General features: G+C 45.5%; 3 protein-coding genes and 1 non-coding gene across 4 annotated transcripts; 1 reads left to right on the top strand and 3 right to left on the bottom strand.

The window, feature by feature from the left end:
* Nucleotides 1-2,899: 2,899 nt before the first annotated feature.
* Nucleotides 2,900-3,006, bottom strand: LOC123931918. Its single transcript, XR_006816340.1, has one exon. It is a non-coding gene; the product is annotated as a U6 spliceosomal RNA (small nuclear RNA).
* Nucleotides 3,007-8,501: 5,495 nt separating this feature from the next.
* Nucleotides 8,502-22,658, top strand: ZIM2 (zinc finger imprinted 2). The gene is made up of 5 exons (XM_045986829.1): nucleotides 8,502-8,880; nucleotides 11,065-11,165; nucleotides 14,306-14,432; nucleotides 19,137-19,229; nucleotides 21,703-22,658. Exons 1-5 carry the CDS (start codon nucleotides 8,502-8,504, stop codon nucleotides 22,656-22,658), a joined length of 1,656 nt encoding a protein of 551 aa, XP_045842785.1.
* Nucleotides 22,659-33,839: 11,181 nt separating this feature from the next.
* Nucleotides 33,840-40,280, bottom strand: LOC123930635 (zinc finger protein 135-like). The gene is made up of 4 exons (XM_045986828.1): nucleotides 40,274-40,280; nucleotides 38,658-38,737; nucleotides 34,299-34,410; nucleotides 33,840-34,243 (listed from the first exon to the last, which is right to left on the bottom strand). The coding sequence occupies exons 1-4, from the start codon at nucleotides 40,278-40,280 to the stop codon at nucleotides 33,840-33,842; spliced, it is 603 nt and encodes a 200-aa protein (XP_045842784.1).
* Nucleotides 40,281-45,322: 5,042 nt separating this feature from the next.
* On the bottom strand, nucleotides 45,323-46,249 carry LOC123930634 (olfactory receptor 1038-like). Its single transcript, XM_045986827.1, has one exon. The coding sequence runs from the start codon at nucleotides 46,247-46,249 to the stop codon at nucleotides 45,323-45,325; it is 927 nt and encodes a 308-aa protein (XP_045842783.1).
* Between the last annotated feature and the right edge of the window lie 24,870 nt (nucleotides 46,250-71,119).

The raw sequence follows: 71,119 nt of genomic DNA, 5'->3' as shown, positions 1-71,119 counted from the left end.
GACATTTTAACAATATTTGTCCTTCCAATCCATGAGCACAGAATGTTTTTCCATTTCTTCGTGTCTTCCTCAATTTCTTCCATGCATGTTCTATAGTCTTCTGAGTACAGATACTTTGTCTCTTTGGTTAGGTTTATTCCTAGGTATTTTATGGCTTGGGGTACAATTGTAAATGGGATCAAGTCCTTAATTTCTCTTTCTTCTGTCTCATTGTTAGTGTATAGAAATGCAACTGACTTCTGTGCATTGATTTTGTATCCTCTCACTTTGCTGAATTCCTGTATGAGTTCTAGCCATTTTGGGGTGGAGTTTTTTGGGTTTTCCACGTAAAGTATCATGTCATCTGCAAAGAGTGACAGTTTGACTTCCTTTCTTGAGTCAGATGCCTTTTATTTCTTTTTGTTGTCTGACTGCTGAGGCTAGGACTTCTAGTACTATGTTGAACAGCAGTGGTGATAGTGCACATCCTTATCATGTTCCTGACTTTAGGGAAAAAGCTCTCGGTTTTATCCCATTGAGAATACTATTTGTTGTGGGCTTTTCATAGATGGCTTTGATGATATTGAGGTATGTTCCCTCTGTCCCTACACTGTGAGAAGTTTTAATCAAGAAAGGATGCTGTACTTTGTCAAGTGCTTTTTCTGCAGCTGTTGAGAGGATCATATGTTTCTTGTTCTTTCTTTTATTTATGTAGTGTATCACTTTGATTGATTTGTGAATGTTGAACCACCCTTGCATCCTAGAAATAAATCCCATTTGGTCCTGGTGAATAATACTTTCAATGTATTGTTGGATCCTATTGGCTAGCATTTTGGTGAGAATTTTGGCATCTGTGTTCATCAGGGATATTGGTCTGTAATTCTTTTTGGTGGATTCTTTGTCTGGTCTTGGGATCAAGGTAATGCTGGCCTAATAGAGTTTGGAAGTTTCCTTCCATTTTGATTTTTTAAAAACAGCTTCAGAAGAATGGGTATTAATTCTTCTTTAAATGTTTAGTAGAATTCTCCTGGGAAGCCTTCCAGCCTTGGGCTCTTACTTGTTGGGAGATTTTTGATGATTGCTTCAATTTCCTCGCTGGTTTTGGGTTTGCTCATGTTTTCAATTTCTTCTTGTTTCAGTTTTCATAATTTATATGTCTCTAGGAATGCATCCATTTCTTCCAGATTGCCTAATTTGCTGGCGTATAGTTGCTCATAATATATTCTTATAATTGTTTGTATTTCTTTGGTGTTGGTTGTGATCTCTCCTTTTTCATTCATGATTTTATTTATTTGGGTCCTTCTCTTTTTTGCTAAGTCTGGCCAGGGGTTTAACAGGCTTATTAATTCTTTCAAAGAACCAGCTGCTCCTTGTTCCATTGATCTATTCTACTGCTCTTTTGGTTTCTATTTCATTGATTTCTGCTCCAATCTTTATGATTTCTCTTCTCCTGCTGGGTGTGGGTTTTATTTGCTGTTCTTTCTCCAACTCTTTTAGATGTAAGGTTAGGCTGTGTACTTAAGACCTTTCTTGTTTCTTGAGAAAGGCTTGTGCTGCTATATACTTCCCTCTTAGGACCATGTTTCCTGCATTCCAAAGATTTTAAACAGTTGTGTTTTCATTTTCATTTGTTTCCATGAATATTTTTTCTTCTTTAATTTCCTGATTGACCCATTCATTCTTTAGTAGGATGCTCTTTACCCTCCATGTAATTGAGTTCTTTCCAACTTTTCTTTTGTGATTGAGTTCCAATTTCAAAGCATTGTAGTCTGAAAATATGCAGGGAATGATCCCAGTCTTTTAGTACTAGTGGAGAGCTGATTTATGACCCAGGATGTAATCTATTCTGGAGAATATTCTATGTAGTACTGAAGAATGTGTATTCTGTTGCTTTGGGATGGAATGTTCTGAGTATATCTATAAAGTCCATCTGGTCCAGTGCATCATTCAAAGCCCTTGTTTCCTTGTTGATCTTCTGCTTAGGTGATCTGTCAATTGCAGTGAGTGGGATGTTAAAATCCCCTACTATTATTCTATTATTATCAATGTGTTTCTTTAATTTTGTTATTTATTATCTTACATAATTGGCTGCTCCCATGTTAGGGGTATAAATATTCACAGTTGTTAGGTCTTCTTGTCGAATAGACCTTAAATTATGATATAGTGTTCTTCCTCATCTCTTATTATAGTTTCTGGTTAAAATCTAATTTGTCTGATATAAGGATTGCCACCCCAGCTTTCTTTTGTTGTCCATTAGCATGGTAAATAGTTTTTCATCCCCTCCCTTTCAATATGGAGGGGTCTTTGGGTCTAAAATAAGTCTCTTGCAGACAGCATGCTGATGGGTCTTCTTTTTTTGTTGTTTTTTCCAGTCTGATACTCTGTGTCTTTTGATTGGAGTGTTGAGCCCATTTACATTCCTAGCAACTGTTGAACAATATTAATTCAGTGCCATTGTATTACCTGTAAAGTCACTGTTTCTGTATATTGTCTCTGTTCCTTTATGGTCTATGTTGCTTTTGGGCTCTCTTTTTGATTAAAGGATCCCTTTTAATGTTTTTTTGGGCTGGTTTGGTTATCACAAATTCTTGTATGTTCTGTTTGTCCTGGAAACTTTTCATCTCGCCTTCCATTTTGAATGACATCCTAGCTGGATAAGTATTCTTGGCTGTATATTTTTCTCATTTAGCACCCTAAATATATGGTGCCTATCCTTTCTGGCCTGCCAGGTCTCTGTGGATAGGTCTTCTGCCAATCTAATGTTTCTACCACTGTAGGATACAGACCTCTTATCCCTGAGCTGCTTTCAGGATTTTCTCTTTGTCTCTGACATTTGAGAGTTTCACTACTATATGTCATATTGACATATAATTCACAAAATATTGACCTATTTTTATTGATTTTTGAAGGAGGTCCTCTGAAAAATATGGACCATTTCATGAATTTGCATTTCATTCTTGCACAGGGGCTATGCTGATCTTCTCTGTATCATTCTAATTTTAGTATACGTGCTGCCAAAGTGAGCACTCACCTGTTAAGTTTTGAAAGTCGGCTAGTGTTAAGTCCTAAAATCCTCTGACTCTGTTTTTCTTTTTTTCATTTTTAAGATTATTTATTTATGAAAGAGAGAGAGAGAACATGAAATGGAGAAGGGGGAGGGAAGGGGGAGAAACAAGCTCCTCGCTGAGCAGGGATCCCGATGCAGGGCTTGATCCCAGGATCTAAGATCATGACCTGAGCTGAAGGCAGATGCTGAACCCACTGAGCCACCCAGGCACTCTTGTTTTTCTCTTTCAATATTTTATTGGTCATTCTGGATCTTTTGCCTCTCATATAAACTTTAGTGTTAGTTTCTTGATATCCACAAAGTCAATGAGGTATTTAAAATAATCACTAGACTCATCAGTTCCTTGGTTCCTCTAGGCCTGTGGAGGTGCAGCCTGGTCACGACATTCTGGCCTTCCTGGGCAAGGCAGGGCTCTGTCTCAGCCTTGGTTCAGTTAGAGCTTCCCTCTCTCACCTGAGGAGCCCTGGACAGACATGCTCACATAGGGTGGAGGGGGTCTAAGATGCAGTAGTGTTAACGTAAGGCAACTTAGAAATCTCTATCAAAATGACACTGAAAAAATTTAATTAAATTAAAGAAAAAGAAAGTAAAACACTCTATTTTTCAAAGTATTTTGGTTTCCTTTTTTTTTTTTTTAAGATTTTATTTATTTATTTATTTGACAGAGAGATCACAAGTAGGCAGAGAGGCAGGGGGAAGCAGGCTCTCCACTGAGCAAAGAGCCCAAAGTGGAGCTCCATCCCAGGATCCCGAGATCACGACCTGAGCCGAAGGCAGAGGCTTAACCCACTGAGCCACCCAGTCACTCCTCTAAGTATTTTGTAGATTTCCTAGGATTTTCTCCAGATACAATAAAATTGGAAAAAGAAAAAAAAAAAAGACAAGTGCAAGGGACACCTGGCTGGCTTAGTCGGTAGAGCACACAGCTCTTGTTCTCAGAATTGTAAGTTGGAACACCATGTTGGGTGTAGAGATTATGTAAAAATAAAACCTTAGTGCACCTGGGCGGCTCAGTTGATTAAGCATCCAACTCTTGATTTTGGCTCAGGTCATGATCTTGGGGTTGTGAGATCAAGCCCCACATGTTGGGCATGGAACCTGGTTGGGATTCTCTCTCTCTCTCCATTCTCTCTCTTCTCTTCTCTTAAAAATGAAATGAAATGACATGAAATAAAATAAAACTAAAAAAAGACGCATATGTGTTATGTCCGTTATTAAACAAAACGAGACTGAGACAAAGTGAAAGTTATCTAAAGCTTTATTTTATGATAAGTATTAGAAGTTAGACTGATCGGCCAGGGCCGTCTCCGAAGAGAGTGACCATCCCCAGTTTACAGGCTCAAGAATCAACTGGCTGGTCAGGGCCGCCTCCGAAGAGAGCGACCCCTCCCAGCCTCACAGACTAACTTTTATAGAGCAAAAGCCTGGCCACACATAGGTGGCCAATGAGATTGTAACATTGTATAGTCATGTTAGGTCACATGCAGGTGGCCAATTGAATTACAATTTATCCTATAGTAGCTGTTTGAACTAACCTATTACTCTGGTCAGAATTGGCGCTCAAGTTTGGCGCCCAAAAGGCGGAGTTTACATTCTTTGGTGGTTAGGGAGACAGTATGTGTACTTTTACTGATTGGATGTCTCCACCTGGCCTGACTCGTCCTTGTATTCTGGGCTCTGTTATCAGAAACTGGTCGACCATATTTTACTGGTTTCCCAGACTTGCTTCTAAGTAAGTTTCTCTGGGGGAGGGGGGAGCAGGGTCAGTTTAAGTTTTACTGCACAAACAACAAAATGGCTTTTAACCAAGATGGAGTCACTCTGGCTAAATAGGCCCTTACGATATGTGTTTTTCTTCAGCAATTCTGTGTCAGGGGATTTATCTCACCTGTAGATTTACATGCCAGCACAATTGTTGATGGTCAAGGGTATGCGCTCAGCACTGGTTGCAGTGAAAAAGACTGGACACAATTCAGCCCCCTGCAGTCAGGAACTGATTAAATAAGTGTGGTCACTGCCATAGAAGATCATCCAAACAGCTGTTCGAAAACTGAGGAAACTCTCCTTGTAGTGAGGTGGAAAGCTCTCCAAGGTATACAAGTAAGTAAAAAGAAACCAGGACATGGAACAGTGTGTAAAGTGTGCCACCTTTTGTCTAAAAATGGGAGGACATGCGAATACAAATATTCACACAGGCCTAAACTTACGTCTTACATTTATACAAATATATAGTTATGTCCAATAGTGAACTTATGTATTACAACAATGCATAATTACAGAATTATATATTTCCATTGCACATCATATTTCATATGTATATATTGTATTATATTTAATTTTATGTATTTATAAAAATATTAATTTATATCTTAAACGAGTCATTTATACCGGAGATATGTACACAGGCGTGAGAACATACAATAAATAAAATACATCGTGTGTGTACATTCTGAACGCGTGTGTGTATACTACTCACGGATATACGCAGATACGTGCATGAAGAACCTGTGGAAGGACACAAACTAATTGCGGTGGTTACCGTGTAGTTCATGGGCATAAAAAACTGGTGGTGGTGCCCACACGGCGGGAGGAAGACTTTTCATTGCATACTATTTATTTACTTAAAAACATGTAAACCGTGTATTAACTCTTCCAACAGCGAATAAGAGCATCTCAGGGAGGAAGGCCACGCTGGCGTCTGGGCCTTCTTCCCTCTCCGCTACTCCCGGTCCAGCCGCGGCCTCGAGCGCCCCCAGCGGCACCAGCGACGAGCGGCCTGGATTTCCACACGCCCGCTCCCGCAGCCCGGCAGAGCGCACGCACAGATGCGGCAGGACGCATGCGCCGCGGTTAGGGCGCGAAGTCCGAGCGCGAGCCGTTCAGTCAGGCAAGGCGCCCGGCGGGTGAGGTGAGCGCGCGCGCGCGTGGGTGTGGGGCCGAGCGCGTGAGTGGTGCGCGGGCATTCCGAGTCCGAACGTGGTCGGAGGAGACGCGAGGGCGAGGGGCAGGCACGCCTGAGGGCGCGAGAAGCCCAGGGCGGCGGCCTGGGCCTCCTTGAGGGGCGACGACGCCGCCGCGGCAGTGGAGGCTGGTGGTGGGGGTTGGGGGGCGCCTCCGCGCGAAGAGACGACGGGACGTAGTGGCCCTTGTAGGGAAGGGGCCCGCATCGGACGTGGGGTCTGTGGAGACCCGGGAGCTGAGGAACACCAGTGCGGGAGTGGCCTTCCCCGCTCTCGCCGCGCCCGTCTGCGCCTCAGTTCCTCGGCCTTCTCTGTCGGCTGTCCTCCCAGCCTTCGGGTCAACGTCTTGGCTGCTCCGCCGGCCTCGGCCCCGCCCAGACCCGTCTCCAGCCTAAACCCCATCCCTGCCGACCCTAGGCTCCAGCCCCAGGGCCCGCCTAAACCCCATCCCTGCCGACCCTAGGCTCCAGCCCCAGGGCCCGCGTCTCCTACTTCAGACCCACCGTTATCCGGGGTCCGCCTTGAGGTTTGGCCCCGGCCCCAGGCCACACCCCCCAAGGCCCCAGCTCCGACTTTCTTCTCTCCAGGCCGGCCCCTGGGCCCCGCCTCTGTCCCTCTGTGCTGCTCCCGGCTCTCCGCTCCTGGTCCTCCCAGCGTTCCGCCTGCGCTTTCAGTGTCTCTTCCCTGCCCCAGTCACGCCCCCCATTTCCCAGCCCGGCCCCTCCTGTCTGCTCGTCCTCGTCTTGCCCCATTTCCCCCTTGTCTTGCCCCATTTCCCCCTCCAGCTCGGCCGGCTCTGTGCGTTACCTTGTTCTGCTCCGTTTCCTCTTGCCTCGCCACCACTCTTCCACCTGTCCCCGTCAGTCCCTGCTTCCTCCTTCCACCGCAAACCCACCGACCCAGGACGAAGTGAAGTGTTTAGTTAAAGCAGTAATAAAATGTGATTGCATATTTAACTTACTTCTAAATGGATAGTGATACATTGCACGTTCAAATATTAAAATTCTACGAAGACCAAAGACTAGGTGTGGCATGGCTAGAATTTTTTTTTAATCAAGTAGGACAAGGAATATCCTTCCTTTATATACAGTCTTTACCAATCAGCAACAGAAACACCCTACCGGAAAGAAGGCAAGGATAGGTGTAATTTATAAAGGGCCAGTGCTTCAGAAGAAATACAATAAGCTTTATTGTTAATTTAAGGAAATGCAAAGTTAAAGAATAAAAATATCTTTTTCATCAGTTTAATTGGCAACAGATTTTGAGGAACGATAATATATATATATTTTTTAAAGATTGTATTTATTTATCTGACAGCAATCACAGGTAGGCAGAGAGGCAGCCAGAGAGAGAGGAAGGGAAGCAGGTTCCCTGCTGAGCAGAGAGCCCCATGCGGGGCTCGATCCCAGGACCCTGGGATCATGACCTGAGCCGAAGGCAGAGGCTTCAAACCATTGAGCCACCCAGGCGCCCTGAGGAACAATAATATTCTTGCTGGGCAGACTAGTTACATAATTTGCAGGGCCTAATGCAAAATGAAATATGAAGCCCTTCTTTAAAACATGAAAAAATCTCAAGATAGCAACAGCAGAGCTTTAGACTAAGCTTGAGGCCCTTCTGAGCATGGAGCCTTGTATGATTGCCCCGGCTGCATGCCCGTGAAGCTGGCCCTACTGACTTGCAAGGCGACTGTGCGATCTGTATTGAGGCTGGAAGAGGAAATTAGCGGAAGCCTTGTATGAATGTACTATTCTACCATGGTTCTTTCTCCTCTCACTTACTATTGTCTGATTCTTTTCAGTTAGAATGTTCTGGAGGATGTGTAGTGATAACTCACTCTTGTTTTCATTCCTATTTCTCTGATAACTAATGCAGTTGAGCCCCATTTCATGTCTATTGACCATTTAGCTCTGTTTTGTGCAATACCTGTTCAAATCTTTTAACTTTTTTGCTCTTATCTCCTTTTTTCTTACTGATTTGTATGAGTTCTTTAAATATTTTGCATATGAATGCAGTCCTTTGTAGGGTGTATGTGTTATAAAAGACCCTTTATTCTGTGTAATATAAAATCATTTTAACTCATTTTTTTGAGGTGAAATTCTTCTGTGGTTCATCAAATTAATTCAGTTCATTATGTTTGGAGTTCAAATCTCTTTTCCCTCCAATGCCATTTCTGAAATACTTCAAGCCTGTGCCTGTGCATTTTTCAGATCTGGGATGGGGCTGAAGTAGCATCTTATCTGGAGATGTGCAAATTTCTATGAGTGTGTATTTAGGCAGTTGTGTGAAATGAAGTAATTCCTTTTGCTCCATATCACCTCCACCCTATGGTCCAGGTCTAACTGTGCAGGCAGTTTGTAAGTCTCTCTACGTAATTTCTACAGGTCCTGGGTTTCCGTATCTTCTTTTCATACAATACAGCTCTGCTCATCATCCACAAAGTGTGTTCTGGAGCAGCCTACCTTTTCGAGTACCTCCGTCCTGAAGCTGTAAAGATGCTGCACATGACAGACGTTTTGGATATCTTGAAGAATCCCCAGCTCTTCTGTCTACATGATCAAGAAGAGAATCCAGAAACCATCCCCATAAGAAATCCAGGGATTCTGAAAGTTTCTCATCAGAAGTTTAGGGATTTTCAATATCTTTCAGTGACCGGGCCTCACCAAGCTGTGAGCCAAATCCAGGATCTCTGCTGGCAATGGCTGCAGCCGGAGACCCACACCAAGGAGCAGATGATGGAGCAGCTGGTGCTGGAGCAGTTTCTGAACACGCTACCAGAGGAAGTCCGGACCTGGGTGAGGTCCAAAAAGCCCAAGAACAGCAAGGAGGCAGGAAGCCTGGTGGCCAGTTTGATCCAAGCATGTGGGGAGAAAGGTGAGAAAGAAAGGAAGCAACTAGCCATTTCCATTTATTTATTGAACATCCTCTGTATGCCTGGCATGCAATAGGAGAGGAATAAAAATTTGTCAAGTGGAGAAATGAAAGAATGAATTTAAAAATTTTTTTAAAGATTTTATTTTATTTATTTGACAGGCAGAGATCACAAGTAGGCAGAGAGGCAGGAAGAGAGAGAGTAGGAAGCAGGCTCCCTGCTGAGGGGAGAGCACCATGCAGGGCTCAATCCCAGGATCCTGGGATCACGACATGAGCAGAAGCCAGAGGCTTTAACCCACTGAGCCACCCAGGTGCCCCAAGAATGAATTTTTTTAAAGAAAGATTTAATTTATTTGACAGAGAGAGACAGTGAGAGCAGGAACATAAGCAGGGGGAATGGGAGAGGGAAAGCAGGCTTCCTGCAAGGAACCTGACATAGGGCTCAATCCCAGGACCCTGGGATCATGACCTGAGCCAAAGGCAGATGCTTAACAACTGAGCCACCCAGATGTCTCAAGAATAATTTTATAATCCAGTCTAATCTGCCTCATATGAGATGGAAGAAATTTTGGGTTTGGCTTTTGCTTTTAATATTTACTATTTCTCTGAAAGTATCCTTTCTCTTCAGCTTTGTTCCTTCCTGCTCCCTTTCTTATCTCGCCTAAACTTTAGCATCAACACAAAAAACAATACACACAGGTCATAAAAACGAGGGTATAAAGTGTGGGAGATAAGAGGCCTGGAAGTTTAACCTTTACCAAAATTTGGTTTCTTGGAGACTCAAGTTATTAGATTAGAACTAAGGGTATTTTAATAAAGAAGAAAGCCTTTTACTCCTCGTAGTCCTTTGAATAGAAGTGATAATAAAAACAAAGCATTGTTTAGGGGTATTTTATATAGAGAGGCAGACGAGGGAACAAAAATATGAATATAAAACCACAGTTGCCTCTGGAGAGAAGGCTGAGGGTGGACAGAAAAAAGCACATAGGTAGATACAAGTTATTGAGAATGTTCTAGATTGGGGGTTGGGTAGTGAATTCATAGGCATTAATTATACTTAAACATGTAAATGAGTAAATTTAAAGTAAATAGGGTCATGCATGGTTAAGTACTGATATCATGAATCAAGGATTATGATTAATCCAAATATGTGACCTGCATTTCTTAAAAGGAATTTGAAAATGATAATAGTGAAAATGTTGAATACTTTTAAAAAATATTTTATTTATTAATTTGTTAGCACAAGCAGGGGGAACAGCAGGCAGAGGGAGAGGGAGAAGCAGGCTCCCTGCTGAGCGAGGAGCCCGATGCAGGACTCAATCCCAGGACTCTGGGATTGTGACCTGAGCTGAAGGCAGATGCTTAACTGCATGTTGACTACTTTCAGTGTGCTTCATTCTAGGTGTTTTATATTTACTAATTTATTTAGTTCTCTTAATAGCTCTTGAAATAGGTGTTACCCTTATTCTATAGATGAGACAGGCACATAGAGGTTGAGGAACAGTTGGTCAGGATTCAGAGCTGGGCAGGGGCTCCAGCATCTGTATGTTAATCACGGTGTTAAACTGTCTCAGGTGGGCATGGAGGGTATTGTGTTGTCCCATAGGTTAAAAGCTTGGCCAAAGGCCCAGAGCGATTGATGGAGCTGGAATTCGGGGGAAAGGAAAGAGAGCTCCCTAGAATATGAGAAAGAAACAATAGATGAATAAAGGGTGTACTTGGGAAAAGACTACAGGCGCGCGGGGGGTGGGGGGGGTGATTCAAGGTTCAGGTTTCCGTAGGGAATGCGGCAGCTGTCTTCTAGATCAGTGAATGAAAAAGATGTAGGAAAGGTTCTAGAGTTGACACTTTCTAAAATGCTTGTGCACTTTATATATGTAATGTTTAATCCTTACAAGATCCCTTAGAAGTTTGGTATTCTGAAAGAGAAGGAATTTCCCCCTTTTTTGGAAGGCAGTGGGGAGTCATTGGAAGGTTTAAAGTTGAGAAATACCCAGAGCTCTTCTTTGGAACTTGCTATACTGACAGGAGAAGAGATGTCTGTGGTCTTTCTCTTACAGGACATCAAGGACCGCTGCTGTCTTCCATGGCAGGAAGGGTGGTACGAGGTGGCAAGCCACTTTCTGTGTCTGTGGGCGCTGCCAGACTGGAATCAGTTCCATGGTCATTCCTTCTCTCTTCTAGGTTTCTCTCCTCAGGACTTTGTCCTCGCAGAAGAGAGGAACACCAAAGAACACCAAAAGGACACAGAGATATCTGACAGTCTCTCATCTGCCGGATCCCAGGTGAGTGAAACTTTCTTCTGATTTGGTTCTCCAATATGGGGATCTCACCTTCCTGATTTCTAGACCTTCCCTATAGAATTAAATCACATTCTCATTTCCTTTAAATCTTTACATAAATATCACCTGAGCCTTTCCCTGGTTATACTATTTAAATTTTTTTTCTGACTCAGGGTGCCTGGGTGGCTTACTCGGTTGAGCTACCTACCCACTCTTAGTTTCGACTCAGGTCGTGATCTCAGGGTCATGGGATTGAGCCCCATCTCAGGCTCCATGTTCTGTGCAAAGTCTGCTTGTCCCTCTCCCTCTGCTTCTCCCCTGGTTATGAATGCACTCTCTCTCTTCAAATAAATGAATAAAATCTTAAAAACATTTTTTTTCTGAGTCCTTATATCCCCTTTCCCTGCTTTATTTTCCTCTGTTGGACTTATCACCATCCCACATACTACCCTTTTAACATTTTCCTGCTTTTTCTATCTCTTGAATTAATTTTTTTTTTTAGTATTCCATTTTATGCCCAGTGTTGACTCATTCAGAACAACTCTTATGTGTTTTGCACTGTTACGCTCCTTTTTACATGTGAAATAAATGGCAGCTCTTACAGGGACATGATACTATTCTGAGGTTTTATTTTTTTTCACAAATGTTCTCCTTAATGTTCTTGTTAAATCATTTCTTTAAAGATTTATTTATTTACTTTGGGTGGGGAAGGGCAGAGAGAGAGAGGGAGAGAATCTTGAGCAGACTCCATGCTGAGCATGGAGCCTGATTTCTGATTTTAAAACTCCAGTTAATAATATTAAGTCTATAAATTTTTTTGGTGTTGGCAGTTAATGTGAATTTTAAATAATAAAAAACCCATAAGAGCCACATGAACCCCTCTGTAGGAGCTTGGCAGCCAGTGTATGACTTCTAGTTTAAATCAGTTGTTCATAGATCTGCATAATGTTTTCCTGAAAACACAAAAGATGTATATTAATAAATCGTGTATCATATTCTTTTGTAGTCTTCTAACATCTCCTTTTAAAATTCAACCTTAGGGATACCTGGGTGGCCCAGTTGGTTGAATGTCTGGCTCTTGGTTTCGGCTCGGGTCGTGATCTGGGGTTTGTGGGACTGAGTCCTGTGTTAGGCTCTGCACTCAGTGTAGAGTCCGCTTAGGCTTCTCTCTGCCTCTACCCACCAGGTGCATGTGCATGTACATGCCTGTGTACACTCTGTCTCTCAGATAAATAAATAAGTCTTTAATTAATTAGTTGATTGATTCAACCTTAGGTTATCAAGATTGTTGTAACTGTAGTTAATTGGTTTGTGTTGCTGGAATATTCCATTTTGTCGCTATACTGTAATATGCTTCTCTCTTCTACTCTAAACAGACATTTGGATTGTTTATAGGTTTTGGGTGTTAGAAACAGCAGTGTTAAGAATATAAATGTCAGGGGGCCCCTGGGTGGCCTAGTTGGTTAATCGTAAGACTCTTGATTTCAGCTCAGGTCATGATCTTGGGAGTCATGAGATCAAGGCCTGTGTCAGCCTCCACGAGATTCTCTTTCTCACTCTGTCTCTCTGCCCCTCTCCCTGCCTCACGCATTTGTGTGTGCTTTTTTTCTGTCTCTTGATGGCCAAGATATATCTATCTATCTATCTATCTATCTATCTATCTAGATAGATAGATATATATATCCATATCCCCAAGTACACATGACAACTATAATTTCTGGGTCCAAAGTGGCGTATCAATTTACATTTCCCCTAGCATCTAATAAAAGGTCTCATGGGTCCACATTCTAGACAACGTTTGGTATTGCCAGACTTACTACTTTTTGTCAGTTGAATGAGTATAAATGGTACTTTGTCATTTTGATTTGCATTTCTCTGTTTATTAATAAGATTGAAAATCTCTTTATGAACTTTTTGGGTTTTACAGATGAGTCACTGAGGCTTAACCTACCCACATTCACAAAGATTGTAAGAACCAGAGCTAGGACTTAAAACCTAACTCTTGATTCCTGGTACATTCATTATTTCTTTATAAAGTGACTTAAAAGGATCTTTATTTTTTTATTTTTTTATTTCTTTAAAGATTTTATTTATTTATTTGACAGAGAGAGATCACAAGGAAATAGAGAGTCAGGCAGAGAGAGAGGGAAGCAGGCTCCCTGCTGAGCGGAGAGCCCGATGCGGGACTCGATCCCAGAACCCTGAGATCAGGACCTGAGCCGAAGGCAGCAGCTTAACCCACTGAGCCACCCAGGCGTAAAAGGATCTTTAAAAAAAAGATTTTATTTATTTATTTGACACAGAGAGAGAGATCACAAGTAGGCAGAGAGGCAGGCGGGCGGGGGGGCGTTTGCAGGCTCCCTGCTGACCAAAGAGCCCAATGGAGCGCTCGATCCCAAGACCCTGAGATTATGACCTGAGCCAAAGGCAGAGGCTTAACCCACTGAGCCACCCAGGTGCCCCTAAAAGGATCTTTTTAAAAAAAGGCTTTATTTATCTGTTAGAGAGAGAGAACGTGAGTGCACAAGCAAGGGGAGCAGCAGGGAGAGAGGGAAGCAGACTGCCTGCTGAGCAAGGGCCCAGTGCAGGTCTTGATCCTAGGACTCTGGAATCACAACCTGAGCCAAAGGCGGACACTTAACTAAATGAGCCACCCAGGGATCCCTTAAAAGGATCTTTGCCTCCCATCCAAATTTGTAGTAATTAACAGCAAGAACTATCTCAGAAATATTCCCCCTTCTTTCATACTACAAGACAAAGAAAGGTACATTACTAGGTCCCTGTATCCTCTGGATTAGACCACGTGTATTAGAAGCTTTCTGCCAGGGGAACCTGGGTGGCTTAGTCAGTCAAGCGTCTGCCTTCTGCTCAGGTCATGATACCAGGGTCCTAGGATCAAGCCCCACATCCGGCTCCCTGCTGAGCAGGGATGCAGGGAGCCCTGCATCGAGCCCTGCTTTTCCTTCTTCCCAGTTGTGCTTTCTCATTCTCTCTCTCTCTCAAATAAATAAAATCTTTGCGGGGGTGAAGAAGCTCTTTGTCAGTATGAATGCTTTATGTTCAGTCCTCTCTCATCAGGCTCCTTCCCCCTCCTTGGGATAATTTCTGGATTTGACAATTTGGAGGTGTTTCTGGTATTTTAGGAGTTGGTGACTTTCCAGGATGTGCTTGTGGACTTCAGTCCAGAGGAATTAACCTACCTTAGTGCTGCTCAGAGGAACCTCTACCGGGAGGTGATGCTGGAGAATTACAGGAACATGGTGTCCTTAGGTAAGGCTACCTTCTCCCTGGAACTTGGCTTCTGCCCGCTAGGGCAGTGGTTCTCAACTCTTCTGTGTCCTTAACCTCAGGAACATCAGGAATAGTGTTCACCATGTCAGTGAATCTCAACTCAGTTCAAAGACAGTTTTAATATCAAGTTCCCTGTTACTCATCATAGGGCTAACACTGAGTACTTACAAGTGTCAGACATTCATCTAAGCACTGTACATGTCTTAATTCCTTTAATTCTTACACTGGTCCTGTGAGGGAGAAGTGTATTTCCTGTTATTATCTTTATTATTGCCATTTTATAGATGAGGAAGCAGAGTCATGGGAAAGTTAAATTATCTAAAGCCACATGGCTACAAAGTGGCAAGTTGAGATTGGACCCTTAGTTTTTCAGCTCCAGAGTGTGCTCCCTTAAATTAATTGGTTGTCCTGCCAGATGGGGGTGGGCTTCATCAGGTCTTGGCACAGTAGAAGGCTCCCAGTGATGTTTTTTGAATGTGTGAAGGAATTGATGAAAATTTCAGGAGCTCCAAAAGCTTCTACTAGACTTAAAGTTTAAGAGTCAGAGACTGCCGGTCTCTCTTTACATTCAGAGGCAAGTAAATAATATTAACTCCCCACAAGCTAAACGTTTTTAGTACCAGGATCTTTAGTGCCAGGATCTTCATTTCAGTGGCTTTTTGGGGAGCCCAAGTTCTCCTGAAACACACAGTCAAACCAAACACCATTCCAAAGGCAGTAAGCTGGTGCTCTTGTCCTTGTGAAGTCACAGACATGTGTGGGGAGATGGAAATGCCTTACCTCAAACCAGGCACAAGAGTGTAAATTTGAGGGGTGCCTGGGTGGTACAGTTGGTTAAGGGTCCGACTCTTCGTTTTGGCTCAGGTCATGATCTCAGGGTTCTGGGATCAAGTCCCACATTGGGCTCTGTGCTCAGCAGAGTTTGCTTGATATTCTCTCTGCTTCCTCTGCCCCTTCCACTCATGCATGTGCCCTCCCTCCCTCTCTTTCTCTCTCTCTCAAATAAATAAATATTAAAAAGAAGAGTGTGTGATTTGAACTGTGACTTCTGTTGTTCACAAAGAAGGCCAAAGGAATGCCTTTCCCAATATAACTCTTCTCTCACTTACCACATTTGTGACTTAAAATAGAGGGAATAAGTCAGTTTTACCCTTTTAGTCCTCATGCAGTCACCTGAAGCCATTTTGTCTTCTTGAGAGGTCTTGGCTTCTTGTATCACTGCAGGCTTTGGGTTAGCAGAGATTTTGCATATGTAAAATGATTTTACATTTCACAGTGTCACCAGGGACATTGTCTTCCCAAGTGTGGAATGAGTACAGTGGATTGTAGAGAAGGTTATTTTAGGTAATACTTCTTGTTGGCCTTCCATTTTAGTAAAGAGAGAGCAGACCTCAGCCCCTGAGCCTTAGCCAGGCAACCAAAACTAGGCAGCACTCAGTAATATTAATTTCGGTTGGATCTGTTGCTGTATTATCTTCAGGGTTTTTTTTTTTTCTTTTTTTCAAATGACTGTGGTTTCTGTTTTTAAGGTTCATATAAAGCTTCCATTTAAATATGTATATTCAAGTTAAAAAGAGATTATCTAAGGAAGAATATTAAAGGCTAAATGTTACTATAAGTGGCACATAGATAGGGCCAGGATGTGAAAGTCATCAATAAATTTATCAGTGAAATTGTCAGTATGGCAGGTTCTGGAATAGGCATTGGTGTTACGCTGTTGATGAGGATTCCTGTTTTCATGGATGTTACTAGTTTTAATGGGGTGAGACAGACAATAAATAAGGAAATAATGAGGTAGTGTCTTAGTTCGTTTCGTCTGTTATAACAATATTCCAGAATGGGTAGTTTCTAAACAACAACCATTTATTTCTCATAGTTCTAGAGTCTGGAAGTCGAAGATCAGGGTTCCAGCACAGTCAGATGAGGCCTGTCTTCTAGGCTTCCTGTTCTCTCCTCACTGGGTGGGAAGGGCTACTATTCTTTCTGAAGCCTTTTTTAAATAAGGGCATTAATCCCATCAATGAGGGCTCTGTCCTCATGACCTAAGCACCTTTTAAAAAGGCCCACCTTCTTTGTATACGGTGTAAGAGAATGGTCGAGTTTCATTCTTCTACATATCGCTGTCCAAGTGTCCCAGCACCATTTATTGAAGAGACTGTCTTTTTCCCACTGTATATTTTTTCCTGTTTTGTTGAAGATTATTTCACCATAGAGTTGAGGGTCCATATCTGGGCTCTCCACTCTGTTCCACTGGTCTATGTGTCTGTTTTTATGCCAGTACCACGCTGTCTTGGTGATCACAGCTTTGTAGTAAAGCTTGATATTGGGTAACGTGATGCCGCCAGTTTTGTTTTTGTTTTTCAACATTTCCTTAGCAATTCGGGGTCTCTTCTGATTCCATACAAATTTTAGGATTATTTGCTCCAGCTCTTTGAAAAATACCAGTGGAATTTTGATCGGAATGGCATTAAAAGTATAGATTGCTCTAGGCAGTATAGACATTTTAACAATGTTTATTCTTCCAATCCAAGAGCATGGAACGGTCTTCCATATTTTTGTGTCTTCTTCAATTTCTTTCATGAGTGTTCTGTAGTTCCTTGAGTACAGGTCCTTTACCTCTTTGGTTAGGTTTATTCCCAGGTATCTTATGGTTCTTGGTGCTATAGTAAATGGAATCGATTCACAAAGATAAACTCGAAATGGATAAAAGACCTCAACGTGAGATAGGAATCTATCAGAATCCTAGAGGAGAACATAGGCAGTAACCTCTTCAATATCAGCCACGGCAACTTCTTTCAAGATATGTCTCCAAAGGCCAAGGAAACAAAAGCGAAAATGAACTTTTGGGACTTCATCAAGATCAAAAGCTTCTGCACAGCAAAGGAAACAGTCAACAAAACAAAAAGGCTACCCACGGAATGGGAGAAGATATTTGCAAATGACAGTACAGACAAAAGGTTGATATCCAGGATCTACAAAGAACTTCTCAAACTCAACACACACAAAACAGATAATCATATCAAAAAATGGGCAGGAAATATGAACAGACACTTCTCCAACGAAGACATACAAATGGCTATCAGACACATGAAAAAATGCTCATCATCACTAGCCATCAGGGAGATTCAAATTAAAACCACATTGAGATACCACCTGACACCAGTTAGAATGGCCAAAATTAGCAAGACAGGAAACAAAGTGTGTTGGAGAGGATGTGGAGAAAGGGGAACCCTCTTACACTGTTGGTGGGAATGCAAGTTAGTGCAGCCACTCTGGAGAACAGTGTGGAGATTCCTCAAGAAATTAAGAATAGACCTTCCCTATGACCCTGCAATCGCCCTGCTGGGTATTTACCCCAAAGATACAGATGTAGTGAAAAGAAGGGCCATCTGTACCCCAATGTTTATTGCAGCAATGGCTACGGTCGCCAAACTGTGGAAAGAACCAAGATGCCCTTCAACGGATGAACGGATAAGGAAGATGTGGTACATATACACAACGGAGTATTATGCCTCCATCAGAAAGGATGAATACCCAACTTTTGTAGCAACATGGACGGGACTGGAAGAAATTATGCTGAGCGAAATAAGTGAAGCAGAGAGAGTCAAGTATCATATGGTCTCACTTATTTGTGGAGCATAACAAATAACATGGAGGACATGGGGAGATGGAGAGGAGAGGGAGTTGAGGGAAACTGGAAGGGGAGATGAACCATGAGAGACTATGGACTCTGAAAAACAACCAGAGGGTTTTGAAGGGGCAGGGGGGTGGGAGGTTGAGGAACCAGGTGGTGGGTAATAGGGAGGGCACATACTGCATGGAGCACTGGGTGTGATGCCAAAACAATGAACACTGTTATGCCGTAAATAAACAAATAAAAAAATAAAATAAACAACAACAAAAGGCCCGCCTTCTAATAACACCACAGTGGGCATTAGGACTTCAACATAGGAATTTTGGGGGTATGTAAACATTTAGAGCACAGCAGGTGGCCTGCAAATGACTGAAGTTTGGGAAACAGGACTGGAGGAGGGAGAAGGAGCATTTTAAGACAAAGGGAATGAAGGTATCAGGAGGAAAAGAACTTTTTTTTTAAAGATTTTATTTATTTATTTTAGAGAGAGTGCAAAAGCGGGATGATCAGAGGGAGAAGGAGAAGCAGACTCCCTGCTGAGCAGGAAGCCTGATGTGGGGCTTGATCCCAGGACTCTAGCTTATGACCTGAGCTGAAGGCAGATGCTTAACTGCCTGAGCCACCCAGGTGCCCCAGGAAAAGAACTTTTTGAGCAGCTGTGACATCAGGTCCCCCAGACTGAAGTAGAGAGCCCAGCACACTGTCCTCAAGCCCCCTTTTCAGTATTTATTCCTGAACAGAGTTTTTTGGCCTTGGCACAGTTGATGTTTGCCCAGATCATTCCTTGCTGTAGAAGAATGTCCGGGCATTGCAGGGTGTTTGGTGACCTTGCCTCTATGTACTGGATATCAATAGCCTTCCTTCCTGTGTCTGAACTTGTAACAACCAAAAATGTCTCCATTTGGGCCAAAATCATTAGAAACAGTCTTCACTTTTCTTTTGTGTGAATTTGCATCTTCCTTATTATCTCTGAGTCTTTGGTGCCTAGGTTGGAAGTTGCTGCGGGTGCAAGGCAGAACCCCCTAGTTACGAGTCTCCTTCTTCGACAGGGTACCAGTTCTCTAAACCCGACATTATCTCACAGCTGGAAGAGGAGGAGTCACGTCTGAGGGAAGTAGACAGCAATACAGAGCTATGTCAAGGTGAGTAACAAGGGGGAAGCCCATGGATACTGGAATTGTAGGAAGATAACCTCCCCACACACAATCAGCCGGGATGGTGGCTGGGAGCTGTTGGTCCAAGAGCATCCCTCAGAGTCCTCGCAGGCCAGGGAGAGAGAGGTGGTAGGTGCTGGTAGGCGCGCTCACCTCAGGGCTCACAAGGCTTCACCACCTAGTGTGCACTTAGTTCCTCTTTCGTCTGCTCTTTCCTGTTGGAGTGACTCTCTTGCCTCGTGCCAGGGAGGCCTGTTTCCCTTTCCTCTAGTGTTCCAACCTCTGTACTTGTCCGTGCCTTTCCCTTTGCAGCTAGAAAGCCTCGGTCTTTCCTCTTTAACTGAGACAAGAAAAATCCTTGGCACAATACCACTTTTCTTTCCACTTGCCTACATTTTCCCTCATGGCAGTTCTTCAGACTTGTTGGCACCCAAAGGCTCCCTTTCCCTTCCCTCTTTAACCCCCATAATCTGGATTCATCCCCCTATCTCTGCCAACACACACACAGGGTCTCACTGTATCTCTCTCCATATTTCCCTCTCCCTCTCTCACACTCTGTTCTACAGCCCCCTAAAAGTCCCTACCAACATCCTCATGGCTCAAGGACAAGAACATTTTAGACTTAAATTCTCCAAACTCTGGCTACAATACGATAACATTTGCCATCTTTATGACATCCTCTCCTTCTCTGCTTTGGGTCACTATGCGTACCAGCCAGGATTATCGTTGTCCTTCAGCTCCTGTTAACAGAAAACCACACCCAAACTGTATAAGACGTAGGGGGATTATATTAGCTTATAATGCTGCTCACCTGCACTTCAGGGATGACTGGATTTAGGGGCTCGTGATGTTATCAAGGGCCTACTTTCTTTTTTTTTTTTTTTTTTTTTTTTCAAATAAAGCCGAGGTGTCCTTTCTTGTTCCAGGGGGTAGAGTGGGGTGGACGAGGGAGCGGGAGGGCGCAGGTGAGTAGGCGAGTCCAAGAAGTATTCTCAAGAGCAAGGGCACTTCTTCTTAGAAGCCCTTGACACCCCTCTTTTCATTTTTCAGTTTTCCATTTGGGTCATATCCCATTCCTGAACCAGTAGCTGTGGCCAGTCTAGTGCTAATCAGTACAGCTTTCCCTGCCTTCTCCTGTGTCGACAAAGAAGTAGATGTCCAAGCAAAATTCAAGGACCTGCCAAGGGGACCCTAATTGCCTCAGCATTGTCTTCAATACCGTCTTTACATTGACTCTTTGACTCTTTCAGTCATTCCACAGATATTTATTGAGCCTTTATGGTGGCTCAGACCTGTTCTAGGTTCTGTGGCTACAGTAATGAACAAGTCAGACATACACAGACAAATAATAGAGTGTGAGTGTAAAGCAGACAGCGACAAATGGGAGGCCCCTTAAGATAGATAGTCAGATGGAGGAGGAACCACATAGAAATCTTGAGGAAGAGTGTTGCAGGCAGGGGGAATAGCAAATACAGAGGATGCAAGTTTGGAATGAGCTTGGGTGTTCCAGAAAAAGGAAGAAAAGCAATATGGTCTGAGAAAGTGGTGGGGGATAGGAGATGATGTTGAGAAGATGGACATAGGCCAGCTCACGTAAGAGTATGTTAAAGAATGTGGATTCATTACAAGTGAGATGTGAAAAAGGCATTAGAAGGTGTTGAGCCAGGGAATGAGGTAATATTATTGACTCCTTAGAACTGTGCTGTGTGATATGGCAGCTACTAGGCATACAGAGTTGAATTTATATTAATTAAAATTGCATAAATTTAAACTCCGTCACACCAGTCACATTTCAAGTGCTCATTACCTACATGTGGCCAGTGGCTATGTATCAGACAGCAAAAATACACATCATTACCTCATTGTGGGGCGTTCTACTGGGCAGCATGTTCTAGAAAGATCCCTCTGGCTGTTCAGTGGAAAGTGGGCGTTAGGAAGACCAGCAGAGAAACCAGTTGGGAACCTGCTAGTGCAGGCTAAAGCTGAAGGAGGCTGGTGCTGTGGTTGTGGAGTGCAGCTTGGAGGTAGTCTCGGTGAGGAGAATGGGCAGAACAGCTGTCTCTTAGTCTGCCATGCTTGAGTCTTGTCTCCAAGGACCATTTCCTAAAAGATCTATTCCATTGTGATGGTCCAGTTATCCCTTTCCTGATGAGTTCCTAGTCTGTATTCTGGCTCTGTTGTTTCGTCTGTACTTTGCTCACCCAGCCAGCTATCTGCCCAGACGTGACTATTGTGTTCATTCTTGTCTCTTGTCAGTTTCTTTCCCAGAGTTGCCTTTGTAAAGCACAAACTTTGGACTAGTACCACTCTCCAAAGAAAATTCAAACTTTTAGCAAAACATTTAAATCTCTCTCAATCTGCATAATATCCATACTATTATTTTTGGTCCCTTTCTTATGTTTCTACTATAATGATGTGTCTCTGTGAGGAAAGAATAGAGGAACTTCTAAATTTCTTTTAGATGGGGAGGAAAGACCTGAAACCAAAGATCTAACTCCAGAGCAAAGTCTACATATGGAAAAGTCATCCTCGGGGGCAGGAATGGAGGATCGGATGGGAGGAAACTTCTGCAGTGTCTCTGTAGGAGAGCCTTCTCCTGATGACCCAGCAGAATCATACAAGTTCAACCAGACGAAACCTTTGAGTCCTGTAACAATGGGTGAGCCCAAGTCCCCTGCTCAAGAAAGAAGCCATGACAGTGATGATTCTGAGAGCAGCTCAGATCTTACTAAACAATCAGAAGGCCCTCCAGGAAAGGATCCCCGGGAATGTGCTACTCCTGGAGTTTGCACCGGTTCCCAGCCAGTGGATGACGAGCCTTTCCTCCAAGAGAACAGATGTGGATTTTGTGAAAGAACTTTTCTTACCCAGACAGCTTGTGAGAGACATGAGCAGATCCATACTGGGAAGAAACCCTTTGAATGTAAACGATGTGGAGAAGCCTTCTACCTCATGCCACACCTCACAAGACATGAGAGGATTCATTCCAGCGAGAAGTCTTCTGGATGCGATGAAGGTGGAAAGCCCTTCATCCAGCCCGCAAGTATCTGTGGCCGTGTAAGAATTCATAGCCAGGAAGACTACTATGAATGTTTCCAGTGTGGCAGAGCCTTTATTCAGGATGTGCATCTTTTTCAACATCTCAAAGCCCACGAGGCAGCAAAAGCCCTTCCACCTGGGTTGCCCCGCATTAAGACGTATTTAATTCGCTATCAAAGGAAACATGACTATGTTGGAGAGAGAGCCTGCCAGTGTTGTGACTGTGGCAAAGCCTTCAGTCGGAGTTCACATCTCATTCAACACTATCGAATTCATGCTCAAGAGAGGCCTTACCAGTGTCAGCTGTGCGGGAAGTGTTTCAGCCGACCTTCGTACCTCACTCAACATTATCAACTGCATTCTCAAAAGGAAACCTGATGAGTGCAGTTATTCCTGAAAACCTCCAGTCAGAGAACATTCTCGACATCTTTGACGCCATCCTGGAGAGAGTCCCTCTGAGTGCTCTGAATGTGAGAAGACATTCCACCAGCCCTCACAACTTAGTCACTTGAAAACTCATCATGATGTGATAAAAAGAAATGACGAATGGTTGCAAGGGTATAGCACAATCTTTTTGCAAAAGAAGATTCAGCACATGTGTCAGTAGTCAAAATCCTTATAAAGAACATTTTTGTTGCATAGGAAAGAAGTTAAAAGATTTTGCCTTTCTTTGGTGGTATTCATGGAATGGGAAACTTTCATCTTGACCACCCCAACAAAACATTTGTGACTGGCAGTTGGACTCCAGACAGACAGTCTGTTCTCAGGTTTTTCTAGAATTGTTTACATATCTTATCTTCACCATGTGGGATGTGTCAACACAGAGCATGCTAGAAAGATTTTCAAGGGGTCCTGATACGGATTCATCCGCAAAGCCTATTATAATTGGTAACGTATTCACATCGTACCACATCATTTACAAAAAATTGTCATGTGTATTATTTTATTTGATGTTTTAAGGAATGCTGTGAGGTATCTAGTGAGAATATTCAATTTTTACAGGCAAACACACTTGAAACTCCCAATCTGTCTGTTGATCTGACCTAGGTTGTAAGTGATGAAGTGGGAACTGAACCCAGGTTTTGTTCTATTTTGAGATTTCATGAGATATTTATTTCTTATCTTGATATTCAACCCTGGTTTTCTTTATTCCTGCCACTTGCTCTGGGAAGGAAAGGTGCTCTGCTGCCTTCAGCAGCTTTCTCTGCAGGAGGCCCAGCACCGTTTCCCGGGGAGTCAGAGCAGGACACCTACAGGGTTAGAGGCTCAGAAAGCTTTCTGAGGGTGAGGTATGAGAGCCACTCCTCTCGAGATTTAAGACGGTGGATGACTTTTTGAGGCTAACTCAGGGAAGCATATTTTTGCTAAACACTTTTTTGTAAGTCTTCTTGTACATTGTGAAATGGTTACTGATCAAGGAGAATTTTTTGGTAGTTTTCTGTGGTGGTTTGAGGGATTGGGGTTTCTTGCCTCCTTTTTCCTTCCTTTAAAAAAAAATCCTGTTTGAGAACTTTCTTGGGCTGTGGCATCATTAACGCAGCCAACTTCACCTAAAATCCTAATTCTATGCAGAATACACTTCGCTCTTTAAATGTATGAGCCTGAATTGCATAAAAATCTCTTGAGTACCATATTGCTATAATGTTAAAAACTCTCCATCCCTGCCTTGACTGGTGGCCAAATGCAGAGACACATGGACTGGGAGCCCCAGAACCTGATTCCTTGCCTGGTAGGGTGAGTCTTACTGCTGTTATTCACTCCCCTGCTTTTCCTCATCAGCCCTTTTTGAGGCTGATCTATGATGCGTGGCCCAGAGTCATGAAATTAAAAACAAACATGACTGGTCAGAACCTGATGAGCCAAACAAGTGTTAGCCACACAACCTCTCTTCATTTCCAAAGTTCTGGACAAAATAGCCCCCATTGGCAGGCCCTCTTTTCCCACAACAGTCTACTCTTCAGCCCCACTGTACGTTGGTTTCCGAGCCTGCCACCACTCCTGCAGAGGAGCAGGATGTCAGTGCCTCTTACTGATGGTGATGTTGATTGGTCTTGATGTCTTGATCTAAAGTGCTGTCCGGGGGGTTGTTCTTTAAGGTTACTATTTATTTCTCCTTGTAATTAATAAATATCTTACAGGAGAGATTTTAAAACTATGTAAGTATAGATCTTTCTTGCCTTACGATGAGGCTTTATCCTGAGAAACCTGTTGTCAATTGAAAATATCGTAAGCTGGAAGTGCATTTAGTATGCCTCAGCTACTGAACATCACAGCTTAGCATCTTCTACCTTAAAAGTGCTCAGAATACTTATACTGGCCTACAGCTGGGTGAAGTTATCTAACACAAAGCCTGTTGTATAATGGTATTGAATATCTCATGTAATTTATCGAATACTGTACTGAAAGTGGAAAACAGAATGACCGCATGGGTACAGAAGGGTTCTAAGTGTATTGGTTGTTTATCCTGTGACTGCAAGTCTGGCAGGGAGCTGGGGCTCGCTGCCACTCGCTGCCTCTGCCCAGCATCATGAGGGAGAATTGTACCGTGTATCATTAGCTGGGGGGGAAGATTCAAAATTTGAAGTATAGTTTCTGCTGAATGCTTGGTGCTTTTGTAAAGTCATTGTAAAGTCAAAATATTATAAGTTGAACCATCATAAGTTGGGGGCCATCTGTATCCAGCTTCTCCTCAAACTTTCACCCACTAAATTTTAGCATCTTGAGGTGGATCTTGCCTACAGCCATTGTGACTCTGTGGTATTGGTGAATTTCTATTTCCCTCATTCTTTCTATATTTAGTAATTACATTTCTCCTGTAAGTTACCCTCCCTGTTTATTTATTCAGTAATTTATTTATATCAGTATGAATTCATGGATATTTATTTTTTTCTATGGACTGTAATTAAATACTACTTATTTTATTGTTCATATTCTTCCAGCTTTGACCATTGGGAATCCTTTCAGGTTGGCTCCTGGGACTTTTCAACAAGATACCATCCTTTCCTGAATGCTTCTAACTTGCTACACCCTCCTTAAGTCCTCTCTCTTCCCCTCCAGGAATACCCTGTATGACTTTCTGATGGATTCTGCCTCCCATCTTGTGAAATCTGCTTCTTTCCCCAGGGCCATCCGTCTACTTTAGACAGATCTCAGTCATTTCATTAATGCCTTTGCCATTTTTGCTAAATCTACATTCTACCCAGATTGTGATTCACTTACTACATTTTTTAAAATGTCTTCTCTCTGTTTTTTAAACTTTAATACATCTACTTTATTTATTTTTTAAAAGATTTTATTTATTTATTGAGAGAGAGAGCACAAGCCGGGGGAGAGGCAAAGAAAGGGAGAAGCAGGCTCTCTGCCAAGCAAGGAGCCTGACGTGGGGCTCCATCCCAGGACCTCAGGCTCATGACCTGAACCGAAGGCAGATCCTTAACTGACTGAGCCACCTCAAACAAAGGGTTTTGCCCAGGCCATAATCAGATTCCCTGATTGCCTCTAAGATGTCTTTTTACAGTTAGCTCATTTAAATCCAGATTCAAACATGATCTACAAATTGTATTTGTCTTCTCTCTTGAGTCTTAATCTAAAGCAGTCTCCTCTTAATTTTTTAAGGCCTTGTGTGACCCCAAGGATAATGAAGGATGTACCTCCCTCCTTTCCCCACCCAATTCCTAATATATCTAACAGTTTGGGTACTCTTATATTCTGATTTAATTTTTAATTTGAAAGCACTTACTTTTAAAACTCCTTATTTAGGGGCGCCTGGGTGGCTCAGTGGGTTGAAGCCTCTGCCTTCGGCTCGGGTCATGGTCTCGGGGTCCTGGGATCGAGCCCCACATCGGGCTCTCTCGTCAGTGGGGGACCTGCTTCCCCCTCTGTCTCTGCCTGCCTCTCTGCCTACTTGTGATCGCTCTCTCTGTCAGATAAATAAATAAAAAATCTTTAAAAAAAAAAACAACTCCTTATTTACATCGTGGTAAAAAGTCCCATATAACATAATATTTGCCATCTCAAACATTTTTAAGTTTGCAGCTCAGTGGTATTAGTTATAGTCACATTATTGTTCAGCAGATCCCAGGAATTTATCATCTGGCAAAACTAAAACTCTGTACCCATTAAACAGTAACTCCACATTCTCTCTTTCCCCAGCCCTGTGACTATAATTCTAGCACCCTTTTTTCTGTTAAGGTTTTGTGTGATTATGCAAATAATACTGGAAGAAACTGTGCCAGTTGTCCTGTGGGATGTCCCCATTCTAAATCTGTCTGCTTCCTGTGGTGTCCTTAAGCTTATTCCTCTCTGTATTTTCTGTAAATGGAAGTTAGTGTATTAGAGACTTGGATTCATCTTCAACTTCCTTGGCAAGAATACCTTTTAGGTAGATTTGTGTGCTTTGCCAGCATGATCTGGAGTTGGCTTTTCCTAGTGGCCCAGCCTTTTAAAGTCATTCTCCAAGTCACTGCACCAGTGAGAGGCAATGAGGTTTCAAAGTGTTTGCCATCTCTGGGTTATACATAGGCCACCTGCTTTAGTTCCTTCTGCATTACCTCTTCCGGATTCCTCTACATTCCTCCATCACTCCAGTCTGCTCCTCAGACACTTGAATTAAGAGGTGGTGGGAACTCCTTGAGGAGCCTGGGTGTGGGCCATTTGTTGAGAATTCTGGGCCAGGGCTTCAGACTGCTTGGGGAGCCTTAACTAGAGGAAATCAAGGAGCATGACTTGACCAATTTTGTTCTGATGTTTCTTTCATGCCAAAACTGGAATCGGTGACAATATGGGATAGTTGACTCTGCCTGTCACCCCCGAACTATTTGAACATGTGGAAGACGTACAAACCACTGCCTCTGTGTTTTACACACTTGACCTTCCAAGACGCTACATACCTCAGCCTGTTATTTTGGCTTTAAGCTTGCTGCTAGCCTGTGGGCTCCCAAGGATAATGCTTTGCTGCTTCCCTGCTTTTCCCACCCAGTTCCTAACCTCTGACAGGGCACTGCTCTTTCATTCAGGTTAATTTTTTTTTTAAATTTAGAAATACTCATGTTTTAAATATTTTTTTGTGATTATGCAAGTAATATATATTCTTTGAAGATTAGAAAATGACAGGTTTTTCTTTGACTATTTGTATTTCTGTCTCCCAGATACACTTGCTGCTAAAATTGTCCCGATATTTTTCCTATGCATAGATCTATATAGATTTTTATATAAAAATATTTTTATGAAATAGAATTTTACCATTGGCACTGTTTTGAAGGGTGTAATTTTATTCTAATATATCATGAATATCTTTTCATATCCATATTTATGCCCCTAACTTTTGTTTTACAGGACTGCCTAGTACTTGGTTACATAGATGTGGCCTGATTTATTTTCTAGCACTAGTCTTCTAAAGTTGTAAACTGACGTTGGATTTATCTTTTATGTGTACATTATTGCTATCATTACACTTCCCTGCTACCTCTTAGGCCTTAGCATTTCCCTTGTCAATTCACTCTAACATCTTTGCATATGGCCGTGTTTCCTAAGAGGAAATTCCCAGCAGTAGAATTTCTGGGCCAAGAAGTATGTATATCTAAAAGATTTTAGAAACCTTCCTGGCCGCATCCCAGCAAAGTCCAAAAGTTTTGATTTTTTTTTTCCTCTAAACTATTCAGCTCTCTCCCACTTTTCTCCTTGAAGAATTTGTTCTATGAACCCATCTAATAACAGGACTGAAGGCAGACCTAGAAAGAGTCACGGGCAAAGTTTGTTAGAACCCTAATTCTAACATAGTTTTATAGGGTTTACTTCTCTCACTAAGCAAATAATAGTAAGCATATTAGGAAAATTTTGGAGCGTGAAGAAGGCTAATATATTTCCTAATAGTCCCAGAATCTCAACATGTACAAGCCCAGGGATGTGGTTATGTTTACAGGTAGAAGAGCTCTTGGCAGAGAAGGGAGAGTGTGGGCTTCTGAGCCACCCTTCTTGGAACCTGATTGGTTAAACTTTGTTTCCTCTGGATACGGGAGAGCAGTGCTTCCTCCGAACTGTCCGAAGGCCTGGAGCTCATCTGCATAGAAGAGCCTAACAGTGTCTGGTACAGAGTAGGCCGTCTGTTACCCGGAGCTGCTAGGATAGAATATTTTGTTTCCATGTATTTTTCATTTACTTTTCAGACTTCCTTAGTGATAGCAAACTATAGAATTGTAAACCAGGTTGTTTCATACTTTAGTATTCTCTGTACAATTAAGTTTTTCTGTGTGTAACCGCTTCTCATATATATGTTGCAGATTTGAAGTTCTCTTTTTCTCATTTCATAATCACATTCTTAAATGACTAGTTATAAAAAGGTTTGATTAACAGAGCATAAAGCGTTGTATTTTTAGTTTTTTTTAGGATGGATTTCCAAAAAGTGGTATTATTAGATGAGATGTGGTATAAATATTTTTATGGCTTTTGAAACATCCTGATAAATTGCCTTCTGGAGGGGCCATGCCTTTTGTAGCAAAGGGAGGTCCAGCGGTGTGAAACAGGTGACAAACCGTCCTCCCTCCTGAGTCACAACAAGTGTCGCTGCTCAGTTATATTCTGTGGGTCTGCTGCACTGGAAGAATCTTCCACAACATGGCACTCCGGGCAGACAAAACAAACTGCAAAGTTTGTGCATGCGAAGAAATGTCTTTGCCATGCCTGATATAAATAAGCATGTGAACAACTTTACCAGCAATGGGTGGGTAACTCACTTAAAACAAACCAACAAAAAAGTTTGCCTAATTGATAAACCAAAAAAGTGATTCTTTGCTTACTAATGGATTTTCCACATATGCTTTTAAATTTCTTTGTGAACAATAAAGATACTTTGCCTTTTTAGCTTCATGTCTTCATGTCTTTTCTTGTTGATTTGCCTGAAATCATGTTCTTTTTAAAAAAATTTTTTTAATTTAAATTCAATTTAGTTAATATATAGTACATTGTTAGTTTCAGGCAGAATTTAGTGATTCATCGGTTGCATGTAACACTCAGTGCTCATTCCATCAAATGCCTCCTTAATGCCTGTCCCCCCAGCTACGCCAGCCCCTGACGCACTTCCCCTCCAGCAACCTGTTTCTTTCCTATGGTTAGGAGTCTCTTATAGTTTGCCTCCCTCTCTATGTTTATCTTAATTTTTCCTTCCCTTCCCCTTTGTCATCTTTTTGTTTCTTAAATTCCACAGGAGCGAAATCTTATGGTATGTGTCTTTCTCTGGCAGACTTGTTTCACTTAGCATAATACCCTCTGGTTTTATCTATGTTGTTTCAAGTGGCAAGAGTTCATTCTTTTTGATGGCTGAGCAACATTCCACTGTATATATACACCACAGCTTCTTTATCCATTACCTATGGATGGACATCTGGGCTCTTCCTTTAGTTTTTAAAGTAGGCACTTCTGATGGCTGAATGTTTTTCATTTTAAAGTAATACTTGGCTCATTAAAGAAAACTCCTATTTTTAGAAAGATAAAACTCTATTCCTTTTGCCCCCACAATGTCCCATATACCATGAACACCATTTTCTTATAATTTAAAAATAATTACTAGATTCATGAAAGTGGCTGTCTCTGGGGAGTAGTGGGGAAAGGTCTAGTTTTCACAGTACCTCTGCCTTTTCACTTTTCTACCCATGTGACTGTATCACTTACTACAACATGCTTAGTTTTCACAGAGCTGTGATCACTCTGTGTGTGCAACAGTGCAGATCCTATCCCCCGCCCGTCTGAGCCCTGCGCCCTGCTGTCTCACTTCCTTGTCCGTTGGCACCTCATTAGCAGCTGCGCCACAGCTTTCCACGTGGGGCCCTCCTCTGCCGTTTGAATGTTTGACTTACTTCTGATTTCTCATAGTTGTAAATGATATTGCAGTGAACAATGTGGTGCTTAAATGTTTTTCCAGATTTAGGATTCTTTCCCTCAGGTTTTGCCAAAGGTGAATCAGTGGGTCGGGATGGGAATGATCATTGTAAGGTTCTCAGTACATACGTCCAGGCTCCCTTGAAAACATTATACCAGTTTGCACTGCTGCCTCTAACGTGATAGTGTATTTTCCACACATCCTGTTGGCATTATGTATTAACAGCATTTTTCTCATTTGTTGATTTAATAGGGGAAAGGGCATCTAATTTTAAATGCATTTATTTCGTTCTTAAGGAGGTTGAACATTTCCCTCTAAGTTTGTTAAGCAATTATATTTTTCCCGTCTTTGCATGATCTTTGTGGCTTTAATACCTTTCTATCAATTTAAATAATCTCTTTATCTAATAAATATTTTTATACAGTTCAGTCCTGTGTTCCAAGACTACAAAATCTAAACTTCTCTAAACAGTGTTTAATTATTTTATTTTCAAATCTGTTTTAACTACTCTTGAATTGACTTTGACATATTGTGTGAAGTAATCAAAATTACCCATTCTTAATTGCTCCAACCTCAATTATTAGCAAATGACTCATAGTCATAATACATTATTGTATAGTGTAGGATCTATTATCTGGACCATCTACACTGTTTCATTGACTTGTTGCCCTATTTTATTTTTGATCTATGTTCTTCTTAATTTTTATAGCCTTATATTTGGGTTTTCTATCATACCTTTAAAAAGTCTATTTTTATATATGCATATTGGTATGAAAAATACATAACTGTATTCTTCTGGATGAAAATTTATGTTTATCAATTTAAAAGTCTTGATGAATTTATAAGTACATGAATTCGTAAGTACACTAGAGGAAAAAAAATTGTTACCTTTTAATCTTAGCCTCCTGGAACATACTGTCCATTCAATCGCAGTTTATAGTTCTCATCACGTACAAGTTTTCCTTAGTCATTCCTACATACTGTACAAGTTTTCCTTAGTCATTCCTACATACTGTTGCAGTGGGGGTTTCCTTGTGTGTGGTTTTTCTTTTTTGTTAGGGTTCTCATTTAAAAAAGCCAGTGTCCCAGGAATGGAGTCACTTCAGTGTTGCCCCGCTGCATGCACCCCAGCCAACCAAACCAGAGTTCCACAAGCAGTTGGAGGCCACAGATGCTCCTGAAATGTTGATGTAAGCCGAGACCCTTTCTCCAGGAAATCCGAGAAGGCTAGCAGTGTGTGTGTGTGTGTGTGTGTGTGTATGTGTATGTGTACCCACACACATACTTATGAATATGACCTCAGTGTGTCAGCCATGCTGCCACATTAGCTTCAAATCTCTCCTCCTGCTCATACTTCCAGTTGGGAAGCTCTGGGTTCAGTGCTGATGCCCGGGCCATCAGGTCTCCTACAGGTGGGATCTTGAAGGAGGAAAGACGTGGAGGAGCCACTGCCTGGCACGTGGCCCACTTCAGCCTCTCAGGTAAAATGTTAGGCTTGGAATAAAGAGAAGGGAGCTGGGCTGCGAGAATCAACCCGATGAGGCGTATGTGAGGGAACCAGGTGGGCAGGATGGGGGAAGTCATGAAGAGGAAGGAGGATAATCCTCCGCAAAGCACCTTTGTCACATGATCTTTGATTTTTCAAGAGATGCTGGAATGCTCGGTTTTTATGTGATATCTCCCAATATTTTAATCAAAGCAACTAATTAAAAAAATCCACTCAGGACCATAAAACACTTGTGGGCTATGTCTGGTCCATCGGTCCTATTTTGAGGCATCTGAATCACTATGGGCCAGATCTGCTGACTAGGTAGGGATTTAGAATGGATAGACTGGGAGGGGCAGTCATTTGCCCAAGAGCACACAGGCAGAAACTGGTGGTATCATAACTGACTCCAGGTAAGGCCTAAGTGAGTCCCAAGCCATGCTATTACCTAGCCCATGGTTTAAAGGCAGTGTTTCTCAGTGTGTGGTCCCTGGAGCTGCAGCATCCTGTTACCTGGTGTGCTAGACTAGTGATGGCCCACAGAGATCAGGTCCTAATCCCTGGAACTTTTCAATGTTGCCTTATTTGGAAAAGGGGGCTTTTCAGATGTGATCAAGGAGTCTGAGATGAAGAGATTATCTGGGTTGGCCCTAAATGCCACTAACATATCCTTATAAGCAAGCAGAATGAGATCTCTCTCTCTCTCACACACACATGCAAGATTTTAAGACTAGAATGATTCAGCCACAAAACAAGAACACCAGCAGCTGAAGAGGCCAGGAAGGACTGTTCCCTAGAGGCTCCAGATTACGGCCCTGCTGACATCTTGTTTTCAGCCACCAGGTTTGTGGCAATTCGTTAAAGCAGTCCCAGGAAGCGAATGTATCTAGGAACATCTTAGAAATTCTGAGGCTCCCTCCCAGACCTGCTGAACAGGAGATTCTGGGAATGGGGCCTAGCACCCTGTTTTAACAAGCCCTCCAAGGAATCTGTTGAAAGCTGAAGTTCCAAAAACACTGGCTTAAGGCAAGGGCTGAGAAAACAGGGACCAGGCATTTTGTGCAAATGTAACACGGGGCCTGCGGCAGAACTGGAGGGGAGTTCGACCTAAAGGCATTCACGCATCTGCGTGAAGTTCTTGACCCCCACAGGCATATGAGCTTTTCAACCTTGTCCCGAACCAGTATTTCTCGAACTTCAGCGTACAATAAAGAAAAAGATAATAAGCAAAACAAGGTGGTATGTATATGTACACAATGGAGTATTATGCCTCCATCAGAAAGGACGAATACCCAACTTTTGTAGCAACATGGACGGGACTGGAAGAGATTATGCTGAGCGAAATAAGTCAAGCAGAGAGAGTCAAGTATCATATGGTTTCACTTATTTGTGGAGCATAACAAATAACATGGAGGACATGGGGAGATGGAGAGGAGAGGGAGTTGAGGGAAACTGGAAGGGGAGATGAACCATGAGAGACTATGGACTCTGAAAAACAACCAGAGGGTTATGAAGGGGCGGCAGGGGGGTGGGGGGGGTGGGAGGTTGAGGAACCAGGTGGTGGGTAATAGGGAGGGCACGTACTGCATGGAGCACTGGGTGTGGTGCAAAAACAATGAACACTGTTATGCTGTAAATAAACAAATAAAAATAAATATAAAAAAAACAAAAAAAAACACAAAAAACAAGGTGGTATGTGCTACGAAGAAAAAGATGGTAAATAGGCAGAGAGAGTGCCAGTGGGGAGGGCTAGTTTTAGACTGGGTGGTCCAGGAAAAGCTTTCTGAAGAGGTGAACTTATGAGAAGGCAGCCAAGGAACATTAGGGAGGAGAGGGTTCTGGGCAGAGGAAACAGCATGAGCAAAGATCCTGAGGTCAGAAAATAGCTTAATGCTCGAGGAACTAAATGTGTCCTGTGTGACTCTGCTTGGAGAGGAATCCTGAAAGCTTGTGCCTGGCTTCCTCCAGACCTCACCCCATGCGCCTCTTGGCTGGTTTTGCTTTCTATCCTTTTGCTATAACTCTTAGCCATAAGTATGACTATATGCACAGTCCTTTGTGTCCTCTTACTGAGGTGTGGTTTTGGGAACCCCTGAGGCATATCCCCATGACTAATATACATGATGTCTCAGACCTCCTGGGGTGAAAGAAACCTGAAGGTTCCATGTGCATAGTATGTTTTATTAAGAACCGCTGGAAGTCATTTGCCACAAAGGGCTTCCTCGCCCTCACTGTATGCATAGGATTTCTCCCTGGTATGGATCCTCTGATGTACTTTAAGGGATGAATCATAACTAAAGGCTTTTAGACATTCCTTACACTCGTGGCGTGTCTTGATGCTGTGGGTCCACTGGTGCTTGGTCAGGGAGGAGCAGTACCTGAAGGTGTCCCCGCACTGCTTACACATGTAGGGACTCTCCCCAGTGTGAGTTCTCTGAGGGAGGCTGAGGGAGGAGCTGTAGCGGAAAGTCTTCTCACAGTCACTGCATTTGTAGGGTTTCTCTCCTGTGTGGGCTTTCCGGTGCTCGATGAGGGAGGACCTGTACCGGAAGGGTTTCCTGCAGTTGGGACACTTATAGGGGTTCTCACCTGTATAGGGGTTCTCTGGTGGAGATTAAGGGATGAGGCCCAGCTAAAGGCCTTTCCACATTCACTGCACCCGTAAGGTTTCTCCCCACTGTGGATCCTCCGTGCTGGCTGAAGAATGACTGATCACTAAAGGCCTTCCCACACTCACTGCACTGATAGGGTTTCTGGCCAGTGTGAATCCTCTGATGGGAGAGGAGGGCCGAGTGTTTGCTGAAGCCTTTCCCACTTTCGTTACAGAGAAATGGCTTCCTGCCACCGTGGGTGATCTGGTGCTCCCGGAGGGAGGAGCTCCGGCCGAAAGCTTCGTCAGTCTGAACACTTGTATGCTTTCTTTCCAGAATGAATTCTTTGATGCTGAGTAAGGTTTGCCGTCTGGCTTAAGGCCCTCGTACACTCACTGCATTCACAGGGTCTCTCCCCTGTGTGGATCCGCCAGTGCTGAGTAAGGAAGGACTTGGAGCTGAAGGCTCTCGCACATTCAGGACATCCATAGCCTTTCTTCTCTGAGCAGCTTCACAGAGGACCAGGACTGGCCTCTCGGAGGGGCTGTTCTCTCTGCAGGCCTTTATGAAGTTCATGTCCCGAAGTCCTTTCTTTGGGGTGACTCTTCAGAAATGTTATGCTTTGAAGGTATCCTGTTGTCAGGCCCAGTGCCCCAGTCTGAAATAAAGTTTTCAAAACTGCAAATTCCTGTAAGAGCACTGAAAATCAGATGGCTACTCCGTTACCCATCGTGACTATCAGTCTTACTTGTCAGCCCGACCACGCTCTAGCCCTCAGCGATCTCAATCAAATAGAAATCCAAGTGTTGGTTAGCATTTTTAAAAAACATTTTATTTATTTATTTGACAGAGAGAGACAGAGAGGGAACACAAGTAAGGGGAGTGGGAGACGGAGAAGCAGGCTCTCTGCCGAGCAGGGAGCCCAATGTGGAGCTCGATCCCAGCACCCTGGGATCATGACCTGAGCCGAAGGCAGATGCCTAATGACTGAGCCACCCAGATGCCCCATGTTGGTTAGCATTTACAATCACTTCAGGAAAAGGAAATTATCTATGATCATGTAGGTGGGCTTCACCCAATCAGTTGAAGGCCGGCAGGGCAAAAACAGGTTTCATAGAGAAGGAAATTTGCCTTAAGACAGCAGCATCAGCTCCTGCTTGTTTCCAGCCTGCTGGGCAGCCCCACACACTGTGTATACACTGCCCCACAAATGTGTGAGTCATTCCTTAAAGTAAATCCCTCAATATATATAGTTTATTGGTTCTGTTTTTCTGGAGAATTCTGAGTGATGTATCAGCTCTCTAACGAGGCTTGACACCTGGAGCCAGGCTGGGTTAAGGGGGAAGCATGCACAGATTTTAAAATCGGGGAAAGCAGAGTTGACCGACAGAGGAAAGAAACATGTCAAAGATGAATCCAGCTCATCTGGGAAGATGAGAACCTGGAAAGGGCAGACCAGGACACTGGGACCTCAGAAGCCCACGTGGGCTGGAGTGAGCCCTCACTACCTCGCAGCCTGGTCTCCGTAGCTGGGGCACATGCACACTCAATTTTAGGCCGTTGCTGTTCTTCAGTGAGTCATGGGACTAAGTCAGGTTCCCTACCTTGGCACCAGTGACATTTTGGGCCAGGCAGTTCTCTTGTGGGGACTGTCCTGGGTATTGCAGGATGGCAGGCAGCATGCCTGGCCACTTCCCCTCTGCACCACAGCGCCCTCTCAGCTGGGATGACCAAAGAGTCTTCAGACACTGCTACAAGTCCCCTCAGGGCAAAACCGCTCCGGGTTGAGACCATGGCTTTAGTAGGTTGTGACTAGAAGTTTTAAACAACGGGACAGAATGGAGTAACTGCATTGTGTATAGTAAGGACAAGTATCACTTCATCCAATTTATTTTTTAATTATTTATTTATTTATTTTTAAAGATTTTATTTATTTATTTGACAGAGAGAGATCACAAGTAGGCAGAGAGGCCGGCAGAGAGAGAGAAAGGAGGAAGCAGGCTCCTTGCCAAGCAGAGAGCCCAATGTGGGGCTCGATCCCAGGACCCTGAGATCATGACCTGAGCAGAAGGCAGAGGCTTAACCCACTGAGCCACCCAGGTGCCCCACTTTATACAATTTTTATTTCATTTATATCTGATGGATATACAGCATGTGCAGTGGGCTGCGATGTAAAATGTACCTTTTACCAGAGTTGTGGGAGAAACAAGTCTGAGGCACACAGACGTGGGGCAGTCCGTTCCATCACAGGGACTGAGCAAGACAGAGGCGGAAAGAACGCAGAGCAGGGTGGAGGCAGAGGCAGAAACAGGCTTTAAACTGGACTGAGATGTCGACAGCACATTCTCTGTGGGCACCCTTCAATGGGATCCCGCTGACCGGGCCCTTGTTGACCCTCCTCTGGGCTCTCCCCCACCCACACACACATCCCAGCCGAACACTGGCATATACTGAGTGTTCAGCAGGAGTCAGCTACCAATAATGGCTAACCCAATTATGGCCAATTAAAAAGCTTGGTCCCCTGGCCTCCAGCTGGCTTAAGAAAGAGAACAGATATGGTTTGATGGCACTAGGGCCTGCAACTTCCGTTAGAACTTCTGGGAAAGAAAGCCTTCTGCCCTGCTGGGACTTGCGTGTCACTGAACCCACTGCTGCCAGAAATGGAAAGGGCCAGCCCAGGAGTGGAACCAAGAGAGGAAGAAACAGAACTGAGAAACACAGAGTGGGAGCCTATAGAGGACCAAAGAGACTAAGGCCAGGAAGTAACACTTGAGCTCCTGGATCCAGCCATGCCTGAAGTCTGAGTTACCCTTAACTCTTCCATTATGTTCATACAGAGAGGTGGACACTTCAGGGGAAGGAGTGTGGGAGGACCCTCAGGGGCACTGAATGGCTGAGCCCAACCCAACACAGTGCTGACATTCCTGATGCCCCTTGGCTTCTATGCAGTGAGATGGGGTCTGAGTTCACTGATAAGTCACTGTCCTTACCCAGTGAGACCAGGTTCCTGTAGTTCTCCAGCATGACGTCCCAGGACACACCTTCTGGCCAGGACTCAGCTGCCCCCACTCTTCCTGGGAGAAGTTTACCACCACATCGTGGAATGCGATTAGCTCCTGGAATGACAAGGCCACAGCATGACTAGCCCTTCACGTGGCCATAGGGAAAGGGGGCCTGGGGTCGGGAGGGGAGTCAAACAAGAAAAGAGTGGGTCGGGCTGGGCTCAGGACTCACCAGAGCGTGGCAGAGGTTGCATGTGGTGGTCCAAGAGCTAGAACCAAGAGCTAGAAGAGCCCACAGACTGCTGAAGTCTGATTCCCGTGGGGCTCTAGAGGGGACCTGCAATGCATTCAGTGTGACAAAGATTTACTGAGGTCAACTACTGCCGGGCACCTTTCTAGGCACTGGGGATACAGACCAAAACCCTGCCCTGCTGAGTCCCACATTCCAGTCAGGCTTAGACAATAAACCAGCCAAACAGCATGTCAGATAGTGCTAAGTGCTACAGAGAAAAACAGGCAGGCAGGGACGAGAGTGATGGGACATTAGGTACCAGCTAGAGTGGTCAGGAGAGACTTTACAGGGCAGTGACTCTGGACAAAGACCCGAGGGAAGTGAAGAGGTCTGTGCTGTGTGGCTATTGGAAGGTGCCAATATTTTACTGGCACTGCCGATAATTTAAAACATGGATATTCGTACAAAAATCCAAATATCAGTCTTAAAAAGCAGGAAGCTTTTACATTGCAAAGCCTGGATTCCTGCAGTGACAACAGGCTGGAGCCTGGTCACAGTCGCCCCTGTAGATGGGCTCAGTTTCGCACTGTGACTCCCCAGCTCTGGGATCTCAAACTCAATTGCCTACGGGGGGCTAGCAAGATAATGGGAATGAATGAAGTAGGCTGCCCGAATGCTTACAGTTTTCTTGAAACGCATGGCCCTTCTTCATCCTGCTTCCGTTTCTCCCTTTCCTGAGGGAAGTAATTCTCTGCTGACACAGGATTCAGTTGCTGGGGACTGCAGCAAACTAGAAATCTTGTATCCAAAGGGAGCGCCCCCACCTCAGCCCAGCTAGCAGTTGTCAGGAACACCGACCTGGTGTTGCTACCTCTGACCCTGCCTGGTGCACTCATGGGTCTCCCGCAGCGCCTACCACCCCTGAATGACCAGGCTGGTGTCTTTGCTGAGTGTCCCCCACATCGTTCCTGGTCTCCACCCAAGCAGAGACCTCGTTAGTCTCAAAAGGACTGCATCCCGGTGCCTACAGGGTGCCCCAAACACGGGAGGCCCGCGGATATCCGCCGACTAACACGGGAAGCACACCCACCGCCACCACTACCGCACTGGGTGCTCCACACCCAACCGGGAGCGACGTCCTGCCTTTCAGAACCCAGTGGCCTCCCAGGGGAGACCAGCGAAGACCGACTTACCTGGGGCCTCGCAGTCACCAGCCCGGGAGCCATGCCCTCCTCTGCAAAGAACCTCTCCTGGTGGGGGCCTGAGATCCGAGCTGGGGGAGGAGGAAAGAGCGGTGAGAGAGGAGGCCCCACTGGGCCGTCACACCAGCCCCTCCTCCGGGACCAAAAGGACCACATCCCTTGTTGGAGCTGGAGGAATGCGTTAAGTGGCACTGTTTCCTGCAGCCCGATCTAAGCTGAGAACTCAAACTCTGGAAACAAGGTACGTGGGCTTGAATCTCACCTATGACCCACTAACTGTATGACCTTGGACAAGTTCCAGGACCTCTCTCTGAGACTCAGTTTCCTTATTTGAGAAATGGGGATAAGAATGGTATCTACCTGTAGGACACGGGGACAGCGTTACTGTGGCGGATGGTATTAGTGCCCCCAGTCCTTCATGCTCCCTGTAGATATACCCTTGGCCATGTGCCTCTGAGGTGACCTGTCACCTTAAGTGTGGTGTCCGTCCCCACCTCTTGACATCAGGTCTGGCCTTGTAACCCGTGTGGACCAGTGGTGGCCCTCATCTGCTCACGCCCTCGCTGTCCCGCTGTTCCTCCAGGATCCCAGGCTCATTCCTGCTTTAGCGCCTCTGTCCTCGCCCCTCCCTCTGCCAACAACCCTTTTCCTCTCACATCTCCTGCAGGTCAGTCTCACCGTGCAGGGCTGAGCCTGGACCTCGTCCTCAGAGGGTGTTTTCTACCACCCAAACTCAGTGAGCCACCCCAGCCCATAGGTCCCTCCGCCCTCCGCCCTCTAGTGTCTCCTCCCGAGCATTTCTCAGTGACCAGCGCTATTTCACGGTGTTCCCGGGAGACTATTTCACGGTGTTCCCCCGGAGAATGCAAGTTCCATCACAAGCCACACCATCCGGGAACAAAATTCCACAGGCATCCCCAAGAAATCTCATGCACAAGGGACAACGACACTTACAGATGAACGCAGCCACGTGGACTCAGCACAGTGTGGCCCCCTGGTTTGGGGACACTTGTTACACTTGCACACAAACACAACCAGACGCACATTGTTCACTTCCTCAGGCAAGTGCCTGGAAGCCGCTCCCACAGGGACATCGGCATGGCACAGGGACACGAACCACAACAGCCATACAAACTCGCCCTCCACGTCAGCCCCTCCCGCACAAAAGCACAGACAGAAGCCAAACTCCATTACCAGAGCCATGAGAGTCACACCAGACTGGGCTCCCCGTCGCTCTAACGCCCCCACTCAGTCACATACGATCCCATAAAATGACAAACTACCATCGACCCTCGTGACACACAGGTCTGCATTTGGTCACATAGACCCTCGGACGAGGACAAACTCACACTCACACACCAGGCCCTTCAACACTCAACAGGCACAGCCAGCCTCAGGCAGCCGCCGACACTCCCAGACAACACCACACACACACCCCTTGAGAGGCGACTTCAGACACTCACGAAATCCCACCTGAACTCTGACAGCAAATCTTCCTCGGCAACGCCCCGCGCTTGCACGTGCACACACGCCTCCGCACACTCCGTTCACCGGCCCCGGAGCTCACCCCAGCAACCCGCAGAGACGCCTCACCACATCAGACGCACCCGGCATGCCCTCGTCACACACACACACTCTCACCGAGTCACGGATCACAAAGTCACACTCAGCAAGGGACACACGCACAGACCTACACTCGCTCCCTCGTCGCGCGGATAACGCGTGCACGCGCACTCCACACCTTGGTTGAGCTGGCGCCCACACGCGGCGCAGCTGCACTCTGGGAGTTGTGTTGCAGAGACCGGCGCGCCAGCGTGCGTCCCCGTGGCGGGGGGGGCTCCATCCTTCCTGGGTTCAACTCTCCTCCTGTGAGAAGGAGGAACCAGCTCCACAGAACGGACACTCTCTGTCTCCCAAGTGAAAGCCCTAGTCTGAGAAACAGGAACTAGCCCCATAGAGCGGATACGCCCTGTCTCCGAAGTGGGGAGTAATACCCCACAAGTGATGAGGCACCCAAAGGCAGTAAGAGGGGAAAGGACGATACTGCCCAAAGAGGTGACTTGGGAGCGTCTCTGCATCTTCCAGGAGATGACATTTGAAGCGCGTTTCAAGCGCGGGCAGCAGCAGCCACGCTCCAGCCCGGCAAGGGCATTCCAGGCTGAAGAAGGAACCCGTGCAAAGGCCCTGAGACAGGATGAAGGTTGATGTGTTTGAAGAACCGAGGTAACGGCCGCATAGCTCGGGGTGAAAGATACAGGGGCGGGTGCAGGGGAGGAGACCGGAGAGCCCCAGGCAGTGGACGGGCACTGAAGGGCCGCAACAGGGGAATGGTGCAGCCCGATTTATGTGTTCACAGGAGCTGCTGGGTGGAGGATGAGTTTGGAAAGCCAAGAGTGAAGGCAGGGAGAGAGGAGAGGAGGCTGTTGCAGTGGTCCAGGCAGAGATGATAGTGTGCCGTGAGGGTGAGGGTGGTGGCCGTGGGCATGATGTGACGTGCGTGGGTTTAAACCTGCCCTGGGGGACATTCTGGATGTGGGGTGCAATGGGAAGAGGAGGGGGTAAGAGAGAAGCCAAAATGCCTCCCGGGTTTCTGCCCTGAGTGCCACCGGATGGGGTGGAACCTGGGAATACGCAGGCGTGGAGGAGGACAGAAAGATGCCTGCACGTGTGTGAGGTTTGAAGTCCTTGCTGCATTTACTCATCGTGGTTTTACATCAGTGTATTCACACACTAACCAACTATTTTTTGAGTTTTGGTCCTGGGACGGCTGCGTGCTGGAGCAGGCTGGGACGTCGCACAAGAGTTCACTTTAAATGTTCAGAAATGATGCAGATCGGTTGTTAGGCTGCGGACTCCTAGTTTGACATCAGCTGTGGTGAGATTACTTAGGCCATGGCAGTTGGCAAATGCTACAGTATTTTTCTCCAGAGAGCGGGCTTTCCAGCTGGCCATCGGATAATAGGAAACGAACACATTCAGCTTTCATTCTGGTGTGTGGGGGACAGATCTGTAAACAGCTAAACAATTTATTGAAACTGCGGTGTGTATTCTGGAGAAATGGGAGTTCTGAGAGCATAGAAGGAAAATGACTTAGGTTGAGCCAGGAGGGGTGATCAGGAAGTGGTTTTTGAGCTGTGATCTGAAGGCTGAGCGGCACGCTCTCGTGTGTTTCACTGAGAAGGTGTCATCGTTGATTGGCGGTGTCTTTTTCGTTCTTAGCGGAGTCTGTCTTCCAATCAGCGGTGGTTTGGATTCAGCTGCACTTACTAATCTGATTAGGGGAGGGTTGTTTGAGCTGGGTTTTTGGAGCCCAAAGAGGCACGCAGGTGTGGCACAAGTGAGTGTGGGGAAGGGGCTAAGAAGCCATTAAGTGCTCAGAAGGCCCCGCCCTCTGACTCCAGCTAACGCCACAGCCACTCCGGCTCTTGTGTTTTGTTGTCCTGCGTCACATTTGTTTATTCAGAGAAATACATATGGACGCCCAGTGCACGCCAGACAGTATGCTGCGCACCGGGGCCGAAGCAGGCAGAAGGCAGCGCCACTCTCATGGAGCTTCTATCTGGAAGGGGGGTGGGGATTTGAGGCAGAACAAACAAACTGAATAATCTAGGTAATTACGGCAGCGAGAAATGCAAACGAGGGCATTGAGAGTGACCAGGAGGTGACCTGCTTTGGATGGGAGCGTTGTGGAGGCTCCTTTCCTCGTTTTGGACAATTTATGTCTCTCCCAAGGGTTATGCATTTGATCAAGAGGCTGGTGTCCTCAAGGATATGTTGGTAGCACAGCAACGGTTTCCTAAAACCTCCCCACAAAACGTCTTAATAAAGTAAGGTTGCTTGTTTTTTTTTTTAAGATTTATTAATTTACTTTTCGAGAGGTGGGGGCGGAGGGAGAAGGAGAAAGAATCTTAAGCAGGCTCCATGCCCAGCATGAAGCCTCATGCGGGGTTTGATTTCACGATCTCATGCAGTCAATTAAGTAATTGACTGCACCACCCAGGTGTCCCAAGGTTTTTAAAGTCAAAGAGAAATACAGCCTAATTTCTATCATTCAAAAATAGAACCCTGAGTGCTTCTGGAGTAAAAATATCGATCCTTTCCCCACCCTCTTAACTTTGGGTAAATTGCCTCATCTATCTGAATTTTATTCTCCTTATCTGCAAAATGAAGAGAATTACAACCACGTCACAGAAGTGTTTCAAATGTTAGAGATAGTGCATATAAAAGTGACTAGTAAAGATGGTCTGGGAACAAAAGAGGAATTGGAAGCACGATGATAGGATGGAATAAAAAGATAGATGGTCGCTCATCAAAAGAGTGGATGTGCTCTGCAAACGACATATCAGATAAAGGGCTAATATCCAAAATCTATAAGGAACTTAGCAAACTCAACACCCAAAGAACAAACAATCCAATCAAGAAATGGGCAGAGGACATGAACAGACATTTCTGCAAAGAAGACATCCAGATGGCCAACAGACACATGAAAAAGTGCTCCACGTCACTCGGCATCAGGGAAATACAAATCAAAACCACAATGAGATATCACCTCACACCAGTCAGAATGGCTAAAATTAACAAGTCAGGAAATGACAGATGCTGGAGAGGATGTGGAGAAAGGGGAACCCTCCTCCACTGTTGGTGGGAATGCAAGCTGGTGCAACCACTCTGGAAAACAACATGGAGGTTCCTCAAAATGTTGAAAATAGAACTACCCTATGACCCAGCAATTGCACTACTGGGTATTTACCCTAAAGATACAAACGTAGTGATCCGAAGGGGCACGTGTACCCGAATGTTTATAGCAGCAATGTCTACAATAGCCAGACTATGGAAAGAACCTAGATGTCCATCAACAGATGAATGGATAAAGAAGATGTGGTATATATACACAATGGAATACTATGCAGCCATCAAAAGAAATGAAATCTTGCCATTTGCGACGACGTGGATGGAACTAGAGCGTATCAGGCTTAGTGAAATAAGTCAATCGGAGAAAGACAACTATCATATGATCTCCCTGATATGAGGACATGGAGAAGCAACATGGGGGGGTAGGGGGATAGGAGAAGAATAAATGAAACAAGATGGGATTGGGAGGGAGACAAACCATAAATGACTCTTAATCTCACAAAACAAACTGGGGGTTCCTGGGGGGAGGTGGGATTGGGAGAGGGGGAGCGGGCTATGGACATTGGGGAGGGGAGGCGAACCATAAGAGACTATGGACTCTGAAAAACAACCTGAGGGTTTTGAAGGGTCAGGGGTGGGAGGTTGGGGCAACCTGAGGGTTTTGAAGGGTCAAGGGTGGGAGATTGGGGGAACAGGTGGTGGGTAATGGGGAGGGCACGTTTTGCATGGAGCACTGGGTGTTGTGCAAAAAGAATGAATACTGTTACGCTGAAAAAATAAATAAAATGGAAAAAAAAAAGAGTGGATGTGGAGGAATGATTAAAAAATAGGAACTATTCTCAAAAAATAAAAATAAATTTAAAAAATTAAAAAAAATAGGAACTGTTCTTTCCTTCTTTCTAGAGTTTTATCTTGGTGCATGGCAACCCAGCTGGAGACAACATTTCCCAGCCTCCTTTGTGGGTCAGCATGGCCGTGTGACTAAGCACTAGCCAATGCGGTATTAGCAGAAGTGACGTGTGTAACTTCTGGTTTACATCTTAAAAGCATGTTGCTTGCCCTCTATTTCCTCTCTGTTCCTTCCTGAAGCCAGTTTGTGAATGAGGTGCTGGTGAGCTCTCTCTCACCCTGCGGATAGGGAGAACTGAGGGAATGGGAGAGCAATGAGATAGGAGGAATCTGGTCTCAGAACGACTTTGTGGCACAGAGGTACCAGGATTACCTCAAGCACAGATGTTTAAACGAAAGAGAACTAAACCTTCTGTATCATTTAACCCACTGTTTGTTGTTTTCTATGGAAGCAACCGAACCAAAAATCCAACTCATACAAGACTACCAGGTAAACATCGTAGAAAGATGAAAATGCCTTTGACATTCCCTTGGGAAGGAGTCATATGAAGATGACGCAGTGTATATGGGCAAGTCCAAAATGGCCTATTTTTCTTCTGGAATATTTGCCGCTTCTTCTCCCATCCAAGTACTAACCAGGCCCGACCCTGCTTCGCTTCCGAGATCAGACGAGATCCAGCGCATTCAGGGTGGTATGGCTGTAGACTTGCCGCTTCTTCTGATGAAGTCATTGGCTTGCATTCAGGACAGATATTAGATGAAAAATGTCTACCGCTAACCATGAAGCACGTTGAGTAGGCCAAGGTGTGCCCACCGGCAGAAGGCCCTTGGAAACTGAAAGGGAGGTCTCCTACTGGACTCTCTGGGACATAGGGTCATCGAAGGGGCTCTTGGATGGAATGACCCCCACTGTTCAAATTATTCACTCCCTGTCCCTCCATCTTCCCCTGTGTACCTATAGTACCATTTGCCTGAATTAACTGCACATCAGACTAGCTTACCTGGACATCTACTAGGTAGATGCATGGCTCATTGTCATCCAACTTGGTTGCCGACTTTTTTGGCTACAGGTGTGCTCCTTGTGGTGTCCGGAGGCACTAGCACCTCTGCTGCGGCCACAGGGACCTCCTGTGAGGGTGGATTGCTGAGTCCCTCCCATGTCCAGATGCCAAGTCCTAACATGGCCCCCGAGGATAAAGCTTCTGCAGGGCTCCCTTCATGTCCTTGTTCCTCAGGCTGTAGATAAGTGGATTCAGGGTGGGCGTGAGGACAGAATAGAAGACAGCTGCCACAAGGCCTTGCTTCGGGGAGTAGCTGGTGCGGGGCTGCATGTAGGCCAAGCTGCCGGTGCCGTAAAACAGGAGCACAGTGGCCAGGTGGGAGGAGCACGTGGACAGGGCCTTCCAGCGGCTGGCGGTGCAGCGGATCCGACACACGGTGGCCAAGATGCGGACGTAGGACAAGACAGTGAGGCCAAAGCAGCTCATGATGACGCAGCCGCTGACTGCAAATCCTGCAGCCTCGTGGTCATCTGCATTGGCACAGGCTAGCCGCATGAGTGCGGGGATGTCGCAGAAGAAGTGGTCGATCACGTTGGGGCCACAAAAGGGCAGGGAGAAGGTGTTGGCTGTGTGGAAGGCCGAGAAAACGAGCCCACTGCCCCAGGCCACCGACACCAGGGAGATGCAGGTCTCAGGGCTCATGGCGGCTCTGTACATCAGGGGCCTGTAGATGGCCAGACAACGATCGAAAGCCATGGAGGTGATGAGAAAACACTCCGTGGACCCAAGGCAGACAAAGGCAAAGAGCTGGGATGCACAGGCATGGAGGGAGATGTCCGCGGAGCCCAGCATGGTGGCCACCAGGGCCCGGGGGAGGGTGGTGGACACAGAGCAGATATCTACCAAGGAGAGGTGTTTGAGGAAGAAGTACATGGGCGTGTGCAGGTGCACGTCATGTGTCACGGCGGCCACAATAGCCACGTTCCCCAGAATGGCAGCCAGGTAAATGAGAAGGAAGGAGGCGGCACCGAGCAGCTGTAACTCCGGGACGGTGGAGAAGCCCCGGAGGAGGAAGACAGAGATGGCTGTTAGATTGGGCATGGTCAGCCTTTGGAAGAACTGCTGAGCTGCCGAGGCCGCTCAGGGAGCAGCCACGAGGGGAATGACGAGACAATAGCAAAGACCTAGGAGGAAAGGAAGGGGAGGTGAGCTGCGTCTGAATTAAATGCACACGCACGGTCTTCCCTGGCGGTCTCGAACTCCAGATACTCACAGGGCCGGCAGATGCATACATCCGGGAATCCAGTGGAGTGTCATGGGGGGTGGGCAGTGTACAGAATGTTCTGTTCAAGAGAGGCAGCTGCTCTAAGCTCACGCCAGCTGTCAGGGGACCAAGCACTGCCAGATCCTCTGATATTTGCCAAGAAAAGCCAGAATTCCAGGTTGTTTTTTCAACGTGAAATTTCCTGGGGCACCTGGGTGGCTTGGTCAGTTGAGCATCCAACTCTTGATTTGGGCTCAGGTCATAGTCTTAGGGTTGTGGGATTGAGCCCCAGGTCGGGCTCCCTGCTCAGCTCCGAGTTTGTATCTCCCTCTCCCTCTGTCCCCTCCCCCCGCCCAGCTCATGCTCACGCACGCTCCTTCCCTCTCAAATAAATAAATAAAATCCTTTAACAAATGTGAAATTTTCCTGACTTCTTTACGTTGGCAGGAAGTTCAAATTTAAAACATTGTGCCTATCCAATGGGACCTCCAGTTTAAGACTTCTGGTCTTATGCGTATTTGCTTCATAACTTCATAACATCATCATGGTGACACCCAACCCAAGGCCTTGTAATGGTCTGTTTCCCGTGGGAGGCCGCGAGCACCCCTACCTGAGTGCAGGGCCCCCTTCTTCCTCTTGTCTTTGTTTCCCCGGCATCCCGCAGAGGAAGCGCTGTAGGGGAGGGAGGTGGTGTGCAGAATGTTTCTGCAGTCAGACGTCCAGGGTTTGGATTCTGTGTGACCTTGGACATATACCTTAATCTCCCAGAGACTCAATTTCCTCCTTGGTAGGATGGGACAGTGAGTGCTGTGGGAGCACGTGAGGATTGCAAGAAACATACTTAAAACAAGTTCTGGCAGATGGCGGGGCCCTCACTGAAGGTTGGCAGTTACCGTTACGTTTCTTTGTGAGTATGTGTTCCTTATTTTCATTCCCACTGTGGTCCCTGAGCTGCTGGGATTGTGTAATCAAATAGACGTGAAAATATATCTTTAAACTTCTTCACGGAAAGTATTACTTTTCTCATGCTCCATCAACCCCCGCCGCCATTGTCACTTCCAGTGCTATGGGACGGCAGCCCCGGACAGCTGGGGGCGGGCCTGGCACTCGCGGTGGAGTCCTAGTGATCTCCTCGGGGACATAAACCGCCTCACTTATTATCTGCCCCTCATCGCATTCCAAAGCGCTGTCTGTCCCAATCCCCAAAACCTGGGGGTATGTGACCTTACAACGGCAAAAGGAACTTTGCAAGTGTGGTTAAACTGAGGTTTTTCAGATGTGGAGATTATCCTGGATTATCCAGGGTTAGGGGTGAATTGTGCTCCCCCCACCCCTGCCGGCTCTGCTCCCAGCAAAAGATACATTGCAGTCCTAACCCCCAGTACCTCAGAAGGGAGCCTCAGCTGGAAATAGGCCACTGCAGATGTAGTGAGTTACAGTGAGGTCCTTATAGGAAGATGGTCTCACGAAGACAGAGACACACAGGGGACCACCATGTGATGGCAAAGTGAGACGATGCATCGACAGCCGGGGAGGGGGCCTGCAGGGGTCAGGAGGAGCGTGGTCCTGTGGACAGACCGATCTCAGACTTCCGGCCTCCATAACCGTGAGAGAATACATTTCTGTTGTTCGAAGCTGCCCAGCCTGTGGCATTTTGCTGTGGCGGCCCCAGCAAACTAAGGGGCTGGCGGAAACCCCTGTAGCCACAGGGGGCCTTCCCGAGACAGAAGAGAGAGTCAGAGAAGAGAGGACAGAAGCACAGATTGGTGTGACGTGGGTCACCTGCCAGGGGAGGCGGGTGCCCCTGGAAGCTGGGACAGGCAAGGACTTGGATTCTCCCCATGAGCCTCCGGAAGAGAAGGCACCTTGATCTCAGCCCCGAGAAACCCATCTCAGACTTCCGGTTCCCCAGACCGAGACAGGACGTGTGTGTTGTTTCAGGAGACTGCGTCTGCGGTGACCTGTCACAGCAGCGCCGGAGTTACACCCCCGCCCTCCGTCCTCTGTCTTCTTCCTCCTGTTCTGAGATTCGCCTTCTGTCCTGGAGATGTGGCGCCTTCCCACGTGCAAGCAGGAGAAAAGCAATAGAGTCGCGTAGCTAACGCCATGTCTCCTCTTTCTGTCATCTATGAGATTCTGCGGAGAACAAACCTTGTCCTCATGCTTCCCTCGGCAGGACACGGCGAGGGGACACTGCGTATTGTCTCGCTGTGCTGTGATTGATTTCATACATCGGGCTCCCAGCTTTTCAGATATTCTGCTCGGGGGGAGCCTACGGTGTGCACGGAGGTTCCAGAAAGAGCTGACAAAGGAGACCCCCGGCAGCAGCGTGCACCCCTGCAGAAAGCCGCCCGCAGAGCACAGCAGGCCAACCTATGGCTCCCCCATCCGTCCCGGCTCCCCACACCTGGACAGCTCGTCTTGCCGTCTCTAGCCCTCACGTTACCGCCTCACTCCTGTATTTTTTTCAAAAGTCACTAGGAACGAAAATAAATGTGACAAGGCTGCGTGCTGTCACTTGGAGAAGAAGCGAGGTCATGCGACGGGGTTTGGGCCCCGGGGCCTGGTGCGCAACACATGAATGATAACCTTCAGCCCTTGGGGTTGTTCCTTAGTTTTACTCGTTTGTTTCAGTGTTTCTCTCCTGAAAACTGAGGGACTTGCAAAGGCTTTTCTGACTCTTCCACTGAGCCCTCGGGGGTCATCAAGGCAGGGGGATCTTTCTTGTTGAGATCTGACCCTTTCCTCCAGCTGGAGCCAGTTACACATTTACCCATTACATAGTTATGGATTATCAGCACACTTACCAGTTGACAATGTTTCTGCCACGGGAAAGTTGGAGAGACAGCAGAGTTTGTACTCACAACCAAGAGGGAGGCTGTCATGATATACAGAACAGACTCAAAAGAGAATGCCTGGCCCTGCCACTTCCCAGCTGTGTGACCTTAGGTAAATTACTCAGCCTCTCTGTGCTTTGGTTCCTTTATCTGTCATACCTGGAAATAACGACAGCCATCCCTTCCCCGCCCCATGGCGTTTTTAGTATGTGCAGAGTACATGCGGAGCTCTTAGATGACCGCCTGGGACCTAAAACTGTGCATTTTCAGGATTTTCTCCAGAAGGAAGAACCCATGTTTCTCAGAGCTGTGTGGTATTACCTCGTGGTGGATGTAAATTAGAATACTACCAACAGGGACGCCTGGGTGGCTCAGTCGGTTAAGAGTCTGCCTTTGGGTCAGGTCATGATACCAGGGTCTTGGGATCAAGTCTCAAGTTGGGCTTTCTTCTCAGCGGGGAGCCTGCTTCTCCTTTAGCCCCTCCCCCCTGCTTGTGCTCGCTCTGTCTCCCTCTGTGCTCCCTCTGTCTCACTCTTTCTCCCTCAAAATAAATACATTGAGGGGGCCCTTGGGTGGCTCAATGGGTTAAAGCCTCTGCTTTCGGCTCAGGTCATGATCCCAGGGTCCTGGGATCGAGTCCCACATCGGGCTCTCCGCTCATCAGGGAGTCTGCTTCCCTTCCTCTCTCTCTGCCTGCCTCTCTGCCTACTTACGATCTCTGTCTGTCAAACAAATAAATAAAAAATCTTCAAAAAAAAAAAAAAAGGCTTACGACCAACATCCTAATCTGAGGTGGTGGAGAGGAGCACAGGGCCAGGATCTGAGCCATGAGCCGATGGGAGAAATGAGCCTGGCCGATGAGTGACACAGAAACATTGCTTCTGGGGGTTCATGAGATTTGGGGAACGGCCTCTTCACCAAAGCTTGAGTGTCTCCCCTAATGTTCCCACCTTGCTGGCCCACAGCTTTGGCTTACATGCCTCCACTCACAGGGAGCTCACTCAGAGCAGTGGTTTCCAACTGGGGACAACGGTATCCCGCCAGGCACATGTGGGAAAGCTGGAGACGTTTCTGGTTGTCATGACCAGGGAAGATGCTCGTGGCATCTAGTGGGTAGAGACCAGCGATGCTGCTGAACTTCGTTCTGTGCACAGGACAGCTCCCCACTCTCCCCACAGCAAAAATGACCTGACCCCAGAATGTCACTAGCCCTGATGTGGCCTCTTTGACTGAGTCTGGAGTCCCTCGTATGACACCAGTAGTATAATTGGCATTTAAACACTCCCTCCTAAGAGCGAGACCCGGAACTGAGAGCCTTTCATTCAAACACCGCCCTAGAAGGAAGGCATGATTTCATCATCTCCGTTCACAGATAGAAAAACTGAGGCACAGAGAAGTGAAGCACTTTGCCCAAGGTCTCAGAGTTAGTAAGAGGTAGGCAGTGCCACGGCTCAGACCTGGCTGATGAGCCTCGTAACCACAGGCGTCCATCACAGCTCTGCTGTCTCCGGTCACCCCAGGTAGGAGATGGGAGCCGTTCGGAAATTGGGAGCGGCCCGACCTACCTGGCAGAGTGTCCTGACCATCTCGCCCAGTGGCAGGGAAGCCAGACCTCTTCAAGGCGCTGCACTGGGCTTGTGGGAGGCTTGTTCCTCCCAGGGGTGCGGTGACACAGATCCAAGCTGGGATTCCTGGCTCTAGGATGGACCCCCACTTAGAAGCTGCCGGCGGGGAAGGCACTGAGGAAGGCCAGCGCTGCTGACGGCAGCTGCGATTGTCTGTGAGCCACACAGTCTCTGCTTGGCTGTCTCTCTCTCTCATCAACTTGGGAATTCATCCAAAGTCACCTCTGGGGACTTTCTGTCCCACGGTGGCTCCAAACTTTGAGAACACGGCTCTTTGAAAAGGAGCTGTCAACCAGGCCACATGCTTACATCATTTGTAGAGTGGTCATATCAGAAGCCCTTAAAGTCGGTATTATTGGACATTGTTACTACTATTTCTTGCTGAGAACACTCTCCTGCAACGTCTTTTTTTTGTTTACTGTGTCTTGGAGATATATCTGTTGAAATAAATAGGGATTATACTTAGAATTACATCCGTCCCTTTGACTACTACAGAGCACCTCATACTGTGGGTAAAAAAATTCCTGTAGCTGTCCCCACATTGGTGGACTTTCAGGTTGTTTTCAACATTCTTTTGCCAAGACAAATAATCCTGCCGTGAGCATCCCTTTTTAAAAATTTTTTTAGATTTTATTTATTTGTCAGAGAGAGACAGAGAACACGCACAAGCAGGGGGAGCAGCAGGCAGAGGGAGAAGCTATCCCCAGGACCATGGGATCATGACCTGAGCCAGAAGAAGTTGATTAACTGACTGAGCCCACCAGGGGCCCCGTAGTGAGCATCCTTGCACCTTTCTCAGACATCTTATTTTATGTCTTTCGGAGAAATTTTTTTAAATAATTTTTTCTCCATGTAAGTTTTACCTACTTCTTTTTTCTCTCATTAACTTGGAGCTTTGGTAGTTCTTGTGACTGGGATTTACTTTTCCATGACATTTTCTGATTGATTATTGTTGATATTCACACAAGTAATTAAACTTTGTGTTTTTATCTCGAATCTAGCCATAAGGCAAGTGTACTCTGTTCCAGTGGGATTGCTAAATGGGAGGGCTGGAAGACTTCTAACTCTGGTCAATTATGCAAAGTTACCATAAACAAGCTTTATCAATGAACACCAACTATGTATAAGACTATCAACTTTCTGTCTTTCTGGCCAGTAGTGGGTGCATCAGTCTTTTAAACTTATGCCCAACCAATAGCTAGAAATCATCTCATTTTTTAAAAAGATTTTGTTTATTTATTTGAGAGGGAGAGAGAGAGAGAGAGAGAGCACGAGCAGGGCGGAGGGGCAGAGGGAGAGGGAGAAGCAGGCTTCCCGCTGAGCAGGGAGTCCGATGCTGGACTCCATTCCAGGACCCTGGGATGGCTTTAGTGGCCCAGACTCAATTAACTGACTGAGTCACCAAGGCATCCCTCGATGATGTGTGTGTGTGTGTGTGTGTGTGTGTGTTAAGATTTTATTTGTTTATTTGAGAGAGAGAGAGAGATCGAGAGCACAGAGGCAGAGGGAGAAGCAGACTCCCCACTGAGCAGAGAGCCTGAGATGGGGCTCCATCCCAGGACCCTGGGATCATGACCTGAGTCCAAGGCAGCTGCTTAACCAACTGAGCCACCCAGGCATCCCTTGATAATATGTTTTAGAAGCTATAATATACACTTCCAAAGTAGCAACAACTTTAAAAATCTATAAATACCTCAAAACCCAATTTCTGCATACCATCAAGCCCCACACGTAGCTTCTTCTTCCTTTGTTTTTTGGAACCTTCAATTCTAGCAGCTGTTCTGAGGTTCCTAAGCTCAGCAGCACTTTGCAACCCCATGCGTGTGGAGCATATGAGGAGGGTGCATCAGACTACACTGGAGACTCCCTGCTCTTTCAGCTTCTTGCATGCAGAACCTGGTTCTTTGCATTTGGAGGACTGAGACCCTCAGAAGTCACTAGTCTACATAAGCAATGTGTTCTGTTATTTCTTTGTTCTTTGCAGCCATCAGGAGAATCCATCCTGTTGAAGGATTTCACCTGATTAATCCAGGCCCACTCAGTGTAATCTCCCTTTTGATTAACTCAAAGTCAACTGATTAGAGATATTAATTAAATCTGCATAATCCCCTTTGCCACATGACATAACATATTTACAGTCATGGTATTTCCTGTATTCATTGGTCTCACCTATGCTGTGGGGGAGAGGATTATACACGGGTGTGAGTCGTTCAGAGTCATCTTAGAATTTTTCCTACTGTACCATCTGCTAGAGCAAAGCAAAACTTCTCTGGCGGAAAAATGCTTATCTTGTGCCTAGAGGAAAACTCACAAATTATTTTTTTAAGGACAGTGACTGGTAAAAGATAACTAGGCACCCAGGAAACAAGACAAAATGCACAAGGGGCAGAAGAAACAACACACAGCAGAAGCAGACCCGGGGAACCTCCAGACACTGAACCTGTCAGTTACAGATTACAGAACTACATTTGCTGTATTTGAAGGTGTGTAAGTTTGGAGATATCTGTAGGAAACAGGAACCGATAAAAAGTGATAGGTAGTTTGAAAAAGAATCAGAGACAATGCCTAGAAACACAAAAATCACAAAACTGGAAATAAAGACAAAATAGATTTATTTAGCAGCAAATGGGACATACGAATTATGAACTAGAAGGGATAGTAGCAGAAATTATCCATAATTCAGCACAGGACGATTTAAAAAATGAAAAAATCCAAAAGAGAGACTAAGAGGTATGAGGTTTTTAGTGAGAAAGTCCAATATGTGATTGATTAAAGTCCCAAGAGAAAAGAGACAGAATAGAATTGTGATAGTTAATTTTATAGTGACTTGATTGGGCTCAGAGAGAAATCCCCCATAATGCAAAGGTTAGGACAATATTTGAAGGAAAAATGGCTGAGAATTTCCCAGAACGCATGACAGATATGTATATGTATTCAAGAAGTTCAATGGATCCCAAGCATGATAAATAAGACAAAATCAATACTCAGACACATCACAGAATTCAGAAAAACCAAAGTTAATAAGATCATCTTAAAAATCAGCTGGAGAAAAAAGATCACCTTCAAAAGAATAGCTGTTAGCCTGACTGATAGCAGCAAAAATGGAAGTCAAGGTCAGCAAATGATTTCTTTAATGTGTTCAAAGACGGTATCTACTTAACATACACCAGAAAAAGCGTTGCTCAAAAATGAGGGCAAAATAAAAATGTTTTTTCCATGAAAAGATTGGGAATCTGCCACCAATAGACTGCGGGAAACTGTAGCAGGCACACATCAGACAGGTGCAAGGAAATTTAAGATGGAAAGTCTGAGCTGGAGCAAGAAATGGAAAGGAAAGAGAGACATAAGTATGCATCCAGATGTGAGCAAGCATAGAAAACAGATATAAATGTCTGAAGGGATCTGGAAAACAAACAAGCTATATCCAAAACACAAGGTAGTGATGACATTGAAGCTGGGAGGGAGACAAGAGTTAAAGCTTCCAAGCCGTGGTGATCTGAAGATGCATGTCCTGTGTGAGGCACAGAGGATGCCTGCTGCTTGTGGAGATGAACACGGGGACACGCGTGTGTCTGTTCCTGAACGCGAGTAGATGACATTCCTAGCTACGTTGGTTGCAATGCCTGGAAGCAGAGTGGAGACAGTGCAGATGTCCACCATCCTTAGAATGTGCGTGCGGACACATACATGTGAGCGTGCTGTGCTGGTTGCACATTTTTGTGAAAATACCAACCGCCCCTAGAATGGTACACTTGAAAAATTAATTACATTGATGGTTTGTACAGCTCTGTGATGATATGAAACACCGTTTAACTCTACAATTTAAATGGATGAAGTTCACGATATAAATTATGTATCAATGAAGCTGTGAAAATATTAATTAAAATGTGTGTTGTTGGCATGCCTGGGTGGTCAGTCGTTAAGCTTCTGCCTTCCGCTCAGGTCATGATCTCAGGGTCCTGGGATCGAGTCCTGCCTCGGGCTCCCTGCTCAGCGGGGAGCCTGCTTCTCCTTTCCCCTCTCCTCCCCTTCTCCGCCACCCAACTCATGCTCTCTCTCAAATAAATGAAACCTAAAAAGAAAATGATCCCTCTTCCCTTCAAAAAACAACACCCATTTCTTTCCCACCAACAGTGCAAATGAGTTCCCGTTTACTGACGGTCACTGTCAATGTTTTAATAGTTACCGACATCATCAGCAAAAATAAAAATAAGGCTAGCAAACACTTACCTACTGCCTACTGATTTTCCAATGACATTCTGCATTCACCTGTATCAAACCCTCCATCCTTACAACAACCCTAGAAAGCAGGTACTATTATTAGTCCTTATTTGTCCAAGGCCACATAGCTGGTGAGTGACAGAATCCTAGGCTCTGTTAGTGAAGCCTTTAAAAATATGTCTATTTTATATCGAAGAGGTTACTACTTATGTTCTCCTCTAGGATTCTGATGGATTCCTGTCTCACACTGAGGTCTTTTATCCATTTCAAGTTTATCTTTGTGTACGGTGTAAGAGAATGGTCGAGTTTCATTCTACATATCGCTGTCCAATTTTCCCAGCACCATTAATTGAAGAGACTGTCTTTTTCCCACTGTATATTTTTTCCTGCTTTGTCGAAGATTATTTGACCACAGAGTTGAGCGTCCATATCTGGGCTCTCCACTCGGTTCCACTGGTCTACGTGTCTGTCAGTGTGATCACCACACTGTCTTGGTGATCACAGCTTTGTAGTAAAGCTTGAAATCAGGTAACGTGATGCCCCCAGTTTTGTTCTTCTGTTTCACATTTCCTTAGCAATTCGGGGTCTCTTCTGATTCCATACAAATTTTAGGATTATTTGCTCCAGCTCTTTGAAAAATACTGGTGGAATTTTGATTGGAATGGCATTAAAAGTATAGATTGCTCTAGGCAGTATAGACATTTTAACAATGTTTATTCTTCCAATCCAAGAGCATGGAACGGTCTTCCATCTTTTTGTGTCTTCTTCAATTTCTTTCATGAGTGTTCTGTAGTTCCTCAAGTACAGGTCCTTTACCTCTTTGGTTAGGTTTATTCCCAGGTATCTTATGTTTCTTGGTGCTATAGTAAATGGATTCGATTCTCTAATTTCCCTTTCTGTATTTTCATTGTTAGTATATAAGAAAGCAACTGATTTCTGTACATTGACTTTGTATCCTGCCACATTACTGAATTGCTGTATGAGTTCTAGTAGTTTGGGGATGGAATCTTTTGGGTTTTCCATATAAAGTATCGTGTCTTCTGCGAAGAGAGAGAGTTTGACTTCTTCATTGTCAATTTGGATACCTTTTATTTCTCCTTGTTGTCTGATTGCTGTTGCTAGGACTTCTAATACTATGTCGAACAAGAGTGGTGAGAGTGGGCATCCTCTCAACAACTTCTTTCAAGATATGTCTCCAAAGGCAAAGGAAACAAAAGCAAAATGAACTTTTGGGACTTCATCAAGATCAAAAGCTTCTGCACAGCAAAGGAAACGGTCAACAAAACAAAGAAGCAACCCACGGAATGGGAGAAGATATTCACAAATGACAGTACAGACAAAAGGTTGATATCCAGGATCTACAAAGAACTCCTTAAACTCAACACACACAAAACAGATAATCGTGTCCCAAAATGGGCAGACAACATGAACATGAACTTCTCCAACGAAGACATACAAATGGCTATCAGACACGTGAAAAAAAGTTCATCATCACTAGCCATCAGGGAATTTCAAATCAAAACCACATTGAGATACCACATTACACCAGTTAGATTGGCCAAAATTAGCAAGACAGGAAACAACATGTGTTGGAGAGGATGTGGAGAAAGGGGAACCCTCTTACACTGTTGGTGGGAATGCAAGTTGGTGCAGCCACTTTGGAAAACAGTGTGGAGATTCCTTGAGAAATTAAAAACAGAGCTTCCCTATGACCCTGCAATTGCACTACTGGGTATTTACTCCAAAGAAAAGAAGGGCCATCTGTACCCCAATGTTTAGAGTAGCAATGGCCACGGTCGCCAAACTGTGGAAAGAACCAAGATGTCCTTCAACAGATGAATGGATAAGGAAGATGTGGTCCATATACACTATGGAGTATTATGCCTCCATCAGAAAGGATGAATACCCAACTTTTGTATCAACATGGATGGGATTGGAAGAGATTATGCTGAGTGAAATAAGTCAAGCAGAGAGAGACAATTACCATATGGTTTCACTTACTTGTGGAACATAACAAAGAACATGGAGGACATGGGGAGATGGAGAGGAGAAGGGAGTTGAGGGGAATTGGAGAGGGAGATGAACCATGAGAGACTATGGACTCTGAAAAACAATCTGAGAGTTTTGAAAGGGCAGGGGGGGTGGGAGGTTGAGGGAACCAGTTGGTGGGTATTACGGAGGACACGTATTGCATGGAGCACTGGGTGTGGTGCATAAACAATGAATTCTGTTACACTGAAAAGAAATTAATTTTAAAAAGGGAAAAATATATATCTATTTTAAATTTCCTGTGCTTTAATAGTTTTAGATTCATGGAACTGTCACAAAAATAGAACAGTTTCCATACAAACTTCTCACAGCCTCCCCTGATATCTCAACTTACATAACCACGTGTGTCTGTCCAAACAGAGAGATCAACGTCCACCAGTTATTAGTAAGTGAAGTGTGAACTGAGTTACTTCATTACATTTCTCCAGTTTTCTGGCTCACTTCCCTCTTCTCTCCCAAGGCCCAGGCCGAGATCCCAGTTGTGTTCAGCTGCCTCATTTTTACCGCACGCTTATTTTGGTATGTTCTACTCGGTGACATACTCAATACTCCTTGGCCATTTGTCTTTCTGTTGTGAATTTTATGTTCATCCTCTGTCCAGGCTTTAGTGGCGTTCGGATGTCTTGTGAATGTGTAGGAATGCCTTGTATATTTGTTTAGATATTTGATAAAAAGTTCCTACTTAGTGCCTTTGTTTTCTAGAACTACCGTAACAAGCACCACAAACAGTGGCTTAAACGACACACATTTGCTGTCTGGAAGTTCTGGAAGCAGGAGGCTGAGGTCGAGGCATCCGCAGGTCGATTGCTCCTGAGGACTCTGATGGTCTGCTCCAGGTCCCCCACTGGCTTATGGATGACCGTCTTGTCCCCGTGTCTCTACACGTTGTCTTCTCATTTGTATAAGTTCTCTGTTAATATCGATTAGGGGAATCCTAATCCAGGATGACCTCCTCTTAACTGATGACCTGTACAAGGACCCCAGTTCCCAATGAGGTCTCATTCTGAGGTCATAGGGGGTTAGGGTTTCAACCTATGTATTTCGGGGCAGGGAGCACAATTCAACCCATAACAGTTTATCGTTTCTTTGTTTTATTGTTGTGTCACTGGCTCATTCGATGACTGTTTTTTTCTATGCCTCTAAGACACTCTTCTCCGTGAACCGGAGATCCAAGATCTTTGAAATCATGGCTGTTATATTCTAGCTGGGAGTCAAACAGTAAATAAGTAAACAAATATATTTTCAAGTTTCAGGTGGTGGTTGGTATATGAAGAAAAACAAAGTAGGGTGAGGGCAGAGAAAGGCAATGGGGCACTCGTTCAGCCAGGCTGATCAGGGACAGCTTAATGGGGAGGTGACAGCCAAGCTTGGACCTAAATCAAATGCAGAATGAGCCATGCAGTGAACTGTGGAGGGAACGTTCAAGCAGAGGGAACAGCACATGCGAAGTCTTGAGGCCAGGAGGCACCTGGCATGTTGCAGGGTTGACAAGAAAGCCCTGACGTGACTGGAACAGAGGGGAGGGTCGGCGTGGCAGGAGATGAGGCATGGGGAGCGGGGTCCATCCGGCCATGGTGAGGAGTGTGGATTGGAAAGCAAGTGAGGCAAGAGACCCCGGGAGAGCTTGGGTGAGAGTGTGGCAGGGTCTGAATTACACGGTGTAGAGAGTAAAGTTTAATAAGAGTGAGGGCAGAACTAGGGAGTGTAGGTGCACTGGCAGGAGTCTGGTCGAGAGCCAGGGCGACTTAGACTAATATGGTGCCAGCAGAGGTGTGATGGGTGGGTGTGGATGAATATATTTTGGAAATTGAAAGTTCAAAATGTGAGGAGTTGAAAACTCTTGCCAGTGGCTGCGTATGGGTTGTGAGAGAAATAATAGTAATGTAATACAAGATGATACATAATATCATAATGTGGTATAAAATACCAATGTAACATGACTCGACAGTAATGTAATACAGAATGGTAAAGATAGCAAACACGTGCTTACTCTGTGCCGTGCACTGTCTCATATACGACGTGTATGACCAGACACGTATATAATTACACACCCACCGCTTGGTCCTCGCAATAACCCTCTGAATCAAGGCCTGATAGATTTCCATTTTACAGATGAGGAGACTGAGACAGAGAAATCACGTGCAGAGCCACAGAGCAGGTAAGCAGGAGGGGAGTCAGGATTTGAGCCCAGCCGTGTGACTCCATGATTACAACAACCGTCCTGTTTCAGGGTTGGGGTGAGTTCTAGGCTTTTAGCCTGAGTATCTGGGTGCTCTTTACTGGGCTGGGGAACCTTGGAGGCAGAGCAGATCTGGGGACACAGTGTCATGGTTCTACTTTGCTGTGTTCAATGGGAGACGTCTGTCCGACATTCAAGTGGGGAGGGAAACAGGCAGCTGCGGTCTGGAGGAGGTCCTGGCTGGGGTCGTCAGCAGGTCAGTGTCAACTAGAGCCGTGGGGCTGCGTGTCGTCATCAGGGGATCGTTGCAATTAGTCCTCATCTTTGGCTGCTTGGGCTGAGTATTTAGTGTCTGCGCTGAACAGCAAATTTCCCCGGGGAGGAACACACAGGCACAAGGGCGCTGGTTTCCCCTAACCTCTGCTAACCTGTGCGGCTCCAGGGTCCGGCGGGACGGTGCTCACCTGCTGACACGAGGTGGGAATTCCACCCACCCCAAATCAGGTCAGCGCCCAGTAACAAACGTGTTTTCTTATGGCGAAGAAATGCCTCATTACATGGAAGCTCCTGGTGGTTCCCCAAGGACGAGAACTTTGCTAACATGCTCGGTGCCTGAGAGAGGTCCCCGCTGGCTTGGCAGGGCCGGGGCTGCAGCAGGGGGAGCCAGATGGAGTAATTGGCCTCCGTGTCCCTCTGGTCGCCGCTGGAGACCAGGGCCCCTGAGCTCGTTAGGAGCTGACAAGTGGAGACTGGCCTGGGAATTGCGTGGAAACTTTTTGACTCATTGAACTCGTTAGCAAAGCAGCTGAGGCTCTGGCAGACACTTCCCTCCCAGGGGACGTGGCTCCTTGTTTGCGCTGAGACAACACATTGCCGAGTTTCGAGAGAGGACCAGATGCCTGGGTGCGGCCCGGGGCAGCCCCGGGGAGCCACTTCTGTTCTCTGAGAAGTGATTTCCTGTTGTAAAATGGACACGCAGGTGGGACGGGGCTTGGACTGTCTGGCCCTCGGTGGTCCAGTGTCAGGAGCAGTGCTGAGCCTGCGGCACATGGTGGAAGCCTGCTGATTTGCTGAAATGATGTCCCGTGTTTCTTTGTGGCAGCGGTTCTCAGTGAAGGGTCACTTTGCTCCCCAGGGGACAACTGGCAATGTCTGGAGATACTTTTGGTTGCCACAGCTGGAAAGGGGTTGCTCCTGGCTTTAGTGGGTAGAGGCGGGGGACGCTGCCCCACATCCTGCACGGGACAGTCCCCACTGATTCAGCCCCAAATGTCAGTCGTGCAGACATTGAGAAACCCTAATTTGCTGGCTTGTAACTCACTTCCCTCCACCAGAAAGGAGACCCAGGGGTTTCACAGAATTCTGGTCTGAGAATATGCAGGGAATAATTTCAGTCTTTTGGTGTCGCTTGAGCCCTGATTGTGACCCAGTGTATGATCTAATCTGGAGAAAGGTCCATGTGTGCTTGAGAAGAATGAGTATTCTGTTGTTGTAGGGTGGAATGTCCTGTATATATCTATGAGGTCCATCTGGTCCAATGTGTCATTCAAAGCTCTTGTTTTATTTATTTTAGAGAGAAAGAGCATGGGCAGGGGGAGTGCCAGGCAGAGGGAGAAGCAGGCTTCCCACTGAGCAGAGATCCTGACATGGTTCTTGATCCCAGGACCCTGGGAGTGAAATAAGTCAAGCAGAGAGAGTCAGTTATCATATGGTTTCACTTATTTGTGGAGCATAAGAAGTAACATGGAGGACATGGGGAGATGGAGAGGAGAAGGGAGTTGGGGGAAATTGGAGGGGGAGATGAACCATGAGAGACTGTGGACTCTGAGAAACAAACTGGGGGTTTTGGAGTGGAGGGGGGTGGAGGCTGGGTGAGCCTGGTGGTGGGTATCAGGAGGGAGCGGATTGCATGGAGCACTGGGTGTGATGCATAAACAATGAATCTTGCAACACTGAAAAAATAAAATAAAAAAAAAATTTAAAGTATGTTATCACATAACTTGTTACTTGCAAAAGAAAATGACTTCGAAATTAATGCCAATGTTGTTTTCTTTTCTTTTTCAAAAATTATTTATTTATTTATTTATTTTAATAAACATATAATGTATTTTTATCCCCAGGGGTACAGGTCTGTGAATCGCCAGGTTTACACACTTCACAGCACTCACCATAGCACATACCCTCCCCAATGTCCATAACCCCCCTCCCCCTCTCCCTCCCCCCCTCCCCCTCTCCCTCCCCCCTCCCCCCAGCAACCCTCAGTTTGTTTTGTGAGATTAAGAGTCACTTATGGTTTGTCTCCCTCCCAATCCCACCTTGTTTCATTTATTCTTCTCCTATCCCCCTAACCCCCCATGTTGCATCTCCACGTCCTCATATCAGGGAGATCATATGATAGTTGTCTTTCTCCGATTGACTTATTTCACTAAGCCTGATACCCTCTAGTTCCATCCACGTCGTCGCAAATGGCAAGATTTCATTTCTTTTGATGGCTGCATAGTATTCCATTGTGTATATATACCACATTTTCTTTATCCATTCATCTGTTGATGGACATCTAGGTTCTTTGTAGACATTGCTGCTATAATACAGGCAGCAACCTCTTCGACCTCAGCCACAGCAACATCTTCCTAGGAACATCACCAAAGGCAAGGGAAGCAAGGGCAAAAATGAACTATTGGGATTTCATCAAGATCAAAAGCTTTTGCACAGCAAGGAAACAGTTAACAAAACCAAAAGACAACTGACAGAATGGGAGGAGATATTTGCAAATGACATACCAGATAAAGGGCTAGTGTCCAAAATCTATAAGGAACTTAGCAAACTCAACACCCAAAGAACAAACAATCCAATCAAGAAATGGGCAGAGGACATGAACAGATATTTCTGCAAAGAAGACATCCAGAGGGCCAACAGACACATGAAAAAGTGCTCCACATCACTCGGCATCAGGGAAATACAAATAAAAACCACAATGAGATATCACCTCACACCAGTCAGAATGGCTAAAATTAACAAGTCAGGAAATGACAGATGCTGGCGAGGATGCGGAGAAAGGGGAACCCTCCTACACTGTTGGTGGGAATGCAAGCTGGTGCAACCACTCTGGAAAACAGCATGGAGGTTCCTCAAAATGTTGAAAATAGAACTACCCTATGACCCAGCAATTGCACTACTGGGTATTTACCCTAAAGATACAAACGTAGTGATCCGAAGGGGCACGTGCAGTCAATGTTGTTTTCTAAAATGATTTAAAAAGTAATAAAGGCATATTTCCAATAAATTAAAAAACAAATAAATAAAATCTTTTAAAAAACCACATTCATTGATCTCTGCTCTAATCTTTTTGTTCATGGATTGGGCTTTGTTTGTTGTCCTTTCTCCAGTTCTTTAAGGTGTAAAGTTAACTTCTGTATTCGGGGGTTTTCTGTTTTTTTTTGAGTGACGTTTAGATGGCTGTGTATTTCCCCCTTAGCACCGCCTTTGCCATAACCTGTAGGTGTTGGACCAAAGTGTCTTCATTCTCATTGGCTTCCATGAATTGTTTAAGTTCTTTGATTTCCTGGTTGATCCAAGCATTCTTAAGCAAGGTGGTCTTTAGCCTCCAGATGTTTGAGTTCCTTCCAAACTTTTCCTTGTGATTGAGCTCCAGTTTCAAAGCATTGTGATCTGAGAATATGCAGGGAATAATCTCAATCTTTTGGTATTGGTTGAGCCCTGATTTGTGACCAGTATGTGGTCTGTTCTGGAGAAGGTTCCATGTGCACTTGAGAGGAATGAGTATTCTGTTGTTTTAGGGTGGAATGTTCTGTATATATCTATGAGGTCCATCTGGTCCAATGTGTCGTTCAAAGCTCTTGTTTCTTTGTTGATTTTCTGCTTAGATGATCTCTCTTTTGCTGAGAGTGGAGCGTTGAGGTCTCCTACAATTACCATATTATTATCAATATGTCTATTTTGGTTAACAGTTGTCTTATGTAGTTGGCTGCTCCCATATTTGGGGCATAAATATTTACAATTGTTAGATCTTCTTGGTTATAGTCCCTTTAAGAATGATGTAGTGTCCTTCTGTATCTTTGATGACAATCTTTAGTTTAAAATCTAATTTATCTGATATGAGAATCGCTACCCCAGCTTTCTTTTGAGACCCATTGGCATGAAAGATACTTCTCCATTCCTTTGCTTTCACTCTGGTTGTATCTTTACGTTCCAAATGGGTCTCTTGTAGACAGCATAGGACGGGTCCTGTCATTTTATCCAATCTGCAACCCTGTGCCATTTTATGAGAGCATTTAGGCCGTTCATGTTGACGGTGATTATTGAAAGATACATTTTTATTGACGTCATGTTGGCTGTGAAGTCCTTGTTTCTATAGGTTGTCTCTGCGAATTTCTGTTCTATGTCACTCTTGGGTTCTTTCTTCTTTTATAGAACCCCCTTAATATTTCCTGTAGTGCCGGCTTGGTGGTCACATACTCTTTTTTTAAAAAATTTATTTATTTTTTCAGCGTAACAGTATTCATTGTTTTTGCACAACACCCAGTGCTCCATGCAAAACGTGCCCTCCCTATTACCCACCACCTGTTCCCCCAACCTCCCACCCCTGACCCTTCAAAGTGTAGGGATAGAGGGCACACATACTCTTTTAAACCTCGCTGGTTTTGGAAGCTCTTTATCTCTCCATCCATTTTAAATGTTATCCTTGATGGATAAACTATTCTTGGCTGCATGTTCTTCTCATTTAGTACCTGAAAATGTCTTGCCAGCCCTTTCTGGCTTGCCAGGTCTCTGTGGACAGGTCTGACATTATTCTGATGTTCCTCTCTCTGTACGTAAGAAATCTCTTCCTCCTTACTGCTTTAAGATTGTTTCCCTGGATCTAAGATTTGCAAATTATATTGTATGGTGACTAACATAACATAATAAAAAAATTATTTAAAAAATCCCACATTATTTCTGAGTGTGTCTGTGGGGTTGTTCCAAGAAGGGATTCACACTCAAACTGGTGGGCCAAGGAAAGCAGTGACTGTCCCCAATATTGGGGGCACCAGCCGAGGTGCAGGCCATGTTCAGATTCCCCATTATCAGTTTGATTATTTGAATAGATGTTCTAATAATATCAGCATTGCATTTGGTAAAGTCTCCTAAATTTGTTTTAATTTGTGAGGATTTCCCTCAAAAGTTTTCCTCACAATTGATTTGGTGAAGAAGTGACAGGCACATGTTCTATTGACGGCACAGGGCCCAAGTGTATGAGTCCTCAAATCAGATGGACCAGTTCTTTAAAACATTTTTTAAATTTGGGGTGCCTGGATGGCTCAGTGGATTGAACCTCTGCCTTCGGCTCAGGTCATGATCTCAGGGTCCTGGGATCGAGCCCCACATTGGGCTCTCTGCTCAGCAGGGAGCCTGCTTCCCCCGCTCTCTCTGCCTGCCTCTCTGCCTACTTGTGATCTCTGTCTGTCAGATAAATAAATAAAATCTTTAAAAAATTTTTTTAATTGAAGCATAATTAACATACAGTGTTATATCCATGTCATAATTGTACTCAGCCATAGAAAAGATTAAGATCCTGCCACTTGCAACAACATGGATGGACCTAGTTATTTTTTAAATAAACTTTTTAGCCCACTGATGGGTATTCAGGAGGGCACAGATTGCATGGGGCATTGGGTGTTAATATGCAATGAATCTTGGAACACTGCATCAAACACTAATGGTGTACTGTATGGCGACTAACATAACATAATAAAATCAAGTTAAAAAAATAAAATAAAACCATTTTATTGAGGTGTTACCTACATACAGAAAAGTACATGAATCATAATTATGAAGCTCGGTGGGTTTTCACAAACGAACACATCCTTGCAACCCGCAACCTCACTGGGAAACAAATATTATTGGCACCCCAGAAATCTCCCTGCTGGAACATGGGGTGTGTCTGCCACATGCCTCTGTCGCTGGGGAGTGACCCCATTCTTGCTAGTGCCACTGGGCTCTGGATCACAGTATTCTGCCCCAGCTGGCTGCAGGTGAGGGCTCCAGGCCCAGGCTTGGCCAATCATAGTGTCCCACCCCAGGTGACCTCCAGGGGTTCTCAGCCCAGGCAGGACACACGCAACTTCTTCGTTCTTTGTGGGATGGACTGAGGGGTTCTGGGGTCCTGAAGTTTCTGCCGGAGCAGGGGAGAGGTCCACTGCGTTTCTCCAAACCTCGAATGTGAGAGATCGTGTGTAGTGAACACATGGGTCTGGGTGACAGAGAGGTAGAGGGGGCGGAAAGCAGACGTGCGTGAAGAGAGCAATGAAGATAGAGGTGGAGCATGCCAGAGGAAGACCTGGAAGACGGGATCCCTGCTTCTCCCTAGCGCTCCGTTCCTTTGCTTGCTTTCTTTGACCCTGTGACCTCCTCCGTTCTTCCCAGTTACATGATCCAGAAGATTCCTTTTCAACTTAAGTTTATTTAGGTTGCATTTTGGTCACGTTTGCTGCTAAAACAAACATGCAGTTTTACCACCAAAATTCACCCCCAAGCCCTCCACCTTTGCCCTTCTCCAGCCCTATCCCGGCCAGCACTGTCTCCTGCCTGGAGACCTGCTCTCCCCCTTCCCCGGTCTCCGTGCATCACACCTGCCCCTGTGAGGTGCATCCTCCAAGGGCCGTCACCGCGGGTGGAATCATCCCATGTTGTGCAGGATCGGACTTCCGTGCAGACCGTGGGGAGAGGACAGTCCTGGCTGGAGGAGCCAGGCCCAGAGGGTACCGTGTCTCTGGGTCATTCAGTGCATTCTTCCCTGGACAGGGAAGGAGGACTCCCAGAGTGGGTTGTAAACAGAATGATAACTTGGGCCTTCGGTGCAGAGATGGAAAACTTTCTTCTTCTGCCACCCTCTTCTTTCCTGATTTTTTTTTAAAGATTTTATTTATTTATTTGACACAGAGAAAGAGAAAGAGCACGATCACCCAAGCAGGGGGAGCCCAGAGGGAGAGGGAGAAGCAGACTTCCCGCTGAGCAGGGAGCCTGACAAGGGGCTCCATCCCAGGACCCTGGGATCATGATCTGCGCCAAAGGCAGAGGTTTCACCGACGGAGCCCCCCTGGCGCCCCTCCTTCCCGATAGGAGCACCATGTCAGCTGGGATGCTTTTGCCCGCAAGCAGCAGCAGATCACAAAGAAGATCAGCATCTCCTTGACTCACAGCTCCCTGCTCCGGCTCAAGGCCAGCAGTCCCATCCCTCAGACCTCGGCTTCTGTCGTCCTGCGTTCTCGGATTCGGACGCTCCTGCTTCCCTCTTTCCCATATGAGGACTCTCGTGACTGCATGGAGCCCACCTGGATGACCCAGGAGAGTCCCCCCCAGTCATCCCCACCTGCAGCCTCCCGTCCTCCGGTCACAAAACATAGCCCCAGGTTCTGGGGATTGGGATGTGGGCATTGTTGGCAGGGGCCGGGGGGATTACTCTGTCCGCCACAGAAGGCCAGCAGGAAACTGAGGTCCTCAGTCTGACTGCCTACAAGGGGCCGAATTCTACCAGCTGTGTCATCTGGGAAGTAAATCTGCCCCCGGTTGAGCCTTCGCTTGTGATGAGGCCCCGGAGACATGATTGCCGTCTCGTGAAACCCTGACCCGAAGGACCCACCCGGAAGTACGCATTGTTTTAGGCCACCAAACTGGTGGCTTAAAAATTGTGTCATGTAGCCACGGATAGCTCCAACATTCACGTGACTCCCCGCTGATACACCCCATGTGGGACAGCCCGGACGGGATCAGTAAGACCACCTCGGTGTCCTGCAGTGGGCAGCAGAGGCCCCGGGAAGCTTAGCTGGGATGTGTGATTCCACAGGTCCGTGAGCTCAGTGCACGTTCTTGTTTTGTACCGCCGCATCTTGTGGATTGTGAGGCCGATTACCCGTCATCCCGTTATTTCTAGTAAACATAACCCTTAGCTGACGAGATCCCGAGGGCCATGAAGCCTTGTTGAGCACAGGGTCTAGAACAGAGCTGGAATTTTATACATCTTTGCTGAAGGAATGAACGCATAATTGAGTTCACGATGTGGCCCAAAGGAATGCGTGTGTGTGCCCGTATGAGAGACTTGGAAAGATCTCCAACCCCCGAGAAGTCAGTTTTGTGTCCTACTTTATGGCTAAAAGAGTGACAAGCAGAAGCAATGACCTCCAGACCTTCTGGCTCCCACACGTGGTCGTACTATTCTCAGATACAGGGACTGTCAAAACCCACAAGCAAAGCCTCCAAGAACAACCTGCTGTCCAAACAGAAAGTTAGGGTTACTGAGCTTGCTGCAAGGGGGAGCACATGCCAAGAGGCCCATGGATGGTTCTGCAGGACAGAATCGGAAGGGCTTCTCTTAGTCTTGAGGCTTAAGGGGCACCTGCGTGGCTCAGTTGGTTAAGTGTCTGCCTTCCAGTCAGGTCCTGACCCCGGGGTCATGGGGCTGAGCCCAGGGTCGAGCTCCCCGCTCAGCAAGGATCCCACTTCTCCCTCTCCCTCTGCCCCTCCTCCCTGCTTGTGCTCGCTTGCACGCTGTCTCTCAAATAAATAAATCTTTTAAAAAATGCTCTCACTTTGTGTTTCCTCATCCTCCTCTTTCCCTCCCTCCTTCCCTCCCTCCTCAGAGCCTGGAAGTCCTGCTGTGACTTCCCAAACCAGTTCACAAGGATACCACGTGGAGAGACCACATGTAGGCACTCTGGCCATAAGCTGAGAGCCCAAACACCAGTGGAGACACTCACAGATCACTCCAGCTCCCAGCCATGGCATCGCTGCCAGCTTTGAGGCTTCCCAGCCAAGGCCCCCAGACAGCATAAAGCAAAGACAAATCATCCTGCTGGACCGTGTCCTAGTTCCTGACTCCAAGACTCAGGAGGATGTTGGCAATGTTGTTTTATGCATCAGATTTGGGGTGGTTTGTCAGGCAGTACTAATTACCCAGCAGGGGCTGGCCCCTCTTTGCTCTGAGAGCCCAGATCCAACAGGCAATTTGCTCAGGGAACCAGGGATTCAGCCTGGGGAGACCATCAGGATTGCATTAGCCAATCAGAATAACCTTTTTCTCCTTTGCTGGTGATTGGTTTTAGGGGTGAGCATGCGACCAATCTGGCCAATGAGATGTAATAAGGAGTCTCCTGGGGCTCCAAGGAAAGAGTTTCCTCCACCTTAAAAAGAATGAGGCAGAAAGAGGGGCTTCATTCCTCACCCTCCCCTTTCCTTCCTCCCTTTGTTCTTTTGGATGTTGTCTTGTGAGGTTGGGGCACTGGCAGCCATTCTGTGATCATGAGGACAAAACCTAGAGACAGAGAAGCAAATCTGATATCACTGATACATTGAATTTACTAATTTGGAACTGCCCATCTATGCTCATTTTGTTATGTGAGGTGGTGGGGTTGCCAGATTTAGCAAATAGAAATGCAAGACCCCCAGTTAAATTGGAGATACGCAAGCTTTTTAAAAGTATAAGTATTTCCCATGCTGTGTTTGGGACGTACTTATTCTAAAATATCCTTGGTATAATTATGCTTCAAAGAAACTTTGTTTATATGTATTAAGTTTATATTGACATAAATTTATATAGCTACAAATCTAATTGAGTGTCGTGTATTTGATTTGGCAACTTTAAGAGGTAGCAAACTTATTATTGGTTCTAGAAGCAGTAGAATGTCATGGAAATATGTTCTCCAAAGCAAGGCTGCATGAATTCAATCCTACCTCATCCTTTTACTGCCAACGTGGCTTCAGGCCAATTACTTATACGCAATAAAGTATTCCTCATCAGTAGAGTGGGGATGATGATAATGATGATTATGATAATCAGCCCCTAGTATTGTTAGGAGAATGAAATTGACATACATAGCTCTTGTAAGATGTGCCTGGCCCATACATGTACAATTTAAGTGATGGCTATTATTATAGCAAAGTGGCAAGCGTGTGGTATCTGGCATCAGACGTTCAGGCTTGAAACCTGGCACATCTCCTTCCTACCTAGCGTGAATCCAGCATCTTGTGTGTTTCCATGTTTCTCATCTGTAAAATGGAGGCTCTAATAACTGCTGCTACGAAACCATTTGTAATACTTGAAGAGCTTCTAGTGCAGGAGCCCTTACTAAGTGAAGTTATCATTGCTTCAGCCACTTTTTAAAACAGATTTTATTTATTTATTTGACAGAGAGAGAGAGAGAGAGAGAGAGAGAGAGATGGAGATCACAAGTAGGCAGAGAGGCAGGCAGCAGGGGTGGGGGAGAGTCAGGCTCCCCGATGAGCAGAGAGCCCGATGTGGGGCTCGATCCCAGGACCCTGAGATCATGACCTGAGCTGAAGGCAGAGGCTTAACCCACTGAGCTACCCAGGCACCCCCCCTTAAGCCACTTTTAAAATAGTGATTTGATTTGTTAGTTAATTTCTTAGGCTTTATATTTTAGAGTAGTTTTAGGTTTGTTGCAAAATGGAGCAGAGGGTAAAGAGAGTTCCCATACACCCTCTGCCCCCAGAGAGCCTCCCCCATTATCAACCTTCCCCATCACTTATTACAGGTGATGAACCTAGTCCATTGACACATTATTGCCCAGAATCCACAGTTTACATTAGGGTTCCGTCTAGGTGTTGTACCTCCCAGGGTTTTGATAAATGAGTAATGACTTGTGTCTGTCACTGCAGTCTCATACAGAACAGTCTCACTGTCCTGAAATTCCTCCATGTCCCTCCTATTCACTTCTCCTTCTCCTCAACCCCTGACAGCTGCTGATCTTTTCTCTGTGCGTTTGGCCTTCCCAGAATGTGATACAGCTGGCATCACACAGTACATAGCCTTTTCAGGTTGACTTACTTCCCTTGGTTTTATACAGTTAAGGTCCTCCATGTCTTTTTGTGACCTGATGACTCACTTCGTTTTAGCACTGAATAATTTCCCACAGTCTGGGTGGACCACAGTTGATTCCTTCACCTACTGAAAGACATCTTGGTTGCCTCCAAGTTTGGGCAGTTAGGAATTAAGCTTCTATAAATATAGACCCCCCCCATTCAAATTTTTGTGTGGACATAAGTTTTCAACTCCTTTGGGTAAATTTCAAGGAGTACAGTCGCCAAATCATATGATAAGAATATGTTTAGTTTTGTAAGAAACTCCAGGGTGTCCTGCAAAGTAACGGCATCATCTCGTGTTCTCACCAGCTGTGAATGAGAATTCCTGTTGCTCCATATCCTCACCAGCATTTGGTGGGGTCGATGTTCTGGATTTGGGGCATTCTAATAGGTTTGTAGTGGTGTCTTGTTTAATCTGCATTTCCTTGAGATATACGATATGGAGTGTATTTTCATATGCTTACTTGCCATCTGTACATCTTCTTGGTGAGGTGTCCATTAAAACCTTTTGCCGGGGCACCTGGGTGGCTCAGTGGGTTAAGCCTCTGCCTTCAGCTCAGGTCATGATCTCAGGATCCTGGGATCGAGTCCCACATCAGGCTCTCTGCTAGGCAGGGAGCCTGCTTCCTCCTCCTCTCTCTCTGCCTACTTGTGATCTCTCTCTGTCAAATAAATAAAATCTTAAAACAAAAACAAAAACAAAAACCTTTTGCCCATTTTTAGATTGAATTTTTCTTTTTCTTATTGTTGAGTTTTAAGAGTTCTTTGTATATTGTGGATAGCAGTCCTTCATCAGATGTGTCTTTTGCAGTATTTCCTTTTAGCCTGTGGCTTCTCTTCTCATTCTCTGACTTAAGCCACTTTTAAAAGACATTTGATATCTTGCAGCTGAATGCACTCTTACAGAGACATCGAAGTACT

Source organism: Meles meles, chromosome 19 (assembly GCF_922984935.1).
Source record: "Meles meles chromosome 19, mMelMel3.1 paternal haplotype, whole genome shotgun sequence".
NCBI lineage: Eukaryota > Metazoa > Chordata > Mammalia > Carnivora > Mustelidae > Meles > Meles meles.
The sequence above is the reverse complement of the archived record's forward strand: the minus strand, read 5'-3'. Positions and strand labels throughout refer to the sequence as shown.

Bases quoted from the DNA above. Each gene is read 5' to 3' on its own strand.
- LOC123930634 (XM_045986827.1), bottom strand. From the start codon at position 46,249: ATGCCCAATCTAACAGCCATCTCTGTCTTCCTCCTCCGGGGCTTCTCC.
- ZIM2 (XM_045986829.1), top strand. From the start codon at position 8,502: ATGCTGCACATGACAGACGTTTTGGATATCTTGAAGAATCCCCAGCTC. The intron at 8,881-11,064 runs GTGAGAAAGAAA...TCTCTCTTCTAG, and splicing joins CCAAGCATGTGGGGAGAAAG to GTTTCTCTCCTCAGGACTTT. The intron at 19,230-21,702 runs GTGAGTAACAAG...AATTTCTTTTAG, and splicing joins CAATACAGAGCTATGTCAAG to ATGGGGAGGAAAGACCTGAA.
- LOC123930635 (XM_045986828.1), bottom strand. The intron at 34,411-38,657 runs GTAAGTCGGTCT...CTCTCCCATCAG, and splicing joins TGGTGACTGCGAGGCCCCAG to AGGATTCACACTGGCCAGAA. The intron at 34,244-34,298 runs GTGCAGTGAATG...AATCTCCACCAG, and splicing joins AGTGGGGAGAAACCTTACGG to AGAACCCCTATACAGGTGAG.